This window comes from Helianthus annuus, chromosome 2, assembly GCF_002127325.2.
Source record: "Helianthus annuus cultivar XRQ/B chromosome 2, HanXRQr2.0-SUNRISE, whole genome shotgun sequence".
Lineage (NCBI taxonomy): Eukaryota > Viridiplantae > Streptophyta > Magnoliopsida > Asterales > Asteraceae > Helianthus > Helianthus annuus.
This window is the reverse complement of record NC_035434.2, coordinates 133481623-133553711: the sequence shown is the minus strand read 5'-3', so window position 1 is coordinate 133553711 and position 72089 is coordinate 133481623. Positions and strand designations below refer to the sequence as shown.

The following is a 72089-nucleotide window of genomic DNA, read 5'->3' as shown; positions in this document are numbered from 1 at the left end:
AACACTTCTTCAGGTTGGATACGTGAAAAACGTTATGTACCGCACTCAGTTCTTCAGGCAGGTTCAATCTATAAGCAACCTTACCGATCTTCTCGGTAATTTCGAATGGCCCGATATATCGTGGATTAAGCTTGCCCCGTTTACCAAAGCGAACCACACCCTTCCAGGGTGAGACTTTAAGTAGAACCCGGTCACCGACCTGGAATTCCAATGGTTTCCTACGCTTATCAGCGTAGCTCTTCTGACGGTCACGAGCTGCCGCCATGCGTTGTCTGATCTGGGCAATCTTTTCCGTTGTGTCTACCACCATCTCTGGGCCTGTGATTTGACTATCACCGATTTCTGCCCAGCAGAGAGGTGACCGGCATTTACGACCGTACAATGCCTCAAAAGGTGCTGCCTGAATACTGGTGTGGTAACTGTTGTTGTATGAGAACTCTACTAACGGTAGATGCTTCTCCCAGTTCTTGCCAAAATCGATCACACACGCTCTAAGCATGTCTTCTAGAGTTTGGATGGTGCGTTCGGATTGTCCATCCGTTTGCGGGTGATAAGCAGTGCTCATGTCCAAACGTGAGCCAAAGCATTTGTGCATAGCTTGCCACAATTCCGAAGTAAATCGAGCATCTCGGTCGGAAATAATCGAGGTTGGCACTCCGTGCCTCGAAACTACTTCCTTTAAGTAAATCTCCGCCAGGGTAGAAAACTTGTCCGTTTCCTTAATAGCCAGAAAGTGCGCGGACTTGGTCAATCGATCTACTATTACCCAAATAGTATCATTTCCGCGTTGAGATCTAGGTAACCCTGTAACAAAATCCATGGAAATTTGCTCCCATTTCCATTTCGGGATTTCTGGTTGTTGGAGTAGACCTGCTGGCTTCTGGTATTCTGTCTTGACTCTCGCGCAAGTCAAGCATTTGCTGACGTATGTTGCTATGTGGGCCTTCATACCAGGCCACCAATACGAAGTCTTCAAGTCGTGGTACATCTTGTCCGACCCAGGATGTACTGAGTAGCGGGACTTGTGGGCTTCATCCATCACGAGTTCACGTAAACCTCCAAAGAGTGGAACCCAAATGCGTCCTGTTACATAGTAAGCACCATCTTCTTTCTGTTCCAATTGCTGTCGCGACCCTCGCAGAGATTCAGCCCTGATGTTTTCCGGCTTCAATGCTTCAACTTGAGCATTTCGAATCTGGGTAGGGAGGTTAGACTGGATGGTAAGTTGCAGTGCTCGCACGCGCTTTGGTATAGTGTCCTTTCGGCTGAGGGCGTCTGCCACGACATTGGCTTTGCCCGGATGGTATTTGATGGCGCATTCGTAGTCATTCAAGAGTTCGACCCATCGACGTTGTCTCATGTTCAATTCCTTTTGCCTAAAGATATGCTCGAGACTCCTGTGATCGGTGTAAATAGTGCACTTGGTACCGTACAGGTAATGTCTCCATATCTTAAGAGCAAAGATCACTGCTCCCAGTTCCAAGTCATGCGTCGTGTAGTTCTTTTCATGCGTCTTGAGTTGTCGAGAGGCGTAGGCAATAACTTTCTCGCATTGCATTAACACGCAACCGAGTCCATGAATAGACGCATCGCAGTAAACCACAAAGTCGTCAGTGCCGTCAGGCAACGAGAGAATAGGAGCGCTACAGAGGTTATCCTTAAGTTTCTGAAAAGCAGACTCCTGTGCTGCATTCCACTTGTAAGCGACGCCTTTCTGAGTGAGTGTCGTGAGGGGTTGTGCAATCTTCGAAAATCCCTGAATGAATCTGCGGTAGTAGCCTGCCAAGCCCAAGAATTGACGAACTTCAGTGGGGGTCTTAGGTGCAGGCCAGTTCTTTATCGATTCGATCTTGGCGGGGTCGACGTGAATTCCGTTCTTATTAACTACATGGCCGAGGAAATGGACTTCTCGAAGCCAGAAGTCACATTTAGAGAATTTGGCGTACAGTTGCTCGTTGCGAAGGAGTTCGAGGATAAGGCGTAGGTGCTGTTCATGCTCTTCTTGACTTTTCGAATAAATCAGAATGTCGTCGATAAACACAATCACGAATTTATCGAGGTAAGGCTTACATACGCGGTTCATAAGATCCATGAACACTGCAGGCGCGTTGGTCATTCCAAAAGGCATGACGAGGAACTCGTAATGACCATAACGAGTCCTGAACGCAGTCTTGGAAATATCTTCATTACGAACTCTCAGCTGATGATAGCCTGATCGCAGGTCAATCTTTGAATAGTAGCTCGATCCTTGCAACTGATCGAATAGGTCGTCGATGCGCGGGAGAGGGTAACGATTCTTGATGGTAACCTTGTTCAACTCACGGTAGTCGATGCACATTCGGAATGTGCCATCCTTCTTCTTGACGAAGAGTACTGGGGCTCCCCAGGGTGATGAACTAGGACGGATAAATCCTTTATCCAATAGCTCTTGTAGTTGGGTAGAGAGTTCCTTTAGTTCTGCAGGGGCTAAACGGTACGGTGCACGAGCTATAGGTGCTGCTCCGGGAGCTAGCTCGATCTGAAATTCGACCTGACGGTGAGGAGGGAGTCCAGGTAGTTCCTTAGGAAATACCTCGGGATAATCGCGTACTACAGGAAAATCTTCAATCCTCTTTTCCTTGTCGTGGGTGTTGGTGACAAGTGCTAAGATAGCGGTGTGCCCTTTCTGTAAACACTTCTGGGCTTTTAAAAGCGAGATAATGCCTGTGACTTCTCCACCTTTGTTGCCTTTGACGATGAGGGGTTGACCAGAACGACGAGGTATACGAACTGCTTTCTCTTGACAGAGGATCTCAGCGCGATGTTTGGATAACCAATCCATACCAATGACGACGTCGAAGCTCCCAAGTTTAACAGGGAAAAGATCGATACTAAATGTGTGGCCAGACAATTCTAGGGTGCAGTCGTGGATCACATGCGTGGCCTCGATGTTCTTACCATTAGCTATCTCGACGATGTGCTTAGAACTTAATAATGCGGGCGAGTGCTTAAGTTTCTTACTAATGCGAAGGGATACATAACTGGCATCGGCACCGGAATCAAATAACACAGAAACATAACGATCATCAAGTAGGAACTTACCCGCCACGACGTTGGGATCGTTCCTTGCTTCGCCAGCTCCAATCACGAAAGCTCTTCCCCTTGCATTCCCAGCATTGTTGTTTTGCTCATTGTTCCCAGCTCCCTGATTGTTGTTGCGATTCTGATTCAGTTCAGGGCAATCCTTTCGCATGTGCCCTGTTGCCCCGCATTTAAAACATGCTCTGTTGTTTCCCTGCTGCTGCTGCTGTTGGGGTTGTTGCTGATTCTGCCTTGCTGGGAACTGACTTCTGCAATCCTTTGCTTCGTGCCCCATCTTGTGGCATCGCTGACACTGACCCTTGTTGCATGCCCCATTGTGGTGCCTGTTACACTTGTTGCACTTAGGGTAGTTTCCCCGGTAGCCACCCTGTTGCTGAGTGCCTTTGTTGTTGTCAGTTTTCCTTTGCTGAGCTGGGGCTTGTGTAGGGTTAGCATCCTTGCCCTGATTTCCATCCCACTTTCGTTTGCCATCACTAGAAGTTCCTTCCGCAGCACTGATCCTTTTGGGCAACCTGCCCTCTTCCACAGCCTGATCAGTGAGTTTGTGAGCAAGTCGAACGATCGGCTGAATGGTAGTGTGGTTGGCTGAAGTTACATGGCTTCGGATTTCTGGAGCTAGACCCTTGATGTACAGTTCGATCCTTCGGTACATAGGTCGAGACATGTTTGGACAAAGAGCAGCATAGTCGTTGGACAGCTTGGTGTAGGTCTCAATCTCTGACCCAACCATCTTGAGTTCATAGTACTCATTTTCCAGCTTGTGGATGTCATCCCTGTGACAGTACTCTTCCTTGATCATATCCTTGAAATCTTCCCACGCAGTAGCGTTAGCAGTCTCCAAACCAAGCATTTGAATTTGCGCCTTCCACCATGAAAGTGCGCTTCCCTCTAGAGTACCAGTAGCAAACTTCACCCAATTAGCAGGGGGACACTCGCAGACAGCGAAAACAGCTTCGACCTTCTCGATCCAGTGTAGGAGTCCTATGGCACCCTCAGTGCCACTGAATGGAAGAGGCTTGCAATCCATGAAGGTCTTGAAGGTACAAACACGTGGTTGCACAGGTGCAGGCTGACCTGTTGTGAGGAGTGAAGCGAAATAGGTTTAGAGGCGAAAAGACGATGTGGCGGTAGGATCTAAACATCCTAAAACAACGAGTTTACCTATAGGGTGAGCTGCGAAAGCTGCAGCCACAGTGTTGAGCAGGCTAGTGAACTGAGCCTGAGTCATGTTGATGTTTCCTCGTCCGCGTCCACTCATTGTCTTCATAACCAGAAAACATAGTATGAGTGCGTGATAGCGAGAATAAGATAGAAGAGAGAAGATGTATCTATCTAATCAGGCAACTAGTACGTATAGCAAAACGGAAAGCATAAGACAATCAAGCAAGTAACTATGGGTCCGAGCTATGAGGTCAGATAAGTCGAGCCTTGTACTTGGAGTGTAGTGTCGTCACGAGTCACGGGTTATAGTCTGGTTTTTCTCAAAAAGATTTTTCCCCTTTTTAAAACCAAATTCACTATAACCAATGGCTCTGATACCAATCTGTCACACCCCCAAATTCCACCCGCGGAAAACACCCGCTTCGAGGGCGTGAATGACCAGGATCCAGCCACCAATTATACTGAATAACTAAATTGATAACAAAAGTAGTACTTACTAACCATACGATTAGCAAGTGTTAAGTTTAGAGTTCAAGTCTTAAGTTCAGAGTAAATGTAGCGGAAGCATAATTAACAGTTTTAAACATTGTTCATAAGGTAAACATGATAAATGCCCAACACACGGGCAGACGACCACTACACATCCCAAGCAGTTGCTCCAGTCACTGGCCACCTGCAAAGCATGCAGTAAGGGGTCAACAATAATGCTGAGTGAGTTCACTAGTTGTCCAGTTTTAATTACCAAAAAACTTGTTTCACCAGTTAATTTATCCGTTTATACATGCCATGGGGAGCTACCCCAAAAGTTAGCGACTAAACTGTTTTTCCAATACCGAACACTAGGTAACCGAATGCGTTTCCGCAGGATGCCCCGATGTCAATGTTCTATCATCATTGACGGATGCCTGAGTACATTAGTTCACGACCGATCCCATACCATGGCACGGTGTGAGGCTGGTAAGACCTAAATAGCGCTATCAACTAATAACCCGTTCGCCTGGCACCGGCGACTAATCGGTATTATGTAGTAGGGACTTGAGTGATAGAGTTGCGTTTAGTGCCGTTGATTGCATTCCGTATAAACAGTAATTAACTAAAAAGGTTTCCCAATACAAGGGAGGATAAAGTAAGTTTGTTCCCAATAACTAGGGAAGGAATGTAGACGGTATCCCCCTTTCAAGGGGATAGGGTTGTTTCAGTCTCGTGTCCCAAACCACCGGGACGCATGCTTTTAAGTTGTGAACTCACCTTGGGTTGCTCGGTATGATACGTTACTTGGTTAAGTATGTTGGTCACCACGTCCTAGCATGGTTACCAAGTATGGGTCAAGTTGGGTACAAGTAAACACGTATAAGACACACTTAACGTAAATGCAATTAACTACAGTAGCAGGTATACATGCAGCCCAGTCAACAGAAAGTCCAACATACAAACAGTGGGGTTATTGGGCCCAAAACAGTAACAGATACACAAGCAGTCCAGTGCAGACAATCCAACAAGTACATTGGCCCAATAACAGCCCAGTCGAGACAGAGATGACTCGCAACCAAGGTTGCGACTCGCAACCGAGGTCTCGGTTCGTCATGCTTTGGTTGCGACTCGTAATCAGAGATTCCGACTCGCAACCGGCGGTTCCGACACAGCAGCTGTGGTTACGACTCGCAATCGGATCGATACGCGTTGATTGCGACTCGCAACCGGGAGGTCTCGACAAATCTTGGTGCGGTCTCGAGTAGCAACCAAAGGTTGCGACTCGCAACCGTGATTACGTGTGCATGAAGACCTTCTAGAACCTGTCATTTTGTACGAACCAATAGAAATGCATTTTCATGAAACCAATATGTACCATTTCCACTAAAACATGTTTGTTTGTCTGATCATTAGCCAAAACAGATCAAATATACACATTTCAAAAATATTTCAAAGGCATTCAAATTGTTCTTCATGTTTATCATCATCATTTTACATAATATTCAAGCAATAATTATAACCAATCCTCCTAATAAGCTGAAAATCATTCAAACAAAGACATACTACAAAAACCCAAAACCGTGCACTTAAAACCTCATAATCAAGCCCTTAATATGATCATTCAAGCAATTAGCACATATCCGAAACATACATTTATAATAACCACAATCCATCCAAACTTCTTAACAAACTGAGATACACACAAATCGGAATCAACAATAATTTGCAAAACAACAAGCATCTTTCTAATCATTAATATCAACAAGCACAAACCAATAACCATGCTATCTAACATACCACTAATAATAATCAAGAACCATATAATCAACAAAACACTAACCGGTAGAGATTCAAGGTGTGTGGGTTCGATGAATGAGCTTCCGGTTGGTGGTTCCGAGCTAAAGCCGAGTATGTTCTTGATTTGGTTGAACCCGAGAAGAAGAAGAGAGATTGTAGTGTTGTGCTAGGGTTTTAGGGTTTAGTGAAGAAGAGAGTGAATGAGGGAGAGTGTGATGAGTGTTGTAAAAATGGTTAAGGGAGGGGTGGGTTGGTTTTTATAAGGTTCCGAATGGGCTTAGGGGATTCCGGCTTGGGTTTCTCGGTCTCAAGGCCCAAACCGGCCCATTGCTACTGTTCACTCGAGACCGTGGTCTCGAGTCAGGTCGAGGTTTCGGTTTACATATATAACACTTATATATATATATACACATAAGTAAATCGGCATATAACACCTAATAACAAATAGTTTTTCATACATTTTTACTGTTAGTCGATTACGCACACGTTTGTTACATCGAAAGGTTATCCGGAAGATCCGAGGTGTCACACTGGTTGTCTCCAAAGCTGGGTCTTCTAAGCGTGAGAGATGATCTGCAGCAGTGTTTTCTGCTCCTCTTTTGTCCTTGATTTCAATGTCGAATTCTTGGAGGAGTAGAATCCATCTTATCAAACGGCGTTTTGCGTCCTGCTTCTTGAAGAGGTACCTGATGGCTGCATGGTCTGTATAAACTACTGTTTTAGAAAGAACAAGATAAGAACGAAATTTATCAAAAGCAAATACCACCGCTAGTAATTCTTTTTCCGTAGTTGTATAATTTTCTTGCGCGTCATTAAGAGTTTTACTAGCATAATAAATTGGGTGGAAATGTTTTTCTTTTCTTTGTCCCAAGACTGCTCCAACAGCAAAGTCGCTTGCATCGCACATGATCTCGAAAGGAAATTTCCAATCTGGCGCTATCATGATAGGTGCATTGACTAGCATTTCCTTGAGGGTTAGAAATGCTTGATTGCATTCCTTGTCAAAGATGAAGGGTGCATCTTTTTCAAGTAATTTTGTTAGAGGCCTTGAAATTTTTGAAAAGTCTTTGATAAACCTTCTATAAAATCCGGCATGCCCTAGGAAACTTCTGATTGCTCGCACGGAGGATGGAGGAGGTAATCGAGAAATAGTCTCTATTTTTGCTCGATCAACTTCCATTCCTTCGCTTGAGATTTTGTGACCGAGTACTATTCCCTCTGTTACCATGAAATGGCATTTTTCCTAGTTAAGGGCGAGGTTAGTTTCCTCACATCGGGATAGCATTCGTTCAAGATTATCGAGGCATTGGTCATATGAGTCTCCAAAGATGGAAAAGTCATCCATGAAGACTTCCATTGTCTTTTCGATCATATCATGGAAAATGGCGACCATACAACATTGGAACGTTGCAGGCGCATTACATAGACCGAATGGCATGCGTCGATATGCAAAAGTTCCGTAGGGACATGTGAAAGTTGTTTTCTCTTGGTCTTCCGGTGCTATCGGTATTTGAAAGTAACCTGAAAAACCATCTAAGAAACAATAAAATTTATGACCGGATAATCTTTCTAACATTTGATCAATGAAGGGCAAAGGAAAGTGGTCTTTCCTAGTTGCTTCATTTAATCGCCTATAATCTATACAGACTCTCCATCCCGTGACGGTTCTCGTTGGTATTAATTCATTTTTCTCGTTAGTTATTACCGTCATACCTCCTTTCTTTGGAACTACTTGAACTGGACTTACCCACGGGCTATCGGAGATAGGGTAGATTAGTCCGGGCTCGAGTAGTTTGATGACTTCATTCTTAACCACTTCTTGAACATTGGGGTTCACTCTTCGTTGTGGTTGAATTACCGTCTTGTAGTCATCATTCATTAAAATTTTGTGCGTGCACATGGAAGGGCTTATTCCTTTAATATCTACAAGCTTCCAAGCGATCGCGTTTTTGTGTTTTTTAAGTAAGTTAACTAATTTCTCTTTTTCTATATTACTTAATTTAGATGAAATAATTACGGGTAAACTACCTTCTTTGTCTAGGAAAGCATATTCCAAACCTTTAGGAAGTTCTTTGAGCTCAATGGGTGGGTCTTTAGAAGACACCTTATTTTGTGGCTCATCAAGATCAAGAACCTTAAAAGTTTGTTCTATGGCTATCTCTTCCTCGACAAAGTGGTCCTCTTCGTTGGTTGTATCGGGCGGTTCAGCTTCATCTTCAATTAGGGGGTCATTGTTACCAAAAGGATATTTCATTGAGCGCTCAAGATCTATGCTCCTTTTGAATGCCCCTAATTGAAGAGGTAGGTTGTTGAATTTCTGGTTTTTCAAAGCTCTATGAGTTTGTACAAAAGGTTTTCCCAAGACTAAGGGGGCGTCAGCTAGGATGACGAAGTCGGTTGGGATTACCATTTGATTTGTTTGAACCAAAACATCTTCAACTACACCGATTGATTTTATTACTTTCCGATTGGATAGAAAAATGGGTATTTGAAGTGGAGTAAAATCACTAACACTTAATTTTTCAAAAATATAGTTAGGCATTATGTTAACGCAAAGATCCTTATCGATGGTGATATTACTAATAAATGAATTTTGAAAGAAACATGGAACCGGTGTAATGTTAATTTCAAAAGGGTCTTCTTTTATTAGCGAGGTTTGATCATTAGTTAACTTAACACTTACTAAGTCTTTGATTTTAGCATTAGTGTTTAACTCTTTTAAAAACTTAGCATGAGGGGTTATTAAACAATGATTTTCGAAAGTAGGTGACAAGAGGTTAATTTCTTCAAAATTAGACTCTTCTTGAATTTTAACATTATTGGACTCACCATTTTCGTTGTTTAACTCATGTGTCGGTTTTTCACTTTCTTGTTCTTCCATTTTTACACTTTCAACTATCTCTATGTTATTATCGTTTTTTAACTCTTCTCTTGCGCGGGATTCCTCTTCCCTTGCTCGAGATTCTTTTATGCAACGTTCGATAGTTTTAATGTGTTCTAATATCCTATTGGTTACTTCGGTGAGATTGAAAGAATTTGGATCCTCAAAGCTTGAATCCGGTTGTTCGATCCTTGGTTCCTCATAATACTCATATGAAGTAGATGGTTCACACCATTGTTCTTTATTGTAAGCATATGATGGATAAGGTTCGAAACTTTGTTCTTCATAGTACTCATATGAGGTGGGTTGTTCACGCCATGGTTCCTCATAATAAGAGTATGAAGGTGGTGGCTCATATGTTGAATCTTCAAAGTATGAGTATGAAGGCTCATACCTTGGTTCATCAAAATATGAGTATGAGGGAGGAGGTTCATACCTTTGGTCTTCATAGGATGTGTATGAAGTTGATGGCTCGTACCTGGGCCCCTCATAATGGTTGTATGAGTTGGATGGTTGATATGAAGTATTATATTGAACCGAGCGTGTGTTACGACAATTAGTGCAATAATTACCCCTATAATCATCCTCATCATAGGTGTAGTTGTAACCTCTTGAGTATTGATCCATACAGATCACTCAACAGACCACAACTGAGTCTCGGGACCAGAAAACAAAAATAAGACGGAAACAGAAGCTGGACACGGCCCCGTGTTGAGTGAACACGGCCCCGTGTTCAGGCTCTGTATCTAGGCGTTTTAATTAAAGTTACTGGTCACGTTGAGCACGGGGGCGTGTTCAGCGAGCACGGCCCCGTGTTCAGACTCTGTATCTGGGTATCTACTCTAAAAATATGCAGCACGGGGGCGTGTTCAGTGAGCACGGCCCCGTGTTCAGGCTACTGTAAATGCAAAAACTAAACTAAAATGCAGAAAAATGCGCGCGTTTTAAAAAGGTTTTGAAAAACTGATTAGGCCGTCGATTTTAAGCTTTCTTAAAATCCTTGTGTCCCCGGCAGCGGCGCCAAAAACTTGATGTGTGTCGGTGTGTATATAATTTTGATGTATATTTAAGCCCTTTTTACACTTTTAGCCAAGTTTTAAATTTATAAAACACGATATTCACTAACACTAAACACACATATGGGCAAGTGCACCCATCGTGGACGTAGTATAGTGTTGGTAAGATACCGAGGTCGTCCAAGGACACAAGAGCTTTTAATACCGGTTTATCCTCAACGTCTAATCAAATCAAAAGGTTAGAAAAATGTTTTAAACTAAGAAAAATAAAAACTAACTAAATGCTGAAAAATAAAATAAAATAAAAACAGATAGACAAGATGAATCACTTGGATCCGACACGTGTATTAGTATAACCTTTGATTATTTTCGCACTTTTGCACTTGTTTAAGAGATTATCTTAGTTATTGTAGTAGGCCCCTCTTTTGAAGGTGACGTTACCCTCAACCCAGTAGTTTGAGTCAGCATATAATCCTAAAGGGTCGGATTATTGAAAGATAATGAATTAAGTTATTAATGCAAATTGTGGTAGGCCCCGCTTCTGGCGGTGACGTTACCCTCGGCTAAGTAGTCTGAGTCAGCAGGGATACAGTCCTAAATAGCCGGGTTATAGTATTAATAGTAGTTAACTTATGAGGGGGTCAAAGAGTTTGGATCCCCGCCATCCAATACCTATGGGCATTGAAAGAGATCCTACTAAATTTGACCCAGGTCCCAAGCAGGACCTCTAAACGCTGAACAAGGGCAAGACCTTTACCAAACCGTTCCCTTAACCCCCGACCAGGTAGCCAACATACCTCCATATAGACCGTGGAGATATGAATGGTGAAAATCTTTTATTTTATATAGACAGTAAAATAACGCCAAGACACCACGGACAAACGATAAGGAAAGATCACCTTCAACATAAGTAACTAGTTATTAAAGTCATTAATACAAAACCAAATAAAAAGTGCAAAAGATTAAAAATAAAAAGTATTATACTAAACACTTGTCTTCACCAAGTGATGTAAGAGACTTAGGCAAACATGGCATTGATTGTCAAGAACTCTTACGATCAATCTTGGATCCCGAGACGACTCACACACTCTATGATGGACAATGGATGATGGTGGTGGATGATGGTGTTATGGTGGTGGTGGGTGGTGGATGAAGTGTGAGAGAGGTGGTGTGCCAAGGGATGAGAGAGAATGAAGCCAAGCTCCTCTATTTATAGGCTGAACAGAAGGCTGGACACGGCCCCGTGTCCGCTGGACACGGCCCCGTGCCCGCCTGACACTCTCTCTCCTCATTAATTGTAATTGCGAATTACAATTAATGCGCCTGCTGTACTTTCACCACGCCCCCGTGCTCGCTGGACACGGCCCCGTGGTGGGCAATGGAAGCTTCTACTGGTTTGTCTTTTCTGCTGCTTCCTGGGCACGCCCCCGTGTTCGCTGGACACGGGGCGTGTTCAGACTCTGTTTCTTCCTTTTTGCTTTGGGAGGTGCCGTTGAGGGTCCGGGCAGTCTACTTTTGTTCCTTTTCTTGTATTTATGGTAGAATTAGTGGTCTTTTTGCTTCTTTTGTGATTTTGAGCTCATTTCATCTTGAAAATACAAAAGGAAGACAAAAACACTCTTTTTCCAACATTAGTACTTAAAAAGGGTTAGTTTTATGCCTTAATTGATGTGTTTTATATGTTGCATTTTACACACATCACCTACCACAAAAATTGTTTTCATGTCCTGAACATTGCATTTCCTGTTTAAAAGGAAAACAGCATAAAAGTTCCTACAAGTCCATTGAGGAGTCCAAAACAACCCAGTGCTTGCAAATGCTGCACATGGATTTGTTTGGCCCAGTTCAAGTCATGAGCCTCAAAAAGAAAAGATATTGTTTAGTTATAGTTGATGACGTTTCTAGGTTTACATGGACTTTCTTTTTGCACTCTAAAGATGAAACTGCAGGCATTTTGCAAGACTTTGTGACACAGGTTGAAAAGCAATTTGATCTTCCAGTGAAAAGCTTTAGGAGTGACAATGGCACAGAATTTAAAAATAGGGAGTTGGATGCCTTCTGTGTGAAGAAAGGGATTGTAAGGCAGTACAGCATCCCTAGAACACCAGAGCAAAATGGGGTTGTTGAAAGAAAGAACAGAACTTTGATTGAGGCTGCCAGAACCATGCTTGCAGATTCAGGTTTGCCATTAACTTTCTGGGCAGAGGCAGTAAACACTGCTTGCTATGTCCAGAACAGAGTTTTAATCAACCCCAGGCACAAAAAGACTGCCTATGAAATTCTGTATAAAATCAAACCACTGATCTCATACTTCAAGGTATTTGGCTGCCCATGCTTTATTTTGAACTTAAAAGATTCCATTTCAAAATTTGCAGCCAAAATTGATTGTGGTTATTTTCTGGGATACTCAACCACTGCCAAGGCCTACAAAGTGTTCAATGCACGGACCAAGGTAGTGGAGGAGACTTTGGATGTAAAGTTCAATGAACTTTCATCAATGAAAATCCCAGCAAATCCTGCTGAACTGTTTGATCTTGAAAAATTCACTTTTGAAAATACTGCTGTCAAGACTAACAGTGCAGGTCCATCAGAGGATACAACACCAGACTATGGGTATGAAGTCATCATCCCTCAAAGGTCTGCCACAAAAGGGAAAGCATCAATTGTTCAAAACAACTGTCAAAGCTCAACCACTGCTGCATCAACAGTTGTCGATCAAAGTAGCCCATCCACCACTGCTTCCATATCCTCAACTACTGCTGACAAAAGTCCTCAAACAGTGGATAAAAGTCAGCAGTGGTCCACTCCATTACCACCCATTCCACCACCTTTTGAAGCCACTGCTGGGTCATCAAAGTCACCAGCAGTGGTTAGCTCAGATGATACACATTTGCAGCCTTCACCAACAAATGCCATCATACCATACCAAGGAGATTTAATCTTCTTGAGATCTCATCCACCTGATCAAATCATTGCCAACATAAATGAAGGGGTGCTCACAAGAAGCCAAACCCAAAACATTTGTCTTTTTGCTGGTTTTATATCACTCCATCAGCCAGTCAAGTACCAAGAGGCACTAAAAGACAACAGCTGGGAAGAAGCCATGCAAGAGGAGCTCCAACAGTTCAAGAGACAACAAGTATTGGAGCTTGTACCACTGCCAAAAGAGGTCAGTCCCATTGGCACAAAGTGGGTCTTCAAGAACAAAACAGATGAAAGGGGCATTGTTATCAAGAACAAAGCCAGGCTTGTGGTTCAAGGTTACAGACAGGAAGATGGGATTGATTATGATGAAACATTCGCCCCTGTTGCAAGATTGGAAGCTATCAGACTGTTCCTGGCCTTTGCTGTCAACCACAACATGAAGGTGTTTCAGATGGATATCAAAAGTGCTTTCCTCTATGGTACATTGCAAGAAGAGGTTTATGTATGTCAACCTCCAGGCTTTGAGGATCCATTTTATCCTGATCATGTCTACAGGCTAAACAAAGCCTTGTATGGCCTGAAACAAGCACCAAGGGCCTGGTATGAAACTCTTTCCAACTTTCTACTCTCAAATGGTTTCAAAAGAGGTACCATTGATAAAACACTGTTTCTTAAATGGAGAGGGAAAGATTTAATGATTGTCCAAATTTATGTGGATGACATTATTTTTGGAAGCACATGTACCAAAATGTGTGAAGAGTTTAGAGAACTCATGACAGCTGAGTTTGAAATGAGTGCAATGGGTGAGCTGCAATGCTTTCTTGGTCTCCAAGTACAGCAAATGCAAAATGGAACTTTCATTCATCAAAGCAAATATGCTAAAGAACTTTTAACCAAATTTGATATGAATGATTGTAAACCATGCAGCACACCCATGGCCACAAATAAGCTGGTCATGTCTGATGAAAAGGATGAGCTGATTGACCAAACACTTTATAGAAGCATGATTCGGTCTTTACTGTACCTAACTGCATCTAGACCAGACATCATGTTTGCAACATGTGTCTGTGCAAGAAGTCAATCAGCTCCCAGAAAATCTAATCTCATTGCTGTAAAAAGGATTCTCAGATACATAAAAGGTGCTCCCACACTTGGTATCTGGTATCCAGCTAATGGGAATATCAAGCTTTCAGGTTTCTCAGACAGTGACTTTGCTGGTTGCCACACAACAAGGAAGTCCACTTCAGGAGGGTGCCAGTTTCTAGGTGATTGCTTAGTTTCTTCGCAAAGCAAAAAGCAAGCAGCAGTTTCAACATCCACTGCTGAGGCTGAATACATTGTTGCTGCAAGCTGTACAGCCCAACTCCCGTGGCTTCAAAATCAGTTACGGGATTTTGGTATCATTGCCTTAAAGACACCACTTATGCTGGACAGCCAGGCAGCAGAAAATATCATCAAAAATCCAGTTTCCCATTCTACCACCAAACACATCGACATCAGACATCACTTCGTGAGGGATTGCTATGAAAAAGGTTTGATTTCTCTGCATCATGTCCCAACTAAAGACCAGCTGGCAAATGTGCTCACAAAAGCACTTGATACAACCACTATTGAAAGTCTGGTCTCTAGGATTGGGATGCTGAACATGGAATAACAAGCAACATCTTGTTTTCTATGAATAAAAGCAACAAAATGTTTTCAGAAAATCAAAAATCCATCCTTAAAAATAGCTTAAAAATGAAAATTTCATTAGAATCCTTAAAAGTCTGCCATAACCACTGATTGTTCAAAAGTCTGCTCTATATCAAAAGTCTGCCCATTGCTGAAAGGCAACCTTTGTTCTCTCATTCCTTGATAACCACTGTTGTTCAAAAGCAGTGTCTTATCCACTGATATGCTATCTACTGATAGTAAAAATCATCCACTGCCCTCTTTCCACTGCTTTCATCCGTTGCTTTCACCAAAAGTACTGTCCTTCATTTTCACCAGTGGTTGTCACGTGGGCAGTACATAGCAGTCAGACTTTTTGTAACGGCTGCCACATCAGCATTCACTCTTTCTCCTATAAAACTCCCCACTCACCATCCACACAGGGTTTTACTGTCGAATTGAATTCACAAAAATTCTCTTCTCAAAGCAGTTTTTCTTTCCATCTCCCACAAAATTCCTTCGATAAATCGTTTCAAAAATGACAAAATCGAAGTCATCTGCAAAACCCACATCAAAATCCTCGAAAACAGCCTCTCAAAAGGCAATCATCACTGACATTCCATTCAAAAAATCTCACAATCTCCTGGGTCTTCTCACAAAACCAGGAACCACAGATGTTTTCGATTCCATTATCACCATCTTGGCAAAATCAAAGTACAAAACTTTGCTCACCGCCGACGCACCCATCTACTTGGCAACCCAAAGGGAGTTTTGGAAGAATGCAACCCTTGAAAAACAAGGAGACATTGCAACTGAAATCAAATCTTCCATAAAGGGTAAAGCTATTCACATTACACCACAATCCATCTCCGAAGTCTTTCAACTCGATGACCAGGTAGGTAAAACTTCCTTCACCAAAAACGAGTTGCACATTGACTTCATTGAAAGAGGGTATGAAGCCACAATGATGACGAAACTGACCTTAGAAAAGGGTTATTTTCCTCCTGCAACAAGATTTTTATTTCATACCCTCCTAGTATGTGTTTCAAACAAAACCACTTCTTTCAATGAGATCCCTATAAAGATTCAAAATCTGGGATATGCGATTCTTCAAGAAGAAAATTATAACTATTCTCGGGAAATCTTTAAAGATTTGGTTAATAATGTTGAAAGTAAATCATTTTTACTGTTTCCAAGGTTTTTAAGCTATTATTTTCAAAAGAAATTCAGTAAGGATGATTTGCTTCTAATAAACTAAGGTGAAATAACTGCAATAAACTGTCTAACATCTGAAACATTTTCACGTATGTTAGCACCTTGCAAAACACAAGCAGGGGTACCTGAGCAGACTTTAGCAGTTACCACTGCTCCTCAGGTATCTACTGCTGAGCCTACTGCTCTAGGTGATCAAAGCAGCAGAACAACTGTTTTGAAACCCACACCTACCACACCAAAAAGGCCATCCAAAAAGAAAAATCAAAATCCCTCCAAACCAATCAAAAAGGCAACTCTGACAGATGAGATACCAGAGTTAATGCCTGTGACAACACAAATGTCACTAGAAACCACTGCTGCTTCTTCCTCACAGCAGTTGGTACAAATATCTCAACCCATAACCATAACTCCTCCTGCTTCTTCACAAAAAGGACAGGTTGTACACAAAGGGCCACCACATCATGATGCTCTGGATACACTTGTCTCCATCATCCACAGCTCAATGCCCGGAGCAATTCCGCCTTCTAAACCCACCATCACATCCTCAATTCCCCCAAAAACACAACTACTGTTGGATGCAATTGACTTGAACCAGGCACTATCCAGTCCTTCTCAATCACCTGTCAATGAGAATATACCTCAACAAATGACTGGGCCTGCTGTATCATCCATTGCTAACCCACCAACAAAACCTGAGGAGGTTACACCCATCGAGTTACAAGTAACTCTTTGTGGTAATCCAAGTGAAGCAGCCACTACAACTGTTGAACCTACAGGTTTACAGTTGGGCAGTGGTTTCATTAATAAGACTTCCTTGGAGGCAATTCCTTACATAGCACCTCTGCCAACCACCAGTGGATTTATATATCCAACTGGCATCATCAAAAGGTTGTCAAGTGTTGAAGGAAGAAGACCCCGGTACCAAGAAAAAGGGGTATCAATGGTTATTGTTTGGAATAAATTCCCTACATCTGCCACTGATAAAACCACTGTTAGTGGGAAATCAGATGATCCCATTAAATTGGGTGATGGTTTAAAGTACCAGAAATTGACGGATCGTGTTGAAAAACTTGATAACTCTGTTGCAGAGCTCAAAAATATGCTCCAGCAGTTGTTACAGGTACAAAAGGTACAATCCACTGTTGTTCCACCTCAAGCACCTGCTCTACAACAAGCACCTGCTACAAATGAGCTCTGGAATCTCTTTCAACCTTATCTCCATCATCAGGCACAACTGGCAGATCAGCAACATGAAAAACATGTTCAACAGCTGAGAAATGCTATGGAGTCTAGGTTCAAAGACACTCAGGCTGATCTAAAGGCTCTCAAAACTCAGATCCTGCACACCACTGGCACTGCTCCTCCACCTGTATTTTTCATTGATCACCTCCCAGAAGATAATGCCAAAAAGGGGGAGAAAATTCAAGAATGGAGAAGAAAGGGAATAACTGATGGTCTTTACCTTGCACCAGAAAATTCAAATATGACCAAGCAGATCCCCTTGCCAGATGGTAGTAAGAAGATTGATGAGACTACAAATGCACTTGCAGAAGCACTTGCTTGTGTAAAAAGGGATAGAGAGGCCAAAAAGAAAGCCAAGGTGGATTATCCGGATCAGGGTACTTCAGGGTCAAGAGATGATGAAAATCTTTTTGATGAAAAGAAGAAGCCTACTAGAAAAGTCAGGCTACCCAAATCCATTCCGGTCAGGCGTTCAAAGTCTGTTCAAAAACCACCTCCCAAAACTGGTATTGTAACCTCTGTTGTATCAACTGCTGTTGGTACCTCAGTAGTTTCAACATCTGCTCCCACTTAAACACACACCACTTCAACACACACCACCTCAACACACACTTCATTTACTGCTTTACCACCATCATCACCAAAATCACAATCACCTCCTGTCAAAAGGCAGAAGACAGCAGATGTTAAAACATCTGTTGTAAAGACAACAGTGGTTGGAACACCAGTTGTTTCAACAGCTGTTAGTCTATCACAAATCACTGCTACTACAACCACCTTTCCATCCAAAACATCATCAGTCCCTCCTCAAATAAAGAGGAGGAGGCTAACTCCTAAAGATGATGTCACTTCACCATCCCAAACATCTTCAAAACCTTTAGCTCTTGTCAATATACCAAAACCAGTTCCACTTTCTTCTGTTCCAATGTACAAACCTTTACCTCCTGCAGGTGTTCAATTTCCTCTTGAACTAGAAGCTGTCAGAGAAGAGATAAAATCTTTCTATACTGAGGATGACCCTGCCAAAAGGAGTTTGCCCTCAATCAAAGGATATCCATGGCCCAAAAACATTGATGAATATTTGAAAATAAAGGCCAAACAAGCAGAGGATATCTCACAAAGAAACTCACAAGGGAAATCTGACAAAGAAGTTTCAAGATACTACCAACATCTGCTTACACAAGTCAATTCCCTGGAACGTTTTGCAAAGAATGTTAGTCAACAAATTTCTGAAAGAGTAGCTGAAACTCTGAAGAAAGACTACATTGAAAGCATCATGTTTTACAAGAAATACAAAGAAGAGAGACACATGTACAAAGAGTGGACTATCCCAGAGCTTGAAGCTGAATCGGCCAGAATTCAAGTTATGATAAAAAGGAAAGTCACTCACACTCCTCCTGATTGGGCAAAGTTCAAAAAGAATGTACCTGAAAAGCAGTTGGAACTGAAAAGAATGAAAGAAGAATTGGTTGTTGCTGAATTTGGCACCAAAAGACAAGTAGCTAGATGGAAGGAAGATTTGGTCAGGTCAACCTACAAAAGGTTGGAGGAATTAAGGAAGAAAGATCCTAAAATCCCTCAAAAACCTGACTACCCTGAAGCAACGGTTTCAAAAGGACCATCAAAGCTGCAAATCAGGAGATCCACTGCTCCAGCTGGTACTGCCTTTTACAAAAGAAGGAGTCAAAGCCAGCTAGGTGCTGAAACAGTTCAAGATATTCTTACTGGCAATGTTGTTGTAAAAGAAGGCCTGTTAAGAACGTTGAAAGAAGAACTTGAACAAGAAAATTCTGCTCCCACTGCTCAGCCAGTGATGAACCGGCCAGCCTCTCCAAATACTTCTGCAAATAAGCATCTCCCAAGAAACCCACCAGGCTCAAAAATACAAAAGTGGGCAACTGACAAACAGACTCGCGTATTGACTTTGCTCAGGTCTGGTGGAGAAGTGAAGATAATATCAAGGGAACAAGCTCTTGGCCTGAGTCTTGAAGATTTGCAGGATCTCCTTGATCTTCCACTTAGCAGGGATGATGAAGATACAGATTCCCTTAGCTTTGAATTGCAATTTAAAGGCCAGATAAGGGAGCTGTTGATGAGGCAATAAAATATCCACAAAAATGAAGAGTTTTGGCATTATCTGTTCCAGGGGGAGATTGTTGGGATTGAACCCTATCAGAGGAACAGATAATGTAAAGCCAAAACTGGGTCAGCTCAGTGGATTCAGAATAAGCAGATGCTGATATGCATATCTCTCCCCTTGAAAGTGATTACAACAACTGATGACCTCCTATCTGCTGATCTTACTAACTGCTGACCAATAACTGCTACTCAATTAAAGATCTGATGAAGACTCAAGTCCTGCTGATTCAATCTACTGCCTTGAGTCAAGCACTGCTGATCCGGACAAGTGCTGCTGGGTTCACAGCAGTAGAAGGTTGCAGCAGTTGTTCTATAGTCTGTTATGTAATAGAATGTAATAGCAGTAGTTAACACAAGCAGTGTCTGTATAGATCAGAGGTTAGAGTTTGTTAGGAGGTTAGATGTCACTTTCATGGTGACGTCAGCTAAAGATGCTCAGTAGTTTGCAAGTGCTTATAAATAGTACAGTACTTTGTACTGTTCTATTAGCTCTTCACATCATTCGTCTTCTTTGCACGAACAAACTACTGAGCTCGGGCTGAGGGGGAGTTTGCATTCATACATCAACATTGTAATCGTGTTTGAAATAAATTCAATCATTCGGTTCTTTGTGTAAAGATGTTTGATTAAAAGTATTACTCTCATTTGATTGTATACAAAGTTTGTGTTCATCTTAATTTCCGCTGCACACTCATTCATTTCCATCTTATTTTACAAACAAAAGTACAATCAAAAAGAAACTCAGATCCAACACTTCTGAGTGTTGTATTTGATCTTGAATGCTTCATAGGACGAAGGAAGCGAAGTAATGATGAAGTGAACAAGAAAACCATCACTGATTTCCATGTCTAGCCCCTTCAGTTTATTAGCCTTGTCATTCATCGATGTGTTCGCGAATGTCGCCCCTCCCATCATACTTACTTGTCACCATCTTGAGGATTAGAGTACTAGCGTGCGCTTTAGACGTCCCCTTGAATTGCGCCTCCACAGAAGCCAAGTAGGTTTTAGCATCATCAGAATCAGGAATGGCTCCTTTGATTGCATTGTTTATGGACTGCTTCATAAACATGAGAGACATGCGGTTACACCTAGTCCACTTTTCATGAATCATCTGCTCAGCAGCAGTACTTTGAGGAGTAAGGTCGGTTGGCTTATTCTCTCTTAGAGCATAATCGAAGTCCAGCAATCCAAGCGTAAGCATGATAGAGTCCTTCATGCAGCAAAGTTATCACCAGTCAAAGGTGGAATCCCGCAGTGGGGTGCTGATAGTGGAAATAAGATGAGCGAATTATGATACTAATCAAGAAGTCTTAATGTAATCTAAGGGCATGTTATACTAAGGCAGGCATAAATAATGACCATTTTAATTATGAAGCTGTGATATTGTCTATTACTAACATCAAAATAATAGACTTAGTTCAAATTCTACTTAAACGAAGACAAATCAGCATTGGCCAGAAGTGTAATCATTTAAGCATGTGTGCAAAGTGATCGTGACAAATCAGCTTTGGCTAGAAATGAGACAATCACTTTAGTTATGCACTTGTTAAGTATGCTATACATGAATGAATTAAATCAGCTTTGGCCAGATATTAAGACATTAACGTTTGTAATGCATACTCAACATGGCTTTTATAATACTTGAGCAATAAATAGATGTATCAAATCAGCTTTGGCCAGAAGTGATACATCAGAAGCTCACCCAAGTTAAGCCATTTTGGTTTTGTAAAACATTATCTGATTCTGATTAATTAACTAAGTATTTACAAAAACCAATTATTTAAAGCAAACCACTTGTTAGCGCGGATCGAACTCCACGGTGACTTCGCTGGGGAGTGCAGGGGGACAGCGTTATGAAGTCTCGACTCAGTTATGAAGTCTCGAATTAGCTTTAGATTTCGAGTGAGGTTTCGAGTAAGATTTTGACTCATCATGAGTTCCTTTATGATTTCGAGTGGCCCTTTAATCTCGAAACCTTGAGATTTCGAGTCCCTTAATGCCAGTCGCAACCTCACTCGAAATCTCGAGGTTTCGAGTGATGAAGACTAATACCTTAATGAGATTCCGAGCTCATTATGAGGTTTCGAGTCACAACCACCAGATTATGAATCGAAATCTCAGTCGCAATATCAGATGCCTTAATGAGATTCTGAGTTCATTATGAGGTTTCGAGTCGTAACCGCAAGATTGCGAGTCGAAATCTTAGTCGCAATCTCAGTTCTCCTCGAATTTTAGTGAGATTTCGAGTAGGAATCTCAGTCAGAACCTTAGTCGAAACCATCTAATTCTCGAAACTTATTCTCCAAGTTTCAAAACCTGCTCATTAACAGTTGTTAATGGAGATAATGTTGAAAATTCGAATTTTTAGGGATTGTAATAGAGTTTCCTGTTTTAATATTGATCTAATTTTATCAAATTTCGAAAATCATAATCTGTTAATCAATTTAACAGTTTTCAAAAACTTTGAAAGATAAAATTAGATCAAAACAGTAAAAACAGTTAATAATCCAAATCATATTACAAAACATAAGGGAATTTCGAGTTTTTCTAAGAACACATGATGAACCCTAAATTAAAAACATAATTTCTGGAACCCGAAACCTGAATCTTTAACAGTTTTTATACAGATTTCGGAACTTAATTTTACCCATTCTGATTTCGAGTTATTTAAAAAACACATTCTTTTCCCGAAACAGTGGACTCAGAACATATGACTCGAAATCGACTGTTAGTTTTATTAGGTTTTCATGTCACACCCCGACCACGTATAACATATAGAACATGGCGGAAACGTCGGGGAGTGTTGTAACAGAATCAATTGTTTCAAATCCATGGCAATTGAAGTTTCGTTTTATTAATCAAACATGAATGTTTACATTGTTTAAACAAGAACCAAAGAGTACATAACATAAATTAACTAGTTCTTGTCTCGTTTTAAGGCACTAAGGCACAGGTCCGCCTAAGTATGTCTTGATAAGTCCTATGCATCATCTCCTGAAAACACATGTGAAAATAGGTACGTCAGCATAAAAATGCATGTGAGATACATTGGTTTTGTGAAAACGGGATTCATGACTTATGTTTGAGAAAATGTTTAGTCATGAACCTTGTAATTTGCTTTGTCTTGTAAATCATTTGAAAAACGATAAGATCAGATGATATGTATAAATAAGAGAACACTGCATGGTTTAAACGGATAACCATGTAAAATGTGTTTGTATAAAATAAGTCGTTTGTAAAACAATGTCTCGTGAAAAGTGTGTTATTTGTATAAAATGTCATATGTCTCAAATTGAAATGATTCAAATAACGTTACGATGTGTAATACCATACAAACACTTATATATAGGAAGTACCAGCGGCGTATCCACCATACTTGTATCATATTACACACGCCTCGTTACTTAATCACTTACTCAAACCAAACCATCGAGATGAAGTGTTTAACAATTGTAGAAACGTTCATGTATAGTCAAATGTCTATTGTCAAATGTAAATCATGTCAACAGATACAACTGGTTTACACGGTTCAACGGTTACAAACGGTTCATATAATCGAAGGGTTAAGACGGTTCACATAGTCAAATGGTTACAACGGTTCAAAATGTAGTATAATGTGTTCATATGCTGGATGAGCATATGCAACAGAAATGCAATGTAAAGCAATGTACTAAGTACGCACACAATGGGCATACATAGCATGTAATGTAAAGCAATGTACTAAGTACGCACACAATGGGCATACATAGCATGTAATGTAAAGCAATGTACTAAGTACGCACACAATGGGCATACATAGCATGAAATGTATGTAAAACAATGTACTAAGTACGCACACAATGGGCATACATAGCATGAAATGTATTGTAAAGTGATGTACTAAATATGCACACAATGGGCATAAATAGCATGAAATGTATGTAAAGTGATGTGCTAAGTATGCACACAATGGACATACATAGCAAAAACACAATGAAATCATGTACTATATATGTACTATCGAACATAGCAAGTATATGATGTGAAAACCAGAAAGCATGAAAGTAACAAGTAGGCACATGCGTTTCACCCCAAAACAGTTTGGAAAACAGTAAAAGAGGGGTTCAATGTACTCACCTGAGATTGCTTTGAATTCCTTGTGTAATAATCACACAATGCTAGAGATCACGGAATATCAAACGGCACCTAATAGGTAGCTATGTTAATATACCGGACCTAAATCGGAAGATCGGATAGTATGCGGGTTCGTAAACCAAACGAGTATGGAGACTCGTGTAATATGGTTTAACAAAGCCTACATACTAAAATGAAACCTAACCTAAGTGCTTACGACCCATTACGACCCGTTTAGGTAGCTTATGCTATCTTAACGCGTCGTTCGCGTAGAACGCGTTTGGAACGCCTAACATCGTGACCACAAGGTATAACCTCGGAAGGTTATAGTTATGGTCACCTAATGTGTTTGGTCGGATCCTAATGATCGACCAAATGGGTCGGGTTCGAAAGTATAAGCGATGGTTTAGATCGCTTACCTTACGACCCTATATAAGCACTATACTAAAAGTGACGAGCTAAGCATGTTAGAAGATGCTTAACTAAGTTTAGAAAACAGGTTTGGCATCAAAACAAACGGCTTTGATGCTCACGAGTAGTTTGGTTACAAAATACGCAAGAATGCGCATTTTGGCCGAAACTACGACTCGTCAATGAGCCTAGATAACGTGGTAATCAGTAGGTATAGTCGCCATGGACTATAACCATCGTGATCATGCTCACGTTATGAAGTTCCAATGAACTTCGTGTTGACCATAGGCTGGTCAATGTAGAAAGTCAACAAAACATTGACTTCCGGACTCGAAAAGCGAATAAAAGAACGAAAGAACACTTACGAAGGGTCCCCGAATGCTAATCTAGATCAAAATGGCTCAGGTATGAAACAAAGGTTCCAACTTAGAGCTTTTGATCAGATTTTTGTGGGTTTTCACCAAAAGGGGGGGGTATTTATAGGAAAAGTAAAGCCGTTAGGATCGTTTCTTGAATATCGTGCCACGATCTTATGCGTACACTTGTCACAAAGTTGTGGTGCCTTATCTTGACCCTTAGCTCCTGAGATTGTGAAAGGGCATTGCCCTTTGGTGTGTTTGAAAGGCCAAGTTTGCAAGAAAGACAAACTTTCTGTTACTGAAGGGGCCATGCGGCCCGCATCAGGATATGCAAAAACTCAGGCGGGCCGCCTGGGCCTGTCTGATCTGCACATACTTTCAGAAATGGCCGTTTTGGTCCCTATTGCGTATTTAAGCCATTTCCGACACTTCTAAGGCCCGTAAAGTCAACTTTAAGGCCCTAAAATGATGCCTAAACATTGTGGACATGAAACATGCTCAATAATATGCCGGATGTTGGTTCGTTTGGCCGTACGATCGTGATATTTGCTTAATTACGACGAAATGCGCATAAGCGCGAAAGACGATCCAAATGACGCGACGAACGGATTTTTCTCATGCCAAACACTAAGGCATAATATAAGGATGCTTACATAAATTTTTGGATGTCCGGATATATTCAGAACGTAAGTTATGCGCGAAAGTGCAAACTTATGCACCTTTTGACGGTTTTAGCCCCTGAATGATCCAAAAGTTTATTTTAGCATACCAAACCCCTCAAAGCCTATTTCTAAGCTATGTAAAGGATATTTAGGGTATGTTTCACTTATGGACATGTTCCGGAATGTTCGTTACAGTTCAAATTGGCATACTTTCGCAGTTTGTCAAGTTTAGTCCCTGTAAGCGAATTAACTTGTTTTTGCCATACCAAAGCCTTCAAAACTTATTTCTAAGTTATGTAAAGGTTATTTGAGGTATGTTGAGTTTATGTTGATGTTCCGGAGTATTTGTCGCATTTAAACTGAGTACGTTTACGCACCAGTTTGCGTATAATTCTCCAGAAAGCGATGTAGAGTTTGAAATTGAACAAGAATTGATATGTGCAAAAGATACACATATTTATACAAGATCCCAAGTATGAAATACAATATTTCGTCGGCTTGATATTTGTTTGATGGTCGCGGTGACACAGGTGTCACATTGCAAAACTCTGTTTTCCAGATTTCAATCCCAGAATTAATGGATACGAAAACAGAATTGATTTATCAACATATGCTCTGATACCACATGCTGATCAGTTCTGTTTTATGCATAATGGAAAATATGAAAACATACCCGTGATTGTAGATAGGCCAGCAGAGAATCCACTAAATGATGCAGCCATCGAAGTCGAAATGCTTGTCAAGATTATATGGTTCCTCCTTAGGGTGCAATCTAATGATGGTGATTAAACCGAATAGGGTGTTCGGTTGAGAGAGAGAGAGGGAGAGAGAGAGGCGAAAATTGATGTTGTGAATAATTAGGTTGTGTAACCTTAGAACCTCTATATTACTCTCCTTATATATGTATCCAGGAGGAAACCTAATTAGTTAATAAGGGTAATATGGTCTATCAACAATTACCAACTAGTTATTTAATAGGTTGTTATATATTTTAATTTATATAATGTAAATGATTATAATGACTACTAGTTTAAATATTATATTATAATATATTTACTCATACATTGATCACATATAAGATGGTCTAAAATTATAGATAAAGTGATTAACGAGGTAGTGTTCCACGTTCACCAAAGAGTCCAGCAGATTTCCATGTCAACAAAAAATCATCTACACAGCCTTCACATATACTATGGCTTTCGTTAAAGCTCTAAATGTGAGTTAACTGAAATCTAGTATTCTTTTTTTTTTTTTTTAATTAAGGATAATCCATTGCAACAGCCTCCAAAACTTCTAATATTTTTATATGTTTATGTTTGTATTTGTAATTATAATTTATATGTCCCACTCATCATTAAACGTATACAAATTAAACCTGCAGGAATAGTGTTTTCCACCAATAGGGTGAAATAGGCGGTGGTGGTATTGGGTGGCAAAATGAATAGTTTCATGCAGTTGTGACACTCTTTTATTGGCTCAACAAATTTATAATTTTATCTCGCTTTAAATTTACGATATTGCCATGAGTTCAAAATTATGATTTTACCCTCCACTTAAAAATAAATTTACGTTTTTACTCCCAGCTAAAAATTTCAATTTTGCTCGCGGTTCAAATTTACCATTTTGCCCCGTTTAAAATTACAGTTTTGCCATTAGTTTTTTTCCCTTAAAATTACGATTTTGTCATCAGCTCAAAATTATCTTTTTACCCCCACATAAAAATAAATTTATGCTTTTACTCCCAGCTAAAAATTCCAAATTTGCCATCGGTTCAAATTTACGATTTTGCCCCCTTTGAATTTAAAGTTTTGCCATTAGGTTTTTTTTTCTCACAGCCAAGTTACGATTTTCCCCTCAACTTAAATTTACCTTTTCTTCATCGCTTTTTTTTGTTTTCCTGGCTAAATTACAATTTTACCCCCAGTGAAAATTATAGTCATGCCGGCAGCTGCCTGCAACTCCTTCATTAGTCCATTTAATTTACGATTTTATCCCTGAATGAAAAATATGATTTCGCTCTCAGTTCAAAATTACGTTTTCCCATCGTTTTAGTTTTTTTAGCAAAACTATAAAAGTTTTTTGTTTTAATTGGTTGACTCCGTTTAATTTTTTTCGGTGTCAAGGAGCTGCCTAACACTCGCTCATTAGTCCTGAAAAATTATAGTTTTGTCCTGAGCCGAAAATTACGGTATTATCAGCGTTTTAGTTTTTTTCCTAGCAAAATTATCGTAATGTTTTCTTAATTAATTAAGAGTTATTCGGCCATCGCCCCGCAACGCGGGCGAGGCAACTACTAGTTTCATACAATCATATCATATACGTATATCTAGAGTTTTACATTTCACTAACTCAAACCACTACTTGTTATAAATGGATTGATTCGGATATCCTTGGATGGTTTGTTCAATATGGGTTGAATCGATAGCAGTTAGAGGATCCGGGTTGAAAGAACAAAACCCCGTGATGGGCTTTTATCACGCGTGAAAATTTTCAAAACATCACCTCCACCTCCATTTATCACGCTCCCCCCATTTGTATAACGTGTGGTATTTTTGACGTGTGATGGGTATTTGGTGATGATAGAAATTGTTGGTTGTGGGGAAATTGTTAGGTGTGGTGGTGAGTTATGGGCATTTCCACAGTTCCACTAAAAAATGTTGTGAGTGATGGAATAATGATTGATGACATGGCGGAACTTGATTGGATGTTATGAGTGATGAGTAAGTGATGAGTAATCACCACCCCTACCCCCCTTAAAGTAGCCAGTTTTTTTATCGGTGGAAGTTGAATCGGTGAACCGCTTTAACGTTTTCGGTAAAAAAAAAAATAAGATTTTTCTTTTTAGATTATATAATACTTAAATATAGGACCTCTCGTTTTTAACTAACATGCAATTCGCGTAGCTAAATAAAAAATCTTGATTATTTTGGATTCTTTTCTTCACTAAGAGAACAATATATTTTGTTGATTATCGGTCGTGTGGAACCGAGTTTCTCTACACAAGTTTTACAACACTGATTATGAATATGCAATTAATTAATCCCCGTGTTAGTAACAGGTTAGATTTTGTAAGTAACAAACTTTATTGCTTTAACGTTAACATTTGTTTGCTATCAATTGGGACACCCATCACAACAATCAGGCATTCATTCACATTAGTATAAAAGAAGGGAAGATAAATAATGAGCTCATGTACCATGATTTTTTTAGCTAACTTACACCTAATTTTTTTTTCTTTTTTTGCTTTTTTTCAAACTTTTTGTTTTAGTTTTTAACAAATGTGCCAATACTGTTTTTAACATATTTTTTAAACTTTTTTTCTCCATTGCTATAACGAGTGCATCCAAGTTTTTTTTGTTTAGGTTTTTTTTTTTTTTACGAACACGTCGATGCTCTTTTGTACATATTTTTTTAACTTTTATTTTTCTTTGCGTTGAAACCGACCGAGTTCCTATCGTTTTTATTTTCTTTTACCTTTTTACCTTGGTTATTTATCATATTGTTTTACCTTTTCTTATTGTTTTGATATTCAGAGACAAATTACGACGCAAATAACATAACATATTTAGATATGATTTTGTTTAATTTTACGAATTTATTCATTGATATACATTATGTACAACACACTTTGAATTCCAAGCACGTTCCGCAACCCTAGTTAAAATTATTTTTATATTTTAGAAAAAAAAAAAAAAAAAAAAGTCCATGAATGGATGTAAGAATTGGTGATGTGGTCTAGAATCTAGTTATGTTATCGTCTAGATTTCATCACATATAAAACCTCCACTAAACCCTCATCTCCTTCAATTCTTACATTTTCCCTGAATATGATTGTAACAACACTAAACCCTAAGCTCCGATCTTCATCTCAATCGACCAACCCTTTCAGGTTCGTACATATATCTTACTATTGTTCGATTTATTCATCATTTTTCTATATTGTGTGCTTGTGTTGAATTTTTGCTCAAATCTGGTGAAATAGAGAACGACATCTGGAAGTTGATTTCGTTTTTGAATGATTTTGTTTGTTGTTCACAAATTGACAACCAATTGATTTGATAATATTCACTTGAGTAGTGCTTAGATTAGGTTTTTATTTATTTATTTATTTATTTATTTATTTATTTTATGTGCATTTTAGGGTTGACATTGCTAGCTTCTTTCCTGTTCAATAAATTACGAACAATTTGAGTGAATATACATAATGAAATGTGAAATTGTTTCCAGCTATTGTGTATAATTATATTAATAAAATTTTTGATGATTTGATTTCATCATGCAGTTGTGTTTCTTGAATTGTTCTGCACTTTTTTCGCTAATGAGTGGGGGAGCTCGGTCTCGTACGAACAGTAAACCATCCATCAATTATAAATATAACCCTCATGGAGGAGCTAGTTTTGACGTTGTGGATGTTACGCGCGAAGATTACGCTCCCAGTTCCCATAACAACTCAAAAAACCCTGCCAATCAAGCTGAAGCCAGATCGTCTGTACTAAGCACTGCTTATGTCATATCGGGAGTCGGCCAGTTATGGAATTTTGCAACCTCAACAATTCCCGTACGCCATAGGACGACATCAGCACAAAACACTGCAATCCTTCAGAAAGAAAATGCGTTAAATACGTTATACTTTCCAGCTGAAGAAGGAAATATAGTTGCATCAATTTCTTCCGAGGGTCATAATGTCTCGGTTAACTTAAAAGCCGATAGCGACGTTTCACCGAATGTGCAAAAAGACTTGGATTTTATACATGTAGAGAAAAAACTTAGTTGTTTCAGTGAGTCTCGCGTTTATAATTATCTTTTGAGATGCATGCATACTGATTCTGGTAAGACGATTCTATCATCTGGTGAAAAACGGGTCTCTAGTGTACTGATATCAGATGGATTGCAAGATATATATGGATGGATGAACACAGTACAGATTTCGAGACCGACATACGACGCTGGAGAAACAAATAATCTTGAAAGAAGTGATCCAGATGAAACTACTACTTCTGATAATGGTATGACCTCAAAAAACGATGTCTGTTACGATCGATTAGCTGAAAATAAGGAATCTTTATCTAATGAAAATATGAAAAGTATTACCGAAATAAACACCGAGTCCTGGCATGAGAAAGAGGATGCCTTACTTGAGACAAAAGAGGGTCAAAGAAGTCAATTTCCAAACGAGGAAAGTTCTGTTGTGCATGTTTTTACTTCATCATCGAATAAACCACAGTATGGACTTGCAAAGCAAGAGCATGCTTTCGCTGGAGCTTTTGCGGGTACGTTCGTTAGCCTGTGTTTGCACCCGATGGATACAGTTAAGACTGTCGTGCAGTCTTGCCATACTGACCAAAGATCTATACCTTATATCAGCAAATCGATTATATCCGAAAGAGGTATGTGTGAAAAGTGTATTACTATAATCTTGTTGAAAGACCGTAGTCAGAACTGAATATGATTTATGATCTTATTTTCAGGCTTATCAGGACTTTACCGTGGAATCGCAAGCAATATCGCTTCATCAGCACCTATTTCTGCAATTTATACTTTCAGTTATGAATCGGTAAAGGCGGCTTTGCTTCCTCTTTTTGCTAAGGTGAAGGGTTTTTTTATGTTATAATACGTTTTCTTGAAACTTCTTTTGTGCTCGTGTCGATAGATTTTACATGTGCTATTGTACAAAACTACTTCAGGAATATCATTCATTGGCTCATTGTATCGCTGGAGGTTGTGCAAGTGTTGCTACTTCTTTTGTTTTTACTCCAAGTGAACGAATAAAGCAGCAGATGCAAGTTGGTTCACACTATCGCAGCTGTTGGTAATCTTTTATCATCCTTTTCTTGACGTTTGACTTCCCTGTTTCAACATTGACTGTTGCAACTTACAATTAGGGGTGCTGAACGGGTCATGTTCGTGGGTTGGTGGGTTCAACCAGACCCGAACACGACCGAACCCGAAAATCGTGTCATACATATGAACCCGAATATTCGTGGGTTGATCCAAACACGACCGTTCAACCCGAAATTTTTATTTTTAATTTTTGTTTCGCATAATAATATATTAAAATTAAAATTTTACTACAAAACATAAATGTAATATAATAAAATCACATTTTAATTATAAAATTTAATGTCAGTTTTTCTTTTTAAGTTATAATTATGGCATAAAACACCCCCCCAATTTAATCTATGACATAAAACATATTGTAAAAAAAATAAAATATAATATAAATGGGTTAAAAGGGGTCAACCCGTCAACCCGATTGGGTTGACACGAATCCGATCTGTTTAGCTAAACGGGTTCGTGAGTTCAACCTGACCCGAACCCATTTAGACTAAACCCAAACCTGCGAATTTCGTGTTATGTTTTTGGGTCATGTCAGAAATTCACACCCCTACTTGCAATCATATATATGAGCTTCTGTGTGTGTGTATGTGTGTTTATAATGTTTTTTGTATTTTTTATGGTACGTCTTTTTCACAGGAATGCGTTTTTAGGAATTGTCGGGAAAGGAGGCTTTTTATCGTTGTACAATGGATGGGGAGCCGTGCTCTGTAGAAATGTTCCTCATTCTATCATTAAGGTTAAATAATATAACCGAAATTGAGTTTCGGTTTTGTATGTTAGTCGTGTTTCCAATTTTTTATAATATTTTTAAAATATCTTGCTTCCTGTGATTGCAGTTTTATACATACGAGGGTTTAAAGAGTGTATTACTCACTTCAAATGACGTGCACGGTCAGTCAACTACAATATCAACGGTCTGCTTTTTTGCTTATTTTTGTTGCATTTCCTTCAAGTAATATAACTTTTTAACTCTTGTTTTTTTAATTTCTTTATTTTGTATTTTATAGCTATTATGCGGAGGATTAGCTGGATCTACTGCTGCCTTATTTACAACCCCTTTTGATGTCGTGAAGACGAGATTACAGACACAGGTATGTATTTATTCAAGTCATTTCATATTCATATAGTGGGTCCCATTTATATCATATTTTACTGATAAATAAAATATGGGATTTTTTGTAGATACCTGGATCTGCAAGCCGCTATAATGGTGTATACAACACTCTTAGAGACATAGCCCAACATGAAGGCCTGCAGGGTCTATATAGGTAAGATCATCATGGATTCACCTTAATAAATTCGACTCATAAATCTGCAGGGTTTATTATAATCTGCGTGTTTGACTAACGGGTGGGTGGATCTTGTTTGCGATCATCAGGGGGTTGACTCCAAGATTGTTCATGTACATGACGCAAGGAGCACTGTTTTTTGCATCTTACGAGTCGTTTAAAAGATTACTTTCTTTGGAAGCTACTCAACTGGAATCTGCATCGAAGTGTTCGTGATTCAACATTTAAGTGATTTTGGGGACCAACCGGTTACTGTTTTTTGATTCTTTTAGGTGTCATAGATGTAAGATATGAGAAATTCATTGAGTGCATAGTTCTTATATAGAGAGGGATACTTTAAGATATGCTGAAATGAGGATCAAAGGGGAAACAGAAACACTTCTTTTTTGTAAAAATATTGTTTTGCTGAAATGAGCATTTGCTGCCAATTCTTTTATTTGTCATTTCAGTTCATCTATTCCACAGAGACCATACGCATCAAGAGTCGAGGCGGCATTCCTATTGTGTCATTGTATCGAGTCGTGGTTTTAGTAAAGTGTCAAGTTTTGTTGATGTGGAAGGACAGCAGCCCGGGTGTCTATAAACCGTATACCGTACCACTCAAACCAAAGCAAGCCAGTCGTTTGGCTTGTTTTAGATTTACACAGTTCGTTTTTGACAGTTTAATGGCTTGGCGTATAGTTTGAAACTAGAATCGAACGGTTAACCTTTAATTTTTATTTATTTATTTATTTATTTTTGGAGTATATATGTATTGTGTATTCATGAACCAATCCACCTTTAGCATTTTAAAAGTTTTTATACAAACTAATGATTTTAAGAAAAAAAAATGTTCTAAACGATCAAATCACCAAAACGAATCCGGAAAATTGCCATCCCTCTAACCAAGCAGGTTTAGTTTGTTGTTCGGCTCATATTTTTGTCAAAAACGGCAATGCACGCCCCTAAGACCATGAGGTGTTGTGTAACCCTTCCCCAACATCCACATCATCACCTTACCTCCACAGCTCTACCTCATCATCTTCCTCATCAAGGGGTGGTGTACCCATTCCCCTCCATCCAATCAACATCCTCAAATTTAAAAAAAGTGAGCTCGGGTAGAACGGGGATCCATCCCCGATTGTCCCGAAATGTATTTGTGGGGGGTGGTGTTCCCCTTGAGGGAAGGTGTCACATGGGTTGCGACATAGGCTTCCCCGAACCTAGAGGTGTACAAAAAAACTGGTTTTAGAACCGAAACCGGAAAAAAAACCGAAACTGGTTTTTTTTTTAACCGGTTTTTTTTATAACCGGTTTTTTTAACCGGTTTTTTTTAACCGCCGGTTTTTATACCGGTTACTATTCTAGATTTCAAAAACCGGTTATTAACCGAACCGGTTATTAAAAAACCGGTTAAAACTGGTAAAAAACCGGTTTTTTTTTTTTTGGGAAAAACCGGTTAAAAACCGGTCCCAACCGGTTATACCGGTTATTGTTTTGGACCTCAAAAACCGGTTAGTAACCGGAACCGGTTATAAAAAAAACCAGTTTTTATTTTGAGTGAAAAAACCGGTTTTTTTAAACCGGTTTTTTAAAAAACGATTAACCGATTTGTACACCTCTACCCGAACCCACACCCCATGGTCTAAACAATGCGATAGACAAGTCCATTGCTTAAGCTTGTCCAACTTTTAAACATAGAATAATAAGTTTGTTAATGCTATGATCGCTTTACATGATCTCTCAAAAGAAATTACTTCTAAAAGTATGATATGATCTCTCAAAAATTCATATGGTCTCTTGTTAATGTTAATTCCAATATACATTTTCCAGCTTAATTTCACTTATTTGTATTCTATTTTTAATTTAAAAAAACTTAATTTTATGTTCTACCAAATTTATCTCAAAATATCGTTTTAAATTTCTAAATCTTCATTATAAACTATTTAGAATTTTCATTATTCAATCCAGGCAAGTGTTGAGGTTTTGTATATTTAGTCACTAGGTTATCACCTGGGACCGCTTCCTGGGTAGTTTAATTTTATTAGTTAATAAACATGTATTTTTATTAATATGTAATATATTATTTCATTAAACTTTTACACAACACTGACACTGAATAATTGTTAATAGAATTTTTAAATTAAATGAAGATAAAACAGTATTAAAACGATTTCGTCAAATTGACCCAACAAACAACATGAAAATAGTATGTAAAAATTTTAAACGATTTCAAATAATATAATATAAACAATAAAAACTCACAATTCATAATGTTCAGTTACTAAGATAATCAAATACGACAATACTAAAAATAAAATAAGAATGTTATGAAAACACAAAATTGATAAAATAATTGTTTTGGACTATCAAAATTCTTCTTCATACCCTTCGCTAGTTGACCATCTGAAAACACTCATCTTACTCCATGGAGCAAAACAACTCCAAAAAGGGTTATCAAAGTGGCTGGGAAAGTCAAATGAACAATAAAACTCTAATGTAGATGCGAGGACACATAATAGAATCTTATAACAAACAAGCATTCAAAGTAGTTTACATTAAAGTTAAAGTGGTTAATAACCAGAATTGAAACATAGGACAAAAAATTAACATTATATCCCTGACCTTCTCTCTTCGTGTGGTGTGTGATTTAGGTGCTGTTTGTTTTTTCTGTAGAAAAAGGTCTGCAGTCGGCGGACCACATCTGTAGGAGAAGAGGTGGACCAAATGTCTGCAGTCTGCAAGGAGAAGAGGGTTTATTTTTTTTATATAAAACCTCTTCTAGGTTTAAAACACACACACAACACAGAGTATCTCTCTCTACTCTCTCTCTACAATCTGCACCACCGCCATCATCACCACCGCCACCACTTCACCACCGCCATCATCACCACCACCGTCACCACCTCCGCCTTCACACCTCCACTTCTCCAGCGACCACCACTTCACCACCGCCACCACTTCACCACCGTCACCACCGCCACCACTTCACCACAGCCACCACCGTCACCACTACACCACAGCCACCACCATCACCACTACACCACAGATCGATGATGATGATGATGCAGATCGATGATGATGATGTAACAGATCGATGATGATGATGTAACAGATCGATGATGATGATGTAACAGATCAATGACGATTTGGGGGTTTTGTTTCTGATCGATTTGGGGTGTTTTGTTTGCCATCGATTTCGGGTTTCGGAGGTGGAGGTCGATGGGTGTCGGCGGAGGTGGGGGTTTCGGAGGTGGAGGTGGTGGCGGAGCAGGGGTGTCGGGGGTGGAGGTGGTGATGATGGTGTCGGAGCAGGGGTGTCGGAGGTGGAGGTGGTGGCGGAGCAGTGGTGGCGGAGGTGGAGGTGGAGGTGGTGGCGGAGTGGAGGTGGTGGCGGAGCAGTGGTGTCGGAGGTGCAGGTGGTGCCAAGAAGAGGTAAACGTCTGCGAGGAGAAGACTTGGGTCCATGTCTGCTCCAAGAAGAGGTCTCGCAGACCTTTTTTAATGAAAGGTCTGCGAGAAAACAAACAAGCTGCAGACATCAAACGTCTGCGCGCGTCTGCGTCGCGCAGACATAAGTGGCCAGAAGTACTTCTGGCCAAAAAACAAACAGAACCTTAGACGAACAAAAAGAATCCCGATCTCTCAAATCATATCCTTGACCTTCTCTCCCTGTAATGTCCAGCGACCAAATCACAATACACCCAAAAGATCGGCAAAAACAAAAAAAAAACACAAAGTTTACTGGCACAGTGAACGTGTGTTTAAATAATAATAATTACTTTAATATATAGTATTGCCTCAAAAAGTGAGCCCAACGAATATAAGTTTATATTGAAATAGGTTATTTTAGAAAAATTAAGTATTAGATACCAAAAATTGTCAAAAAGTAGGTACCGATACCGAAAATGTTCAGTACGGTACCAGTATTTGAAGATAAAAACAGTATTTTACCAGTACCGAAAAGAAAGTACTAGTATCAAAAACGCCAAAAGTGGGTACCGAATTAGTACCAAATATAATTCGGTCCGCAAAATTTGGTACCGGTACCAAGTACCAAATGCCCATCCCTACCTAACAACGCAGCCATTAGGTGCAATAAATAAAATAAATAAATAACATCAATTACATTTTGCTAAAAGAAAAAATGAAATCCAACATGAGGGTGTCAGGGACTTTCAACGCATTGACCCAAATCCTTTCTAGCCATCTTTTTGTAGAACATGATCATGAACTTATAAGTTATAAAATTATGTGCTTACCTGACTCGTTAACCTCCCTAATTAGAGATGTTACATGTCTCTTTATTATATATTTAAAAAGTGAACACTTGAAGGTCCTACCCTGCACCAATACAACGTATTCACTCAGCAGAACTAATAAAAAGTGTAACGTATATTCTAATAGTTATCAGATTGCACTGGACAGATCTCACCTGTTGACGGGTATGCTGAAAAAATGGACCCACATATATTAGCGACACCAGGGCCAAATAACTGTTAGAAACCAACGATATATTAGCTATAATTTTTTTTCTGTTAGAAGTTCAATTCCAATATTTCAAAAAAGCTTGTCTCGTTATTCTCACCAAAGTAATCGAAGAGGGATGAAATATTTCACGAAGGTTGTACCCAGAACAACAGCAGTGAGGTGACGCCCAACTCGCAAGAAACACAAATTCTTTTTTATTTTCTCATGTATTTAGAGCTATCAAAGTCTATTATATAAAAAAAGAACCCTAAGAACAATGCATAACCATAAAACTGTTTAATAGTTGATGCTAACTCGAGAAAACTAAACTTATCAGAAATTCAAAGCCATGTGACATCGGCCAACATATATACATCACCTTCAACTATGTTGGGTTTCGTCATCGTCGGTCCCTCCCCAGGCCCAGCGTAACGGACCTCGGGGTATCAAAATTGTTTGTTCTTGGATATACCTACATTTCAGTCCTTATGGTTTGGTTTCTTGAACCAAGTTCTGGTCATTTTCCTGGGAGGCCCCTCGTGCGGTCAAGGCCTCTTGTCTTTGCTTTCATGACCCAGATTCTTTCAGCTCATTAGTTGAGGGAATGTTCAACCGTGACCATCCGTCCGGACGGTCATCCGGGAGTAAAACCCGGTCCCCGACCTGAAATTCCAACCGAGACCATATACACTATGCCAAAATTTTCCATTAAAATTTTAAGTGTCGGTTTTGGCTTTCATTATCTGTTCCTCTGGTAAATCCTTACGCGGGGCGCGTGGGACTGTCAGAACTGGCAACCTCTACTGTCAAAGGGGGACGGTCATCCGATCGAACCACCATCTGATTGCTAAACACATTTCTCCCATCTTCAAGAATTTTCACTAATCAGTCTAGCCGGTAGAAAACCATCATTCCTTGCTTCTCCAGCTCCAATCACAATGCAGCAACTTGACCACGCCCCCGTGTCCGCTACTCTCCATCCTGTGACGGTTCTCATTTGGAAGATTTGAAGAAGCTTCGTCGCCGTTCTTTGACTTCTTCAGTGGATTGGTCTTCAGTTTTTATCAATGTTTTTGAAATTGATTGCTTTCAGTGCAGAAAACACATCCGGATCAAACAATCATGCAGATGTTGCTCTAGCACAGACATGGGGGTTAAAAAGAGACAGTCAGCAGTCGGTTATGAGTTCCCATTTCCATACAGGCATTTCAATGATTCTGCAGCCTTAAAAACCGCCATTACTCAAGTATTCAGGTCCAAGTTAATGACCCTCGACACTCAAACAGGTCGAAATATTATTTATGGAACCACAAACGAAAAATGAAACTAAGGATGTTTAAACTCTTGAGCTTCGCATGACAGTGATTGAGTAAATAACATATATTACATTTTGGAAGAGAGCTTAATCAGCTAATCCTAAGTTGATCTCTGATAGACAAAGCTTATTTATAGATAAATTTTGGATAGGAGATGCTAAAAAACCTTCGAGGTATTTAAAAAAAACAAATTATACAAGCACCTTGCGTGGTTATGCCTTGCGTTTTAGACCATGTGACATGATGTGCTTCTCGCTCTTTAAAACCAAGTCACCAACACATTGTTGCTTTTTTATGCCCATCTAAATTCCAATCTGATTTCATCAGCCACATAGAAATATTAAAAAAAATAAATGATTAATTACTAAAAAGAATTCTTTTAGGCATTTACACAAACACTTGGTATGCAACTCACATGAAACCTCAATACTAAGACTATCTCCAACGCTACAGGTGTCCTTAAGCATCCTTAGCTGCCACATCATCTGCCACATCATATCCTTACAAATCCTTAAAAACCTTCATTTCATCTCCAACCCTACAAATATCCTTACTCTTCTAAATTTCCACCTCATCAACTACTCACTACACACAATCCTTAAATAAAAGTTTTTATTTTTTTAGTATGGGTCCACCTTATCACCAAAAACAATACAAACATGCATCCATAATTAAGGACTTCATTGTTAAAGGATTCAAATGGCATCATTGCTCCAATGGTAAGGACATGTAAGGACTTCTAAGAACAAGGGTGTTAAATATGCATCGGAGATAGTCTAATGATTTTACACACCTTTTTTTCCAAACAGATCCTCCATACACACACACACCCCCCCAAAACGATACACAAAAAACAATAAACATCCCTTAGGAAACATCTTTGCAATAAAAAGAATCACATATTGTAACACCCCGTGTTTTCGAATGTCAAAGTCAAAGTCAAGTCCAAGTCAACTTTGATTTTCTTTGACTGTAGATAGTCGATTTTGTGTTTTAGTTGTATTATGTGGAGTAAGTGTTGTAATCAGCAAGAATCGAAGTAATCGAACGTGTTTTAATACGAACCAATCTACGACTGTGAATGATAGGAAGTAACAATGCGATAAAGTTAACCTAATCAGTAATCAAACCGATCTAACAATCAATCAAACTCGAGACTCGAATTATTGAATTATTGAATGGTGGTATTGTTATACGTGTGTGTGTGCCTTATGTGTTACTTGTGCGTGCTTACTTTATGTTTGGTGTGGTAGTCAAGCAAATCAATCGAAAATCGAATCGAAACTCGAAAAGCAATCAAACTCAATCGAAACCGACATCGAAGCGTGACTTATAGAAGATTGTATGTTAGATATAGTGGTTGGGATTAAAAGTTATTTGACTAGGAACTCTATCGTATACGTATCATCGTTCATCGAAATCGAAACGTCAAAAAACGTCGCAAAATGCTTGAAGTGCGTGGCGGATCGAACAGGAAGGCATCCTGATCGAGCAGGCCAGCCGATCGGCTAGCACCTTGCCAGCCGATCGAGCAGCCCACTCGATCGGAGTTCCCAGCCGATCGGCTGCCACTTTCCTCTTTTGGAAGCCTATAAATAGGGTTGTCACTATCATACTTTCCATTTTTGGAAAGCTCTGACCGAACCAACTATCTTCTTCACCTTTTCTCAGATTTCTCTCAATCCCGGTAAGTTTTCACTCTAATTCTTGTACGATCTTGATCATTACTTGATTCTACACCTTTCTATCTTTCGGAACTTGGATTCTAACCGTGAAATCACCAAGATCTAAGTGTTCTTGGGTGATGTCATCATGGTGTTCTTGAAGAACATCATGTTTTGGCCTCATTCCACTATGATTAGCTTAGATCTAACCGATTTCCACATAAACAAGTTAAGATCCATCATAGATCTAAACATTTTCATGATGTGAAGGATTGAAAGAAGGATTTCCAACTTTCTTTCAACTCTTTTACACTCAATGCTTTCAAATCAATAGAAACGGAGCTTGAACCGGCTAACCAATCCTTCTAACAGTTAAGAGGTTCAAGATTCGGATTCTATATACAAGGTTAATCCGATATCGGTTAAACTCTAAACCGACATTCCGAACCGTTCAACCGGCCGGACTTGGGTGATTCCTGTTCGAGCCCAGGGAACAAGTAGGAACGAAGGTTATCATAGTTCAACACGTTGTCAAGCTACCTTAAAAGAATGACAAATAAACAAACAACCAAGTGTTAGACGAAAGGCCGACCAGGTCAGAAATGTTGGCCGAACGGCTAGGCTGTTCAAACAGCCCAGCCAATCGGACATACCAGCCGATCGACCGGGCCAGCCGATCGGCTAGCACATGGTCCCACATTCCAAACTTTCGAAGTATAGTATTGACGAAGTAATGTTCAACCAAATGAGTCGCTCGATTGGTAAACATTACTGTTCGGATCATGAGATACTATGCTTCAACACTTAACCATTTTCACAACTCGTTCGTAGTAGAGAATGTCAGCCGATCGAACAGACTGTTCGATCGAGTGATATTCAGTTGAGGACTAACTTTGAAGCTCCTAGCCGATCGAGTGAGCTAGCCGATCGAACGAACCGTTCGATCGAACGACTTGAAAAGGTAGGAACACTTCAGTGTTCTCAAATACTGCAACAAAAACTTCAAAAGTTCAAATCCTCTAACACAAACACACCAGAGGAAGAAACAATCCACTCGAATGGTCCAGCCGATCGAGCCAACCGGCCGATCGAACAGGACTGTCCAACCGGATATACTAGCCGATCGAACAGGCCGTCCGATCGAACCTGCCGTCCGATCGACCAGCCCATTCGATCCATTCACACTTGTTTACTTTTCCGCATTGCTTATCGTTATGCTATCGAACTATTCAGGCTAATCTTACTCTCAGCGCTCCCTTCAATCCACAATCAATCACTGTGAGTATACTCGATCCCTTTTTGCTTTTAGCACTTTTGGGTGTTACATACGTTACCTATCAAATCATAATCAAACACAAGCTATTTGAACGCTAACCGAATGTATGTGCTATTTGACTAAATGAATGCTGTTTATTATGTTTACACGTGGAGTGCTATCTACATGCCTTAGCAACATAGTACTATAGTTTGGACTCAGCACCCGTTCTCACGGGGGTTGTTAAGGACAAATACTTGCATGGATTACGGTGGTAATCATGTATTGCGAACCGTCTCGGACGGTCAACCCAACGATACCGATGGTCCCATGTCGATAATTAACATGCATCGTTTTCCTCTGTGTACGTGCCTGGTTATGCGTAAACTATTCGAACTCTATATGCTATTAACAAACTTGTGTGCTCACCTTTACATTTTATGTATTGACTTTATTTAACGTATGTGACAGGTAATTAGGATGCTTACTTGCTAGGAAAGCGAGGCAATAATAAAGCTTTAGAGCCCATCTAGCAGTTGTAGGTCGTAGCCTACCTAGGGGTCTCTAGAGGCGAATATACTATAGCCATGGAGCCGTTGGAGTTGTTCGATCAAGAATCTATGGCATTAGTTGTCTGTAGATCTTGTCCGGACGAGTCTTAATGACTCTGGGCAGTACTTTTAAACATTTGGTTTGTAATAAATTGAATCTGAGTTGTCGAAACAGTACTATTTGTTTAGTTGTATTCTATGATAACTTGTTTATTTATTTGGGATACGGTATGGGACGTATCACTTAACTAAATTTGTAATAATAGTTGTTGTGGAAACTTCTGGACAATCTGTTTCGCTCAGTGTCGCGCCCCGATGATTCCGCCATCGGTTGGGGTGTGACAGATTGGTATCAGAGCCATAACTATAGGGAATTAGGCAGACACGACCTAGTCCGGGTCGCTGTCTTAGAGACCTAGACTATAGTTAGGAACCATCAGACCCAGTTTAAGTGCCTTATTCTGCAATTCTTCACTATCACTGCACTCGAATTTCCAATCAAAGTCCGGTGATTTGGTTGGGAATAGGTGTGAAGGCCACAAACTCCTGATCAAACTACCTGACTTATGTTGATTTTTATTCGTTTATTCATGCTTATCATAATATTTTCAATTTCATATAAGGAGAATTATACCAAATCAGGAGTGAAACCCTCATTTTGATGGAAATTCTCCCTAAAATTTTCTAAAAACAAGGAAGAAATTGCTAAGCCAAGGGGTGAAACCCTAACCTTGGCAGTTTGTTCTGGATATTACTTTTCTCACCAAGGCATTCGACGGACTCCAACGACCCGAACTCACGAGTATGACCTAGGAGGCGCGTGTGGAATGCCCAAGAATCGAGGCAGAAACACAACCTCTAGAGTCGGAAGTGATGACAAGTCTACTGTGAATAGTCGAGTTGCCTTGGTTAGTCGATGTCTAGTAGCCGCAGACAATCTATCTCTCGATTTTATATGTTTCGAATTTGACAAATCATCAAGTACACTTGTTGATTTTATGTGTTTATGTGTGCTTCTCTGTTTTGTGGTTGCTTTCTCTGTTTTGTGCTTATGCTTTGGGATATTATTCGATTCCTCTACCTATTTCACACGACTCGTACTATTATTCTATCCCTAATCGACACCCAGCTATCGCCAATCTAGACGATATCATACTATACTGTGCTATACGACTAAGTTAGGCTATTCGATGCAATAATTCGAACGACACGCGAACTTTGAAGGATAGGTTTCTGTTTTCTGACTGCTTCAGTGATTAAGTGCCTAGGTATTTGCGTGTTTCCGTATTTGTGCTCCAACTATTTATGTGCTTCTGTGACCTACGTGTTCTATGTGCTTCTGTGCTTACGTGTATATGTGGCTATGTGCTTATGTGTTTCGACGTGATTCTGAGCTTTAGATAGTAGTAGACGTGTGAGGTGAGATTCGATTACGTTGTGTTGAGTCCTGTGACGATGTCTGTTGCAGACTATGTCGTCGTCTGGATCCCGTCAACGTCTGACTCGCCAAGAAAAGAGAGACCGACGTCTCGCTGCTATCATCTCCAAAACCGTGGCGAAAGCTGTGAGTGAGGTGTATGAAAACGCTAGCAAGTCGTCGGAAGAATCCCGAACTGAGATCTCTAAAGATTCCAAAAAGGCTGCTTTCAGCTTCAAGTAGTTCAAAGCATGCGGACCAAAAGAGTTCACTGGCGAAGATGGTCCAACAGCCATGTTTCACTGGTTTGACTTGGTCGAAGTCACTCTGCGCCAGAGCGGATGTCCTAAGCATCTCCGTACTCTCAATGCTACAGGCGTCTTCCAGTCCCGTGCTCTAGACTGGTGGACGGCCGAACGAAACAAGGGCGGAAATAATGCAGCTTACGGGCTATCATGGAAGGAGTTGAAAGCTATCATGATCGAAGAATTCTGCCCTCCTCATGAACGCCAAAAGCTGGAGGACGAGTTCTGGGGAATCAAGCAGAAGGATGGAGACAACGCTGCTCTCACTGCTCGCTTCAAGCAGCTTAGCATTATCTGTCCTGATCAAGTCAAGACCTCCGATCAAGCCATCAAGAAGTATATCCGAGCTCTACCCGACTGTGTAGCCGACTTCGTTCACGCCGCCAAGCCAGCAACAATCGAGGAAACCTACCTACTCGCCGCTGAGATCAACGATAAGCGAGTCAAGTCAGGTTTTTGGGATAAGCAAACCAAGTCTCTGCATCAAGCCACTACAACACCCACCGACTCATCTGCTCAATCCTCCAAGTCCTCAAGAAGGAAGAAGAAGCACAACAACAACAACAACAACAACAACAGCTCCAGCAACAAGAGCTGTGCTGCCACAACCACCGCTGCTCCCCTGCAATCTGTACCAGCTCAACAGCAGCAACACCAGCGTTCAGCTCCAGTGATTAATGCACCGCCAGCAAAGCGTGCATACACAGGCCCTCACCCACTCTGCCCGACATGTTCGTATCATCATCCAGTGGGTCTAGCTTGTCGTTTTTGCGCTTACTGCAACCTCTACGGTCATTTCACTGCGAACTGCCGCTACGGTCCTCGTCAAACCCCAGCTCAAGCTACCGTCAACAAAGCTCTACTCCCTGCTCCTCAAGGCCAACCAGCAGCACCAGCAGTCAATGCTCGAGTCTGCTTTGCATGTGGTGACCCTAACCACTTTGCAAACAGGTGCCCGAACAGGGTAGTCAAGCAAGAGCCCCAGGAACAACAGCAGCCTCAGCAGCAGCAGCAAGCAGCCCATGCCCGAACTTTCAACCTCAACGCCCGCCAGGCTCAGGCGGATAACAATGTGGTTAATGGTACGTTCCTTGTGAATGGTATTTATGCATCATGTTTGTTTGATACTGGAGCCGATAACTGCTTTGTGTCATTTGAATTCGAGAAGCTCCTTAGTCGTAAGCGCTCTTATCTATCCCCGTCATTCGAAGTCGAAGTTGCTACAGGGAGAACTATTGCCGTTAACTCAGTACTCCGTTATTGTACTCTCGAACTCAACAATCACATCTTTCCGATCGACCTTATTCCGATGCAACTTGGAAGTTTTGATGTCATAATCGGCATGGACTTTCTTCGTGAAAACCATGCTGAAGTTGTGTGCTTTGAAAAGATGATTCGATTCTCGCTCGTGAATGGTGACCTCCTATGTGTATACGGTGAAACAACGTCAAAAGGTCTCAAGCTTATGTCGTGTATTCAAGCCAGCAAGTATCTTCGCAAGGAATACCGAGCCTTCTTGGCCAACATCGTAGTAGCGGAGAAGGGAAAGAAAAGGAAAGTTGAAGTTAAAGATGTTCCAGTGGTTCGTGAATTTCCTCAGGTGTTCCCTGACGATCTTCCCGGACTACCACCAAGTCGTGATATCGACTTTCGCATCGACCTCATCCCTGGAGCTAACCCTGTCGCCAAGGCCCCTTATCGACTCGCCCCATCCGAAATGAGGGAACTCTCGAACCAACTCCAGGAATTACTCGAAAAAGGCTTTATTCGCCCAAGCACCTCTCCTTGGGGCGCACCAGTCCTTTTCGTCAAAAAGAAGGACGGGTCGTTCCGGATGTGCATCGACTACCGGGAATTGAATAAGCTAACCATCAAGAACCGATACCCTTTGCCACGAATTGACGATTTGTTTGATCAGCTACAAGGTGCAGCATGTTTTTCTAAGATCGATCTGCGTTCAGGATATCATCAGCTACGGATTCAGGAGGACGACATTCCTAAAACCGCTTTTCGAACCCGTTATGGCCATTACGAATTTGTTGTTATGCCCTTTGGTTTAACCAACGCACTCGCGGTTTTCATGGATCTGATGAATCGCGTGTGTAAGCCATACCTTGACCGTTTCGTCATCGTGTTCATCGACGATGTCTTGATTTATTCCAAATCGAAGGCCGAACACGCGCAACATCTACGTTTGGTTCTCGAGTTACTCCAGGGGAACCAACTCTATGCCAAGTTCTCCAAGTGCGAATTCTGGTTGGAGGAGGTTCAATTTCTGGGTCGCATAGTGAATAGTCGGGGTATCCATGTCGATCCTGCGAAGATTGAAGCTGTCAAAAGCTGGATTACACCTAAGAACCCGTCAGAAGTTCGTTCTTTCCTCGGACTAGCGGGCTATTATCGACGATTCATCAAAGGATTCTCCAAGATCGCTGTGCCGCTTACCGCTCTTACCCATAAGGACAAGCCTTTTGTGTGGGGAAACGCACAAGAGACTGCCTTTCAAACCCTTAAGCATATGCTGTGCAACGCACCGATTCTTACACTGACTGACGGAAGCGACAACTTCATTGTCTACTGTGATGCTTCTAACCTTGGTCTCGGCTGTGTTCTCATGCAGCGAGACAAGGTTATAGCCTACGCATCTCGTCAGCTCAAAATCCACGAAAAGAACTATACAACCCATGACCTCGAGCTAGGCGCGGTTGTCTTTGCATTGAAGATTTGGCGACACTACCTGTATGGCACTAATTGTATAATCTACACTGATCACAGGAGTTTACAACACATCTTTAATCAAAGATAGCTTAATATGCGTCAACGCCGATGGGTAGAACTTCTCAATGATTACGACTGTGAGATTCGTTATCACCCAGGCAAGGCGAATGTGGTTGCTGACGCTCTCATCAGAAAGAGTTACGTGCTCAGTACTCGAAACATCCAAGCACAGCACAACCTCGAAACCCTTATCCGTGGAGCCCAACATGCTTGCTTTAACGAGCGTACATTGAAGAAAGAAAGGATCTATCACGATGGAGCTCAGTTAGTAAGCAAATCAGATGGGATATTCTATTATCTGGACCGAATTTGGATCCCTAAGCGGACCGATTTGCGAAAGATTATCATGAACGAAGCCCACAAATCCCGGTATTCTATTCATCCCGGTGCAGATAAGATGTACCAGGACCTGTGTAACAACTCTCACCAAAACTATTATTTCTTATTATATTTTGTCCAATAGGAAACCCTAATTGAGACCCCCAAGTGATACTGCATGACCCCTAAAATTTTCAGAACAATCGAAATCAGGATCAGGGCCCCTAAAACTCAGGGGGGTATTTCCTAGTTAGTATTATCCAAACTGTTTTCGATAGAAATTGAATTTTAACGAACCGTCGACTCACCCAAGCTACTGAGACGCGTGGCTACCTCATATTAAAAGTGACCTCTCGCGCCACGCCCCAGGACCAGGTTTCCCTGTCGTGACACGCGAGCGCGCCGTTTTTCCAGTATAAATAGAGGAGTTTGGCACTTGATTTCCTGCGTTGGTTCGACGAGCAAATTCGATTCAGGCAACGAGATATCGTCGAAATACTACAAAAACCCACATAATCTCGAAATTCTGCCGCAATCGGGGTAATTACTCGATCGCTATTACGATTCATTTCCGGGATCAATATGTCCAAAGAATGTCTAAGTGCCGCCCACATTGGGTTATGCTTTGTCGTTTGTCGATAATTCGATAAATGAGTTGAAGCATTATACTTTGTCGTTTGTCGATAATTCGATAAATGAGTTGAAGTATTATACTTTGTCGTTTGTCGTTAATACGATAAATGAGTTGAAGTATTGCACTTGGTCATTCATTGGGAGAATTTGATCTCGTAAATTATCGTAACTGCTGTATTGATCATTAACCCGGTTTTGTGTGCATCATTTCCTAAATTAGGATTATTAGTCTCAATACACTTACAATCAAAGTAGATGCTAATTCTCAGAAGAATCTGAACCATAAAGCTTGTTAATTCAAATACTGCATGCTTGTATTGTGAGTTATTCTTCTTTTATAAACTCTTTTCTCACCGTTTGTGAGTTGTTAAATGTTTTACAATACTCCAAACCAATTTTTCAAAGTTATAATTACAGTGATTAAGTTTATGTAATCACCAAATTACAGCCGGTATGTGGGGTATTGTGCACAGTATTATTATTGTTTTAATCACATTAGGTGGGCGAGCCTAAAAGAAAGTGATATACGTCACTCATTGGGCCAGCCAATGGTGATATGACCACAGTCACAGAGCTGGTCTGTGACAAATACCTATTCTTGAATGTTGGTTGATAATAAACATATGTAAAAACTCTTAATACTGTGAATTATAACAAATGTGTCGTTTTCAGTAAAATGAATAATTCACTCAGTATTTCCCGCTGACAAAATCTTTTTAAAACGCGTTTCAGGTAATTACAATAGATTGGAGTAAGGATTGGATCCGACACTGAAAGGACTTCAAGAAGTGGCTTATTTTCAAATTAAGAAATATTGTTTTTATTAAAAGCTACCTTTGTAAAACATGGAATTTATTCCATCTATTTAAATAAAATCCGGTATTTCTAAACTCTGATATTTTTCCTAACTCACGGTCCTGATGAAATTTCCGCTGCAATGTTTTTCAAAATAATCACCGGTACCACTGGACTGCTCACGGCACCGATTCCGGCCAGGATGGGGTCGGGGGTCGTGACAGAAGGTGGTATCAGAGCTAAGTCACTGCTTTAAGCCTATAAGTGTTGTGATAACAATACTTAAATAAAAGAGTTAGGAGATTGTTATTAACTGGTAGCACATCTGATAGAATTTAGACTTAAACATAAGAAAAGATGCCTTAGTATAAACTAAGCCACTTGTTTAGAGCAAGTAGGTGTTATAATAATAATACCTAAGCTTAAAACGGAAAGTTAAAAACTCAATATTATCTGATAACATTCTGAATGATATTTAGACTTGAACTTAAGAATTTTGCCTTAAAATAAACTTTAAGGTAAAATTACTTATATAAGTATAATGTAATGAATACTGGTATATCATAAGAATAACGGTTAGCAGGCAATAGCACTTAATTGCTATTTATTCTTGCTTATTGATATTATTTGGTCTAGAATAAGATATGTTATGGGAATACAAATTTCCTTGATTCTGGATAAAAGTCCTAATAAAAGAGACACTTTTAAAATCTTGAAAAGATACTATTTATGGGAAATTGAAAATTTTCTCCGGCAAAACTGGGTATGGAGTAGCAGACTCTCCAGCTTGTCCGGATATACTGAGATTACCTCTCCGGCGAGTACCGGGTAAGACGGGGTATATGATATGTCAAACAAGTGACAGGATTTCCCTAAATAATATCTTAACCAGATTTCTGACTGGTCCTTGGAAATATGAATTTGATAAATACATTTGATTTTATAAAGGATATGTATATTACAGCATGTGAAATATATGATTATATAGATATGTATATCTATAAGAAATTTCAAAAGCCATAACAATTGATAATTAGGAATAAAGCACAAGCATATGTATATAGATTTCTTTATCAAGAATCTCTGGCATATATATCTTTAATTTCGATGTCAAACATTCTTTCGTTTGATCATCTACCTCGTAACTCGTGCAACAAAATAATATTGGAAACCCATTAAATTGGGACACCATCAAAAATATATAAGAATTTCCAATACGTTACCATAAACTACTAACGCCAGTAAGAAGCCGGTAAAGTTGTGCTAATGCACAAGAAAACACATGAAACTTAAATTATACATCCACAAATGTCGAAGTTTATCACACACGACTTCCAAAGGCAAGATCTTTGAAAAATATAAATTAGGCATGATGACACCAATATTAATTCCGTCGGTAAAAGTACTACTAATCAAAAAGCGGTATTTTGCCACATGATCTTACAAAACAATCAAAATCTCGCTGAGGTACGTTGGAACAATATTTCACAAACATCGGTGCATAGTCTAACCTGAGTCATAATTATTAGCACTACAAAAGAAGTCATATAGTTTTGCAAATTCCCTATTTCATTTCACTTCATTCGACATTCTCTGATAATGTCATTATACAAATAAGTTATCACACGAGATTTCAGATAAAGTTCTTATATTTCTTTCGTTGCAATTCTGACTTCTGCCTATAAATAAGTTGACTTTCGTGTTTTTACTTCCTCTAATAGTCATCATACCATGAGGATTTCTTTCATAGTAGCAAATATTGATCTATTTCATTTCTTGGTAAATCCACACGTTACACATGCACTGTTTGTTGCGCATATGGTTCATTTGAGTTATGAAAACCATAGGAGGGCAACATTCCAATTTGTTGTTTTATCAAAAGTTCAAATATCATTTCACTATACTTGATCTTTACATTGTAAACCGCGTTTTTACAAAGCAATGACTCTCTAATATCGAAGCAATGAATTTCTCGAAAAAAAAAAAAAAACTCAAGTTTCTTTTGAAAGGTATACATGGTTTTGTTGTGATCATGTCGAACTTTCTTATTCAAACTCGGTTTATTCAAAATCAGTTAACTTGCTCGCAATACATATTCCATTCAAAGTCCCATATGATGAATTGCAACCATCATATTCAAAATAATCCCAACAAGCACTTCAATTTTCTTGAACTATAACATGCTTGTTGGTCTTCAACTTCATTGAATCATTTTCTTTAAATCACGATCACCTTGTGGTGACATTTTCAAAAAATCTGAAGCTTGCGCTAATCTCGGATTAATTATTTAGTTATTTACTTATTTTGAATCCGCTTTATTGATTTATTCTATACAAACAATCTTAACACAATTATGTGCTAAGATAAGGATACCCCATTTCATGTCCTATTTCCGTGTATCTCTTAAATAGTTCTTACAGCATCAATCGAGCCTTTCGTGATATTTATTATTATCATTGATCGAAAAACATTATATAAATTTAAAATATAAATTTTATTTATTTTATATGGAAACTTACATAAGTAATTACCTAATTTATAATATAGTATTACTATATTTAAAATTCTTGTTAAAACCATTGAGGTGCAGAATTTATATTTTACATATAAAATTATGTTTGAGGTATACTCTCATTTTAGTTTTATTTAGTTATTTATTATTGGTAATTCATATTAATTTTATTATTAGTAATAATATTAATAGTAATAGTGTTAGTATTATTTTAAAATACTAGGGTTATTGTCAAAGACGGGTATTGGATAGCCTAGCCTTAATTAGGCATGGACTGATCACCTATGCTTAAACAATGCAGCACTAACCAATATCCAACCATGATAATAACTATTTACTATATATAAATTAAGTCATCATACTTAGTTAGTAAATTTCAATTACATGTAAAAATATTTTTATATTATATATAGAAATATATATACTTCGTACTGTAAAGGGAAAATATATTTTCATAAAAATAATTAAAGGGACGAACAAAATTATCTAAATAATTGTCTAAGCATTCATGAACAAAACATATTATAAATAAACATATTATAAATAAATGATCATCTTAATTAATATTTCACAACTATTAAATACTTATAGAAATATTCTTTTATAATATATACATATTAAAATATCAAATGTCATTTACGCAACCCAATATTTAAGTATGCTTGATATTAGAATAAACATTTATTATTTTACTTTTATGATTTAAAATACCCTATTATAAAATCTTATAGTTAAACATACTTGATTTAAAAAAAAAAAAAAAAATTTAGAATATTGGGTAAACCTATTTATAAAACATATATCATAATTTTATCAAAACTATTACGGGTTTTTGATATTTTAAACCTATCTATATTTATGTATTATTCTACTTTATGATAACATAAAAGGAAAAGGTATTTAGTAAATCAAAATATCACCTATCTTTAAATCAAATATTTTGATTAAAATCATCTGAATACAATTGTGTATTAAGACAAAAATACTCTAACTTCATTGTCTTTTCATGTATTCTTACAAATCACCCATCTCAGCACATTGATTTTCTCATATCATAATTCAATATTTGACGAATCATTTTCATGTTTTCATTTCATTTTGAACCGGTCAATCTTAAGTCTTCCTTAGGTACCAATCAAGGTAAGTTTTCTTCTGACAAAGAATTTTACTAATTCCAAAAAGTTCTTCACATTCATTTTAAGAATCTATAGATCATATATCTTTTGGCTTGAACCCAATCACCTTGAAAAACTATACCATTTCATCTCATTCGTTTGAACATTTCATCTTTTGAAATATCTAGATTCGCTTCCTTGAAACTCACAATTTCAAAAACGGTGAATTTATTCGGTCATCATTATTGAATTCTTTCAATCATTACAAACACTTTGTAGCATCCGAATAGAGCTGTAACCTGTGTTAAACCTTATTCATGAGTCATTCGTTTGATTTGTCATATTCTTGGTACAATTATGTACTCAGATTACAATACACTAAATCCTGTTGTCCAGTACCATTTAAGTAAACGATATTGATTTTTCGGATAATCATTAACAAATCATTTTCCATACTTCCATTCACAAATAAATATCTATCCATTCAGAATCTCCCTCAATTGATCAAAGTAAGTTCATTTCGAATATTGAATCCAATTGTTTCTATAAATCATTTTTAATTTTAAATTTTCATACCCCTCAAAATATCATTTGATTCCATTCCACGCTACATTATTCCTCTTAATTAAAAGAAGAAACATAACCCCAAGAAAATATCATAGTTCAAATCTCGAGGACGAGATTTTTATTAAGGTGGGGAGAATGTAACAACTCTCACCAAAACTATTATTTCTTATTATATTTTGTCCAATAGGAAACCCTAATTGAGACCCCCAAGTGATACTGCATGACCCCTAAAATTTTCAGAACAATCGAAATCAGGATCAGGGCCCCTAAAACTCAGGGGGGTATTTCCTAGTTAGTATTATCCAAACTGTTTTCGATAGAAATTGAATTTTAACGAACCGTCGACTCACCCAAGCTACTGAGACGCGTGGCTACCTCATATTAAAAGTGACCTCTCGCGCCACGCCCCAGGACCAGGTTTCCCTGTCGTGACACGCGAGCGCGCCGTTTTTCCAGTATAAATAGAGGAGTTTGGCACTTGATTTCCTGCGTTGGTTCGACGAGCAAATTCGATTCAGGCAACGAGATATCGTCGAAATACTACAAAAACCCACATAATCTCGAAATTCTGCCGCAATCGGGGTAATTACTCGATCGCTATTACGATTCATTTCCGGGATCAATATGTCCAAAGAATGTCTAAGTGCCGCCCACATTGGGTTATGCTTTGTCGTTTGTCGATAATTCGATAAATGAGTTGAAGCATTATACTTTGTCGTTTGTCGATAATTCGATAAATGAGTTGAAGTATTATACTTTGTCGTTTGTCGTTAATACGATAAATGAGTTGAAGTATTGCACTTGGTCATTCATTGGGAGAATTTGATCTCGTAAATTATCGTAACTGCTGTATTGATCATTAACCCGGTTTTGTGTGCATCATTTCCTAAATTAGGATTATTAGTCTCAATACACTTACAATCAAAGTAGATGCTAATTCTCAGAAGAATCTGAACCATAAAGCTTGTTAATTCAAATACTGCATGCTTGTATTGTGAGTTATTCTTCTTTTATAAACTCTTTTCTCACCGTTTGTGAGTTGTTAAATGTTTTACAATACTCCAAACCAATTTTTCAAAGTTATAATTACAGTGATTAAGTTTATGTAATCACCAAATTACAGCCGGTATGTGGGGTATTGTGCACAGTATTATTATTGTTTTAATCACATTAGGTGGGCGAGCCTAAAAGAAAGTGATATACGTCACTCATTGGGCCAGCCAATGGTGATATGACCACAGTCACAGAGCTGGTCTGTGACAAATACCTATTCTTGAATGTTGGTTGATAATAAACATATGTAAAAACTCTTAATACTGTGAATTATAACAAATGTGTCGTTTTCAGTAAAATGAATAATTCACTCAGTATTTCCCGCTGACAAAATCTTTTTAAAACGCGTTTCAGGTAATTACAATAGATTGGAGTAAGGATTAGATCCGACACTGAAAGGACTTCAAGAAGTGGCTTATTTTCAAATTAAGAAATATTGTTTTTATTAAAAGCTACCTTTGTAAAACATGGAATTTATTCCATCTATTTAAATAAAATCCGGTATTTCTAAACTCTGATATTTTTCCTAACTCACGGTCCTGATGAAATTTCCGCTGCAATGTTTTTCAAAATAATCACCGGTACCACTGGACTGCTCACGGCACCGATTCCGGCCAGGATGGGGTCGGGGGTCGTGACAACCTGCATTATAAGTACTGGTGGCCGGGGATGAAAAGGGATATCGCTCTGTACGTTGGAAGCTGTTTAACTTGTGCAAGAGTCAAGGCTGAACATCAAAGACCTTCTGGTTTACTCGAACAACCGCCAATACCTATATGGAAGTGGGAGAGTATAGCTATGGATTTCATAACGAAGCTCCCGCCCACGCCATCAGGTCACGACAGTATTTGGGTCATAGTTGATCGTCTCACGAAGTCAGCCCACTTTTTGCCGATACGAGAAGACTACAAGGTGGAACGACTAGCCCAAATCTACACCGACGAGATCATTCGTAATCATGGTACGCCTCGTGATATCATTTCAGATCGCGACGCTCGGTTCACTTCGCGATTGTGGGAAACGTTTCAAGCAGCCCTTGGTACATCGCTTAATCTGAGTACCGCATTCCACCCTCAAAGCAACGGACAGACTGAAAGAACGATCCGTACTCTTGAAGACATGCTCCGAGCGTGTGTTATAGATTTTGGTGGTAGTTGGAACAAACACCTGCCGTTGGTGGAATTCTCGTACAATAACAGCTATCATGCCAGCATCCAAATGGCAGCTTTCGAGGCTTTGTATGGTAGGAGATGTCGATTGCCTATTGTGTGGCACGAGATCGGTCACTCGCAACTAACCGGTCCCGAGATTCTACAAGAAACGACTGACAAAATCCACCAGATAAGAGACAACTTGGTAAAAGCTCGGAACAGACAGAAAAGTTACGCCAATAAAAGACGCAAGCCCCTTGAATTTGAAGTTGGTGACTACGTACTCCTAAAGGTATCACCTTGGAAGGGTGTAGTCCAATTCGGCAAGAAAGGGAAACTCGCGCCTCGATATGTTGGACCTTTTAGGATTCTGGAAAGAATCGGAAAAGTCGCCTACAGACTTGAATTACCGGAGGAACTCAGTAACGTCCACCCGACTTTCCACGTCTCTAACCTCCAGAAATGCCTTGCTGACCATGATCTAATCGTACCACTCGACGATCTTCAGGTCAACGAAACGTTACACTTCGTGGAAAAGCCTGTCGAAATCATGGATCGCCAAACCAAGCAGCTCAGGCGCTCTCGCATCCCGATCGTGAAGGTCCGATGGGAAGGCAAACGAGGCGCGGAGTTCACTTGGGAACTCGTAGGCGACATGAAGGCCAAGTACCCGCAGTTGTTTAAATAAATAGATCTGAAGCATCAAATTGGTAAATCACGGTGTCGTGTAGCCTTCGAGCCTAATTTCGGGACGAAATTCCCTAAACAAGGGGAGGCTGTAATACCCCGTGTTTTCGAATGTCAAAGTCAAAGTCAAGTCCAAGTCAACTTTGATTTTCTTTGACTGTAGATAGTCGATTTTGTGTTTTAGTTGTATTATGTGGAGTAAGTGTTGTAATCAGCAAGAATCGAAGTAATCGAACGTGTTTTAATACGAACCAATCTACGACTGTGAATGATAGGAAGTAACAATGCGATAAAGTTAACCTAATCAGTAATCAAACCGATCTAACAATCAATCAAACTCGAGACTCGAATTATTGAATTATTGAATGGTGGTATTATTATACGTGTGTGTGTGTGCCTTATGTGTTACTTGTGCGTGCTTACTTTATGTTTGGTGTGGTAGTCAAGCAAATCAATCGAAAATCGAATCGAAACTCGAAAAGCAATCAAACTCAATTGAAACCGACATCGAAGCGTGACTTATAGAAGATTGTATGTTAGATATAGTGGTTGGGATTAAAAGTAATTTGACTAGGAACTCTATCGTATCCGTATCATCGTTCATCGAAATCGAAACGTCAAAAAACGTCGCAAAATGCTTGAAGTGCGTGGCGGATCGAACAGGAAGGCATCCTGATCGAGCAGGCCAGCCGATCGGCTAGCACCTTGCCAGCCGATCGAGCAGCCCACTCGATCGGAGTTCCCAGCCGATCGGCTGCCACTTTCCTCTTTTGGAAGCCTATAAATAGGGCTGTCACTATCATACTTTCCATTTTTGGAAAGCTCTGACCGAACCAGCTATCTTCTTCACCTTTTCTCAGATTTCTCTCAATCCCGGTAGGTTTTCACTCTAATTCTTGTACGATCTTGATCATTACTTGATTCTACACCTTTCTATCTTTCGGAACTTGGATTCTAACCGTGAAATCACCAAGATCTAAGTGTTCTTGGGTGATGTCATCATGGTGTTCTTGAAGAACATCATGTTTTGGCCTCATTCCACTATGATTAGCTTAGATCTAACCGATTTCCACATAAACAAGTTAAGATCCATCATAGATCTAAACATTTTCATGAGGTGAAGGATTGAAAGAAGGATTTCCAACTTTCTTTCAACTCTTTTACACTCAATGCTTTCAAATCAATAGAAACGGAGCTTGAACCGGCTAACCAATCCTTCTAACAGTTAAGAGGTTCAAGATTCAGATTCTATATACAAGGTTAATCTGATATCGGTTAAACTCTAAACCGACATTCCGAACCGTTCAACCGGCCGGACTTGGGTGATTCCTGTTCGAGCCAATGGAACAAGTAGGAACGAAGGTTATCATAGTTCAACACGTTGTCAAGACACCTTAAAAGAATGACAAATAAACAAACAACCAAGTGTTAGACGAAAGGCCGACCAGGTCAGAAATGCTGGCCGAACGGCTAGGCTGTTCAAACAGCCCAGCCGATCGGACATACCAGCCGATCGACCGGGCCAGCTGATCGGCTAGCACATGGTCCCACATTCCAAACTTTCGAAGTATAGTATTGACAAAGTAATGTTCAACCAAATGAGTCGCTCGATTGGTAAACATTACTGTTCGGATCATGAGATACTATGCTTCAACACTTAACCATTTTCATAACTCGTTCGTAGTAGAGAATGTCAGCCGATCGAACAGACTGTTCGATCGAGTGATATTCAGTTGAGGACTAACTTTGAAGCTCCTAGCCGATCGAGTGAGCTAGCCGATCGAGTGAGCTAGCCGATCGAACGAACCGTTCGATCGAACGACTTGAAAAGGTAGGAACACTTCAGTGTTCTCAAATACTGCAACAAAAACTTCAAAAGTTCAAATCCTCTAACACAAACACACTAGAGGAAGAAACAATCCACTCGAATGGTCCAGCCGATCGAGCCAACCGGCCGATCGAACAGGACTGTCCAACCGGATATACTAGCCGATCGAACAGGCCGTCCGATCGAACCTGCCATCCGATCGACCAGCCCATTCGATCCATTCACACTTGTTTACTTTTCCGCATTGCTTATCGTTATGCTATCGAACTATTCAGGCTAATCTTACTCTCAGCGCTCCCTTCAATCCACAATCAATCACTGTGAGTATACTCGATCCCTTTTTGCTTTTAGCACTTTTGGGTGTTACATACGTTACCTATCAAATCACAATCAAACACAAACTATTTGAACGCTAACCGAATGCATGTGCTATTTGACTAAATGAATGCTGTTTATTATGTTTACACGTGGAGTGCTATCTACCTGCCTTAGCAACATAGTACTATAGTTTGGACTCAGCACCCGTTCTCACGGGGGTTGTTAAGGACAAATACTTGCATGGATTACGGTGGTAATCATGTATTGCGAACCGTCTCGGACGGTCAACCCAACGATACCGATGGTCCCATGTCGATAATTAACATGCATCGTTTTCCTCTGTGTACGTGCCTGGTTATGCGTAAACTATTCGAACTCTATATGCTATTAACAAACTTGTGTGCTCACCTTTACATTTTATGTATTGACTTTATTTTAACGTATGTGACAGGTAATTAGGATGCTTACTTGCTAGGAAAGCGAGGCAATAATAAAGCTTTAGAGCCCATCTAGCAGTTGTAGGTCGTAGCCTACCTAGGGGTCTCTAGAGGCAAATATACTATAGCCATGGAGCCGTTGGAGTTGCTCGATCAAGCATTTATGGCATTAGTTGTCTGTAGATCTTGTCCGGACGAGTCTTAATGACTCTGGGCAGTACTTTTAAACATTTGGTTTGTAATAAATTGAATCTGAGTTGTCGAAACAGTACTATTTGTTTAGTTGTATTCTATGATAACTTGTTTATTTATTTGGGATACGGTATGGGATGTATCACTTAACTAAATTTGTAATAATAGTTGTTGTGGAAACTTCTGGACAATCTGTTTCGCTCAGTGCCGCGCCCCGATGATTCCGCCATCGGTTGGGGTGTGACACATATACTACACAATTAGCATCATGCGTTACAAAATATATGCTTGAAATTACAAGTTTTACACAATTAGCATTATAATGATAAAAAGGTATGTTGAAAAAGAATCACCTTAAACCTTTCTTTCTCTGTTGGTAGCCAGCTCGTACATAAAACGAACGAATGTGGAAGTATAAACCCTATAAAAAAATTCGTGCAAGTCTAATAATGAAAATCATACATAACCTGAAACACAACACCAACCATCTGAAATCAAATCAGGGACGTGCGATTCCAAGTAGAAATTTCAACATTGGCGACTCGAGAGGCAAGAGGAGTTTCAGCGGCAAGATCAGGAAGTTGATTCCAATTAGGATTTCTTCCACAACAAAATCATCTAGTAACACCAAGATCGATTAAGAAAGATGAAGATGTGGAGATAGATTATGAGAGAGGATGTGGCGTCTAGGGTTTGTTATAGGATGGGGAAGATGATGAGTTTATGAGAAAATGGAATATAAAGGATCCACTTTTCGAAAAGTTGGGTCAATAAAATGGATTCAGATAAGCGACCCAGGGTTTTCCTGCCAAAACTGAATCAATAAGGCCCTAATATTGCGACACGTGTCCCAAACTTTTTTCATTTATTATAGATAATAGATAATAGATAATAGATGTCTGAATAATTGTGATTTGATTATTCTAAATTACATAGCTGGCCGGCACCGGAGGATTTAGAAAATCCGCATAGGGTAACGTTTCAATAAAAAAGGGGGTAACGAAATCGAAAAAACGTCAAATTTACACTATCATCGGAGCGTCAAGGGGTAACGGAGGTTACACCTTCTATCACTCTAGGTCCGCCACTATCGGCCGACCACTCTTGAGAAGAGAGTGATACCGAGCTATAGGTTATTGTAAAGACGAGGTAAGAATCAGTGAGATGGATATAGCATGAGATGTTCACTTGTATATATTGTGAACAAATATGGATGGCTTACAAGTTCAGGGATCTGATCATCAGATCTCAACAAGATTATATAACTTGTTGTTCTTATCATGTGGGACCCTAATTTTTTACATAAGGGAAAATTACGACAGTAGCCGCTTGACCAGGCCTTTTACCAAAATAGTCATTTGACCAGGCTTTATGCCCCTACACATGTCAGCCCATCCAAGTGAACTCTCATTTTTATGCACCTTCAATCCAGCCACAACCAAGCGGACACGTGTCCCTCTTACCTGAACCGGCTTTATGCCGCTACACGTCAGCCGAGCCGCTACAAGTACAAGCCGAGCCGCTTCGCGCCCCTGCCCCACAAGCTAGCCGAGCCGCTACAAGTACAAGCCATGACCTTTCAAGGCCAAGCCGAGCCGTTTCAAAACTCTTTTTAAATTTCAGTAGTATTTTTTAAAAAAAATATCAAAAAATATGTCAAATTGGTTTTTGAAGTATAGGTGGGACAAATTTTTTCAATGTTGTATTTTTTAAGAAAATGACGTCTTTCTTAGCTTTAAAAAACCGAATCCCATACAGAAGGAGTTCTCTACTCTGTGTTCTCTCCTTTTCTATGGAACCCCTCGGTTTTATGCCAATTTTTTCATCGGGTGGGTTACCTCTCGGTTTTAATGACGTTTTACTTAGCTTTAAAATCTCAAACTCATTATATTTGTAGTGGGTTAGGATCAAAGAAAAGCTTTTGTATTTAACAACTTTTATATATGATAAATTTTATATTTTATGTACATTGCAATAGACACTAAATAAGACAAGACTTTATTTATTAAGATACAATAGCAAACAAACGGACAAGCATTTATATAAACGTACGATTAAACTAAAAATCTAAGAAATAAAAAAAACACATGTAAAGGCTTGGGCATGTGTTGAAAGCTCATAAATTCAAATGAAACGGCTTAGGGGTAGGTGGCATGCTGAAGCGGCTTAGATTCAGGGTGTAGCGGCTTGGGCATGTGTTGAAAGCTTATAAATTCAAATGAAACGGCTTGGGGGTAGGTGGCATGCTGAAGCGGCTTAGATCCAGGGCGAAGCGGCTCGGCTTGTACTTGTAGCGGCTCGGCTGACGTGTAGCGGCATAAAGCCGGTTCAGGTAAGAGGGACACGTGTCCGCTTGGTTGTGGCTGGATTGAAGGTGCATAAAAATGAGAGTTCACTTGGACGGGCTGACATGTGTAGGGCATAAAGCCTGGTCAAATGGCTATTTTAGTAAAAGGCCTGGTCAAGCGGCTACTGCCGTAATTTTCCCTTTACATAAATCAAACATGATGATGTGATGTACTGACCAAGTAGTTATAAACTAAACTTATTTTCGATTTAGTACAAATCGCCTTGGAAGTAAAAGGGGTATTTGTGGGACTGTCGAAGATCAACAATGAGTAAATATGTGGTTATGCCCAGATTGAGTGATGAGATCAATTGGTTATGTTAGTAAGTCAAGATCAGGAATATCTCAATTAGTAATTTTAAATTTATGTGGGAAATTTTTTGCTATAAGTTAGTATGTTTATCTTTGGACTCGGGATGTGTAATATTATAAAAGTGCTACCAGTCTTCTTGTTATATTATATTTCTAATCAACTTATCAAAATCAGACTTTGATTTTTTTTGAACGGTAAATTGTAGGAATCCAACTCAACAATTATATCTCACTCCTAAGATGCCATTAGGCTATAAAGCTACGAGTAAAATCAGACTTTGATGTGTTTTTGAAATGCTTATCAGATTTCATAACCATTGACTTTTCAAACCTGGCTTTGTGTTTGACCAGTAATTTATTTGAACATTTAATGTTCAAATCTTACTTTTTTTTAACGGTAAATTTAGATAACTGACGGACCAATGGAATATCATCGTGCCACCAGCAGAGCCATCTGATCATATCCATCTTCACTAGGCATAATGTCTATATACCAATTCAGAAGAAAACTCAATAAATATGGGAAAACCCCCCTTATTGGAATCGAACCAAGGATCTAATGGTTATAAAGCCTTATCCCACCCCCTCACACTTCTACAGTTCAACTCTTATAAAATTGTACCTTTTCACCATGTGTTGTGTAATTATTAACACAAAATTATTACATCAAAAGAAACTCTATACAATGTAAAATTAGGATTGCCCCCATGTATCACGAAGTAGAGTGATAAAGACCTATGTTGAGTATGTTCTCTATTAAGTTTGAGAATTCCTTGAACAGAGGATTTCACATGATGTCGACAATGCAAGTTCTATGCTAGCTAAGGACCCCTTTCACTTATACCATCACTCTTTTTTTATGTTTTCGCACAAGCATGGTTTTAGTGATATACATACCTTGGCAATCATCAGAATTCAGAACTAATAGGTCATACATGCGATCAAACCCTAGCTAGAACTATCATTAGCTAGAATTATCATTATACGACTCAGGTAGGGTTACATGAATAATCGTATTTAAGGGATTGTTTGGCAACTTCTGAATGTTTGATGTGTAAGAGGTCTGAATCATTAAGTGTTGAACCAGTGAGAGGTCTAAACCATTAAGAGTCAACCGTTCAGAGGCAAATGTCTAACTGATTCAGATAAGACGTCTTAACCATTCAGATTAAGTATAATGCTTAACCATTCAGAGGCAAATGCAGGGACGTACCCACCCTAAGCCAAAGGTGGGCGGGCACACCCCATGAAAAAATATTTTTTAGTGTTATTTTTCGCTAGAAATCCCGACCGCACCCCTTGGAAATTTTCACCCGCACCCCTTGAAAATTTTCAACCGCCCCACTTTGAAAAAAAAAAATTTTAACCACTTATTCACTTAATTACTTAACCCAATCAAAGCCCAATCTACAATCTATTTTTATTAACCCAAGCCCAAGCTCAAACCCAACCCAAAGAAATTTGAACTAAATAAAATAACCCAAACCCATCCACTCATTCCAATTCCAAATCCCGACCCCAAAAAATTCCCAGCAACTTGACACCATTCTCATGACCGGATGGCTTTTTTGCAGGAAAAACCAAAATTCCAGCTGGACCGACTAATATTACGCGAGAATTCCGATATAGAACTAGTATGGTTTCTTTATGTAATTTTTTTATGTGATGATTAAGAGAAAATATAGATGTGTAAGGGTTTGATCTTTTTATATTTTTTGATTTTTTTGTTGTTCTAAACTTGTAGTTAAATGATTTTGTTGTTTTATTTATAGATTTGTTTGTTTAAATTATTAGTTACAAGTAATCAACATTTAATACTAGAGATTGAATGTTTGAAAATAAAATTGAAAATTATGGACTATGGTTGAACATGATTATTTTGTTTAAGTTTTTAGTGTTGTTTTATGAACTTATGGAGCAAATTATCTGTGATAGGAACAGTGAGTAAGAATGTAATGAACTTAAGGCGTGTTTAGTATTTTTAGATGATATTTTGGATATATTTCAAAAAATGAAAACCTGTAGAGTACAATTTTAAATACGTTTGTAATGACGTTTGATGTGTTTTTAATGATTTTATAAATTTTAGTTTGATGTTCTTTTGTCTTACATGATCCGACCCAACCCGGCCCGCTATGAATCGATTTTTTTATAAAGCTAGAACTCTAAGATCATTGAAAATATTCCGCATCCCAGGAAAAAAATCCTAGGTCCGCCACTGGGCAAATGTCTGAACCATTTAGACATCTGATCACAAAACAAACAGTCTGAACCATTCAAACTCAATATAATAATTAATCATTCAGAGGCAAATGCAACTATTTAGACATGTGTTCACAAAACAAAAACCATTAAATGGTGAAAATAAGTAACATGTCTGAAGCCCAAGAAGATTTGAAACAAGAGTAAATTACAAAAATCGTACTTTATTTATGTCACTTATTGCAAACTATGTCCTTTATCTTCAATAATTACAGAAAACGTACTCGATGTTTGCAAACTCTTGCAAGTTATGTCCTTTAGCCCTAACTCAGTTAGTTTTTTTGTGGTTAAATATGACCAAATGGACCCCACATGAGGGTATTTTGGTCATTTACTCTCACGTGAGGTCCATTTGGCCAGATTTAACCACAAAAATACCCTCACGTGGGGTCCATTTGTTCAGATTTAACCACAAAAATTAACTGAGTAAGGGCTAAAGAACATAACTTGCAAGGGTTTGCAAACATCGAGTACGTTTTATGTAATTATTGAAAACAAATGACATAATTTGCAATAGGTGACATGCATAGAGGACGATTTTTATAATTTACTCTTGGAGTAAACTGCAATTTTACCCCATGGGGTTTAGGTCAATTGGCACTCTTACCCCCTAACGAAATAATTGCAACCAACGTTTGGTGTTATGTCGCAAGTTAACCCCCTGGCATCATGTAACACCTCGAAATTTTGTGTCCAATAATGTGTTGACACGTGTCATGAGTTTACACGTGGTATTAAATACTAAATAAAGGACTAAAGTTGACAAACCTTGATAGTATGTAAATTCGAGGGTTAAAAATGTCAACGAGGGGTAAATATACTGTATAGTAACCCTAAATGATGCTCGTACCTTCAAACGAATAAATCATGGATCGTACGGAGCGAAATGCGGAAAAAGTGAGAGATTACAAACTACAGGGGTCAAATGTGTCAACATGTTTAATTTATACCTCTGAGTGACCCTTTGACGAACCCGAGACTTTGTAACAGTAAAATACGCTCACTAGAATATACGATATAAATTTCGCGAAGTTCCGTTTTAAAACGAGAAAGTTATGATCAAATTCGTATGCGAGGGGTTAAAAGCGTCAACAATAAAAGTTAAGGCTTTTCGGATAGTAATTAAACTAACCGGGGACTTAACAATGCGGGTAATAGTCACGAGGCCCTTATTCGTAAATAATCGAGGGCCAAATCGCAAAGTTACCCCTTCGAAACCGAAAGGTCAGGTTAATGATTACAAAAGATTTGAAAATCTTGAAATTCAGGCCTCAGGCGGCCCGCATTAGCGAAACAAAGAAGTTCAGGCGGGCCGCGAGCCATCTGTAGATTCGGTTACTGACATTAGGATTCAGGCGGCCCGCGTGAGCCTAGCCTGAATCTTAATGCGGGCCGCGTGAAGTCCCCAGATGCAGAAAACTTGGACAGATTCACTGTTTGAGCTTGTAAACGATCTTGGATGCATAAATTGAAGCATGGGCGCCCCTACATGTCCCCTAGCACTCAGGGACACCTGCTGATCATCCATGAACAATTGTAGGATGAGTTGTAATGATCTTGTGCATCATTTTTCACTATAAAAGGCAATGTAATGCACCAATGTTCAACACACCTCAAACCTGCTTTCTAGTTCACTTCTGGAGCTCTCAAGCATATTTCTAACATCACTAGTCGTGCACCAAGCTTCTGTAAGTATGCCTACCCTTTTGTGGCTTAGTTTTTGCATATTTTAGCTTAAAAGTCAATCCGTCATAATTAACGATTGACTTTGCGATAAATCACAAATGGTCCAGTGGTTTGTCGAATCAAAGGTAGTTATATGTTGGTAATCATGTGGGCTTTAAACCCCTAAAAGGGCACCCTCTGATTCCCACTCTAACTAGTGTGAATGTCGAGTCAAACGTGCTTAGAAAAAGTCAACAGAAATGCTATTTTGCGATTTTATGCATAATCAGTAATGTAGATGGTGTGTAACCTGTTTTAACACTCATAAAACATGATAATAAGTATATTAACTAGTCTAAGCTTGTTTGATCCGACCATTTACTGTTTTGACCCGGTTCGGAGCCGAAAGTCACAAAACTTTGACTTTTTGCTTTGACTTCAGTTCTGACCCGTTATGGTGTGAATTAGATATGCCTTAGGACTCTCTTAGGACCAGGTTACATGATGGTATAACCCTCTGTGACCGGTTCGTTGGTTGTCCGAGTCTTTTACACCTTTCCGTTAAATGCTTAAAAGTTGACCGTAACGCCCTTTTCAATTTAAAACGAGAATTTTGGACATGTGAAAGGACCATAACCTTAGTTACTGATTTCTAAACATGTCCCTAAAATTTCAAGTCAATCCGAGTTCCAGAATAGGAGTTATGCTAAATAGCGCAAATTTCGGAAACTTTAGTAATTAAATAGCGCAATTAGCATAAGGCCTATCTAAACCCAGATTTCGACACCAAACCTTTTACACACTGATGTAAAATAATATTTTGGGATTTTTAAAGATTTTTAATTATTTTTAACCTGCTCATAACCTGCGGTTATGGCATCGGTTCGGTAATTACCGAATATACCCTTTTCGGACATAACTCGAGTTCTACAAGGTCTTTTGACCCGATTCCAGTTGCTACTGATTTTAAATAATAAATAAAGTATTTTGAACTTTATAAACTGTTCGGGAAATTCAGATTTCTTGTAGAACTCAGAAACCTCTTTTATAATCTTTAAAAAGACCGAAATACCCCTACGGGGCACAATATGAACTTAAACTCGTTACGGGCATTATGGAAGGTATACTACTGATACCACAACCTCTTTAAAGCATATTGACTTAGGAAACCAGTGTAGGACTCTTACGGTTACCCGTTACGCCTTTTGCACGCACGGTTCGGTTTATGTAACTAGTTTACATAAACTAGCCGAAACGGGTCAAACCTTATTGTTTTGACCCCAAAATCCAGAGTGTGGTTATTATACCCATATAAAACAAGTCTTCAAACTTGTTGGGTCCAAATCACATTCCATTCCCGGTTTTCGCCTTTCACGCGATTAAACCGTAACTATCCTTTGAAACTGACCGGTCTAAGCTACGACTAAATTAAAGACCCGTTAGGATTCTAATAGGTTATTTTAAACCTTCGTTCCAGAATAGGAGACCAGTAAAAGCTATTTGCAATTTATTCGATTAAGGATTTATACTTGCAAAGGTAAATACTTTTAACTTATTTTCCGTTATACGGGCTTGGGTTACGGTATTTAAAATACCGCTTGGTCGGGCAATTGACCCCAACTCATTAGTAGTTGGGTATTATCAATGTGACCCGTTTAAAAATTGTTTTGTTGGCTTTACCCCTTTGGGAGCTTAATGACCATGTCCCGGATATCCTTGGCAGCGTTTTACGAAATGGCCACGACCTTGACATCCGGGTGTAGGCGTACACCCGGCATTATGTCCATAATTATAAAAGTATAGCCGTTGGCTTTCCCGCCACGGTTTTATGCTATGTGGTGTGTTTATTAAACTTTAACCCGGCACGACCCGGGCGACCGAACGCATAGTAAACATGTAATTCTTTACAAGATTTAATTATAAATTATCCCAAGTTATAAAGAGTTTATGCCTTGTGCATTCAAATCAATTTTATTAAACATTTTACAAAAGTGTCGGTTGAATGTATTTACCAGTGTAAACTGACGTATTTTCCCAAAAAGACTAAATGCAGGTACTAAGCGTAATCGGCTGGATATTTCTCCTTAGCATCAATAAAGAGTCTCGCAAGCTTAAGATGCCTACGTCTGTTGAACAATTATTTTTATCTTATTATTGATCCCCTGTGGATTTTATTTCAACAATGGTGATACTTGATATTACTTTCAATGTTGAAATATATTTATCTTTATGCTTCCGCTGTGCATTCATACATTGTGTGGTTTTGTAACGCTCCGCATTTTTCGCACTTCTTGTTTTAGCAAGTCATGTTGTACTTTCCATATTTTGACACTTTTACTCTCTTTGTAATCTACTTTCGTTTCATTAGTAATTCGAGACTATTGATCTTAATGAAAACGAAGCTATTTTATTCATGTTTGTGTTAGACTTATGTGCAATGTTCACGTTTGAACGATATATTATCATAGACTCCCAATTCGTTATTACGCTTAATGCTCATTAAACTAGTTGAAACTCATAAAATAATGAAACTCGAAAGTTTCATGAAGTGATTAATCGTTAAAAATCTTTTATCCTTATAAATATGGGTATTTATAAATTGTTTAGTTAATTAAATTACTTAATTTTACAATTTAAAAAAAAGTTTATTTTTATAATAATCTAGTTAGACTCGTTAGATTTTAAAGTTAGTAAACTAACCTAGTTAGTTTGTTTCATAAAGTTAGTTTTCTTACTAAACAAAATAACACAACATTAGTTTTAATTAAAGTCTAGGGATTATTTGAGTAATTAACCGAAACTTTAAACTACAGGGGCTGTTTATGTATTTCCTGAAAGTTTCATGTGTGAAACTAAAAGAAATTAATTCAAAAAAAAAATAGATGCAGACCCCAGGACTCGAACCCGGGTCGACATCACACGCACACGCGCACTAACCGCTGGGCTGCGGACTCCACATCAAACAAATTTGGACCCATTAATTCTTTATACATTCGTTAACTGGGCCAGATTCACAGCCCAGCGCGGACAGACTCGTTTTGGGCGGGTTTTTGGTGAGTTTTTGAGTTTTAAATCATGTTTTAACATTAATTACTCAACCACAACCTAACCTAAACCCTCTCCTATAAATACACACCCCTTCCAAGCTCAAAACACTTTACAAACACTCTCTAATCTCTCCAAAATCACTCTCAAAACTCTTGCAACTCAGAATTCGGGCAGATTCATACCCTTGCACTAAAGTGAGTATAACTTGCTCATTTCTTAACGAAATTACTTGATTCTTCTTCCTACTTGCTTGGATAATCATAGAGTTTGATTCCTTGACTTCTCCTTGGAGAAATCAGACCTGGAATTGCTCTGAAATGGTCCAAGAACTTTCTGTTTTGTTTCATACTCTTTCAAACTTGTTTAAACTTCATCCAACTTGTGTCTAACACATCTCAAGCCTATGTCCTAATGCTTACAACCTCTCTTATGGTTGGTTAAGCTTAAAAACAAGGTCGAGACACTATAAATCAGAGGTTAAAACCTCAAATACTTTCTGTTTTTATTAGGGTATTTCACCCACAAGTCATGTTCAAGCTTGGTTCTTGATGAGAAGTGATTATGGAACAACTTGGGTTGTTCCAACATAAAATCCTCACATGATTTGATGATTTCTATTTAGTTAGGTTGTTTGTATTATTGTACTAATCCTAGTTCGTGACCCTCCTTGGTTGTTTTTACATCAAGTGAAGTGGTGAACATTCAAGGGGTTCCTAAATGGAAGCATGTTCTTCCTACCCCATACATGACATCCATGATAACTCGAGGTGCCTAAACGAAGATTCTAATCTTCTACCTCCTACTTGAACTATTGAACTAAATAATATGTAATACTTAACCTAAATATGTACATACACTCATTCGAACCTTTAACATTAAACTTGTGTTTATATGTTAAAGTAGTAGGATAACATCTGAGACCTAAAACTCTAAAGTATGATTCTAATGGGTGTACTACCCATGAAAACATTCTACCCCAGCGGTTACATAGTGTCATACAAGGGTTACTAAGTTAAAGATGATTATTTTTCGTATCGTACTTTATTCTACTTTATGTTATATTAAACTCCGAATTTATAATCTTCCGTTGAACGCCAAACTCACACACCTATGTTTCCTCGTGTAGAAGGACTAGGTGCTCCAAGTTAATCCATCACCTAACTTACTCTCGGATCTCCAAGTCAAGACTTGTAAACCGTGAGTATACTCGATCCCTTTTTCCCCTTTACACTTTGGGATGCAACATGTATACCTATTCAAAACAACTTTTATGCTTAAACAAAACATACTCTATCTATGAACGTGACATGAAACTATTGTGAATATTTGCTATGCCTGTATGCTCTATGAACGATTTGGAACGTTATATGCTCATTAACTTTGCTAGCCCACCTTAACAATTATAGCGCTATAGGATTAACGCCCCGCCCGCTATTCTATTGGGTATTGTTAAGTTAAACATTACCACCCCGCTAAACTATTGGGATTAGGCTATTTTATGCGTTGTATTCTTGGGTTTGATCATATAGTACGCCAAAATTGCATTGCTAGTAAATTTATTCACTATGTAACATGTTGGATATGAGTTTTTATTCTATTATGCTATGTAGTCAAACTTGTATACTCGCCTTTGCTTTTGCATTGAACTCTATTTTAATACATGTTGCAGGTTAATTATTGAGATGATATGCAAGACGAAACAAGATTTAGGGTGGACTAGATACACACCTAGATTAATCTATCTTTTGTTGTTATGTTACAATATGAAACTATGTTGTTATTTCTATTTGAATCTTGTATGACAATTTAGGATTGCAATGAAATTTGAATTTAATTAAATATTGTCACATAGTGTTATGACGTCTCTAGCAATCTATACACACTTCGTCTCATCCCGATGTTTCCGCCACCGGTTGGGGTGTGACAGGTTTGACTATATTGTTGCCAACTACATCACGATAATCCCCCACCGGGCCCACCGGTGAGACACGTGGAAATCGTGGTGTGACAGGTTGGTATCAGAGCCAACGTTGAGTGAATTAAACACTATCCTTATGTGTTTAATCTCAAGGACACAATTGCACATACTTGAGTCTAGACAAGAACATAGGACAAATTCGAAATTTTATTCCAGTTTGTCTTTTATTGTTATTTGTGATTTAAAGTTTTGAAAGCAGGAAATATGCCACCAACAATTAGAAGAGGAAGAGGAGGAAGAGGCAAAGGGCCGATCACTACTCACAATGATCATGAGGTCGGACCTTCGAACATACGAGCTCCTTCGACTACCAGGAGTGAAGAACCTCAGAGACGTAGAAGAAACCTCTTTGAGCCTGCAAGACATTCTACCTCGCACAGTTCAACACCTTCATACCGTCACTCTTTTGGACCAAACTCAGAAAATGAACCCAATAACCCTCAACCTTCGTTTATACCTCTCCAGCGATCTCTTTCGCACCATTCTTATGGCGATCCTTCTCCTTTCTTCCGAGGACAGTTCAACCCGGCGGATTATGTCCAAGAACCTATAGGGTACAACCCTTTAGGACCAGAGGATCACTTTTCCGAAGATAACGCAGTGGATATGGACGAGGATACAGATCCCGTCGAGCCTGCAAGGGGTACTCCCAACCATCCAATCGAGATCTCTGATGGGTCATCCTTTCATGGAACGCCCTATCAAAGTCCCGACAGTTATCAGGCGAGGTTTGACCAATGTGATTAGTACTTCACACCTTCTCATCATTTCTCGCCTCATGACCAACAGCAGCAACAGGATCCTTCTGAGGATTCGCGGTTCGTGGCAGTAACGCCACCGCCTCCACCGCCACCAGTTCAACCAGTACTTCCTGATCCGCCAAGGCGAAGAAGATCAGGCGCGCGGATGTCCACCCGAGGAGGGGAATTCCATTTCAGCACCCCTCGCCACTCGAGTGCGAGTCACTTTCCGTTAGTGCCTGAAGAACCACAATTAGGTGAACCTTCGGGTCACCCTGCAGAGGTGAATTCTACACCAGTTGCACCACCTCCGCCACCATTCGGATATGACAATCCGATACCAGCGTATGCCGGTTCCACCGCATACAATCCGTTTGAGCAGCCGACTCACACGCACTACAACTATAACTATGATGCCGATCCATACATGGTAGCGGCAAATTACAATGCCCTCCATGGAACCTCTTGGAGACCAGATTACTCAGCTCATGGGTATCCAGCACCTCCTAGACCTCCGGTTCAGCAACCGTCGCAACAACCACGTTTTTCTCCACCGGAGCAAGAAGAAATCCTCCACCGTCTAAACCGAGTGGAACGAGACTTCGAACAAGAAAGTAAGAGTAATCGTGGATTCCTCAAAGGCCTAGCAAACCTACTAAAAGGGAGGAAGAAACGAGATCATTAGTCTCTTTATGTATTACAGTATTTACTGTTACAAGCAAAATCCCTGCGAGGACATTTGTTTAGAGTATTTTAGTCCCTGCGTGGACATTTATCGTGTTTAGTCCCTGCGTGGACAATTGCATTCTAGTCCCTGCGTGGACTTATCTTTTAGTCCCTGCGCGGACATCTATTTGTGTATTTGATCCCTACGTGGACTTGTTTTCTGTAAACCTCTGCGTAGGTATTTATTTATTTAAAAAGTCCCGTTTAGGGCAGCGTGTAATCATTATTATAATTAATGGAATGTTATGTTATAAATTTTATTTTTGTTATTATATACAAAATAAATCAAAAATCATTCCTTTTAAATTAATCTGCCTAAACAAAGAATCTTAATGGTGAAACCTAGCCAGGTGTTATTATAAGACCCGGCCAAGATGGTAAGACCTGATTAAAAGATTCAGATTTCCTGTTAACCTCTGTAAACATGTTAACGTTCTTGGCAGATGTGATTCGTTAAAATCGCACGTGTCATTCTTATATAGGAATCCTTTTAAGGATTTCCAAAGCCCAAATTAATGATTTGTAAATCATGGGTTAAATCGTCAATAAAGATGATCGTTTATTACACATCCATTAGTGATGTAGTGCCTACGGGCCAAACTTATTAAACATCCATTAGTGATGTAGTGCCTACGGGCCATATTTATTGTCATATAAGACACAAGGCAGTTGTAGTCTACGACTCCCTGTCAGAAAAAGGGTAAAAGGACTACGGTTCAAACCTTCATGCCTTGATTCTCTGCCATCCCGGCTTATATTATAAAAACGTCCTTGTGACTAGGCTCTTGTGCCACTAACAATATTGTTTGTAATTAGGATAAGTTATATTCAAATCCTAAATTAAAGTGAGTAACAAATTAACCAGATATGGTCTATGTTTACCATGGTTAATGAATTGCCATAAAAGACAATTCCATAATAAACTCCTAAATAAAACTCTGTCATTATCTTCTGTAGCAGATTCAAGTTACAATGGCTGATCCAAATGAAGTGAATAGTCATTCGAAAGAAGATGAAAATGATAACGCCCAGGTTCATTTAACGGGCGCGGAATTGAAAGCACTAGTCGACGGCGCTGTTAAGGCAGCCCTGGATCGACAGTACGAAGAATACACTGAGTCCCGGAGCAGAACCCTATCTACACCACACTCAAAGCCAAAAACCCACTCAAAATCTCACTGCAAACCACCCCCGGCTCCGTCTAAGCCTAAAAAGGACGATGATAAACACTCATCCAATGAAAACAGTGTTCGTCCTAAGGAAAAAGTGTTTACTGATGCATCTCGCGCCAGGGGTTGCACCTACAAGTATTTCGTATCTTGCAAACCCCGAGACTTCACTGGGGAGAAGGGCGCGGTAGATTGTATGACTTGGTTAGACGAGATGGACACCGTGGTGGACATCAGTGGTTGTGCAGAGA

General features: G+C 39.3%; 1 protein-coding gene across 2 annotated transcripts; it reads left to right on the top strand.

The window, feature by feature from the left end:
* Positions 1–28809: 28809 nt before the first annotated feature.
* LOC110867893 (mitochondrial substrate carrier family protein Y) lies at positions 28810–32693 on the top strand. 2 transcript variants are annotated; one of them, XR_002551983.2, is made up of 9 exons: positions 28810–29012; positions 29406–30510; positions 30592–30710; positions 30808–30932; positions 31598–31697; positions 31798–31852; positions 31969–32052; positions 32144–32229; positions 32340–32693. XR_002551983.2 is itself a non-coding variant. In XM_022116948.2 (9 exons), the coding sequence occupies exons 2-9, from the start codon at positions 29442–29444 to the stop codon at positions 32464–32466; spliced, it is 1788 nt and encodes a 595-aa protein (XP_021972640.1). In that variant the 5' UTR covers positions 28810–29012; positions 29406–29441; the 3' UTR covers positions 32467–32693. The 2 variants fall into 2 exon arrangements, 1 of the variants encoding a protein (XP_021972640.1); XM_022116948.2 differs by having other exon boundaries at positions 31798–31875.
* Positions 32694–72089: the final 39396 nt, after the last annotated feature.

What these genes read in the sequence shown, in the direction of transcription:
- LOC110867893 (XM_022116948.2), top strand. Translation starts at nt 29,442, where the DNA reads ATGAGTGGGGGAGCTCGGTCTCGTACGAACAGTAAACCATCCATCAAT. An exon ending in TCACACTATCGCAGCTGTTG is followed by an intron (nt 30,933 to 31,597) that starts GTAATCTTTTAT and finishes TCTTTTTCACAG; the next exon opens with GAATGCGTTTTTAGGAATTG. An exon ending in TTCCTCATTCTATCATTAAG is followed by an intron (nt 31,698 to 31,797) that starts GTTAAATAATAT and finishes CTGTGATTGCAG; the next exon opens with TTTTATACATACGAGGGTTT.